At 48.3% G+C, this 72,089-nt stretch overlaps 1 long non-coding RNA gene across 1 annotated transcript; it reads right to left on the bottom strand.

The window, feature by feature from the left end:
* Positions 1 to 37,453: 37,453 nt before the first annotated feature.
* LOC142001199 (uncharacterized) lies at positions 37,454 to 71,703 on the bottom strand. The gene is made up of 3 exons (XR_012642411.1): positions 71,196 to 71,703; positions 67,718 to 67,868; positions 37,454 to 38,994 (listed from the first exon to the last, which is right to left on the bottom strand). It is a non-coding gene; the product is annotated as an uncharacterized LOC142001199 (long non-coding RNA).
* Between the last annotated feature and the right edge of the window lie 386 nt (positions 71,704 to 72,089).

The following is a 72,089-nucleotide window of genomic DNA, read 5'->3' as shown; positions in this document are numbered from 1 at the left end:
CAACAATGCCCAGATGCTTTGTATATTGGACAGGCTTCAAACTCCCTTAGACAAAGGGTTAATGGGCACAAAACAGACATCAAAACACTCCAGATCCACAAATCAGTTAGTCAACATTTTAATGGAATGGGGAATTCTGTTAATGACAAGAGTATTCGTGTTACTGGAAAAAAAAATTTCGCACCACTATTCAAAGAGAATCAGCTGAGCTGTCTTTTATATTCAAATTTGGCACATTAACACGTGGTTTGAACTGGGATGGGAATTTTCTGAGTCACTGTAGGGGCTCGTTTACATACTTGGCCTAATCTAATTCTTGACCTTTTCCCCCAACCCCACCCCTCCACTCTCACCTTGATCATTTTTTTCTGATTTGTCCTCCTTGCTTACTGTTTTTGGTTCTCTGTGCCTGAAATATTGAGTCTGTTCTGGTCTGAAGAAGTGGGTCTGTCCCACGAAAGCTCACCAAATAAATTACTTTGCTAGTCTTTAAAGTGCTACTTGACTGTTTTTTGTTTTGCTAGCACTAATGCTGTGTCGCTCAGGAATGTGACAAGCATGCACACACACGTGACAAGTTTTGCTGGCATAAGAGCTTGTGTGCACAGTGCTGTGTCAGCCAGATATGCTCTCCTGTCAATATAGTTGCTGCCGCGCATTAAGGTTTTTTTTTTGGCCCATTGGCAGAAAGCAGCTACATGAGAGCTCTTAAAGTAACACAGTTGTATCGGTAAAGCTGTGTCGGTGTGAGTTTGCAAGTGTAGGCATGGCCTCTGACTCAGGCTCTCTCTCTTTGGCCCAATGAATAGTTCTGTAGTGATACAAAGTGGAAAAGCCTTCAGTGGAGTGACTGAGTGCTTTTCCTTTGCAGAACAGCCTATAGGCTGATGCTTGGAGCATGCCTCTTGCTTAAAGGAGTTGAATTTGAATTGCCGTTGTACAAGGGGATCTCCTGCATGCCAGGGAAATGGCTTAGCCACTGAGCTAAAGCTTATAAAGAAGGTTTGGTGGATACATGTTTGGTTAGCCCTGAGCAATCTTTTTCCACCAAAGCTATTGAGGCAATTCTGCAAATGGTCAGGTCAACCGAAGCAGCATGTTTCATTTAATAAATTGTCTGAAACATTTCACCCATTTCTATTCCACACCCAGTGATAAAGACCTTTGAGAGCTGTGGGGCTCAAAAAGCATTTCTGATGTATTTTGGAAAGCATCTGTACCCTAGGAAAAGGTAAGGAATCCCATAATATAATCCTGGCTTTTATAGAGTGCTTTTGAAGAAAATAGCACTTGGCTTTACATGAAGAAATGGCTGCCTTATGTGTGTCAAGAGAAATGGACTAGTTTAGAAAGCAGAACCCACTTTTTACGGATGCTGAATCCAGAAACATAACAATTAATGCCATACGGGCGGCCTTCGGCAATTTCGTTGGTGAGAAAGGTGCTGTAGAGGTCTGTGTCTTGGTTTGCCCTCTGGGGCAGGGATGGTCACAGCACCTTGTTAAAGTCTCAGCACTGCCCAGTTCAGGCAGGGCAGAGATCACTATAAGGCAGAGATCATTATAAGGCAGCGTTAGCCAGGCTGAACAAGTAACTCATCCGTTCCCAGGCCCCTCTCACACTGGGCAGGGCAGCAGTTACTGAGGCTCTGGGCCTTGCAACAGGGCTGAGAGCAGATGCAGTATAAGGCCCTGGCCTGAGGCAGGGAGGGGCAGCAGTTAATACGGCTCAGTGGCTGGAAGCACAGTTGAGCCAACACAAACAATATATGAGCCCTGGCCCTGAGGCAGGGCAAGGCCACAGTTAATAAGGCTCAGCTCCCTTTTGGCAGGGCTGAGCAGTCCAACAATACCAGTAGCTTGTCCTGGTGTAGGGCAGAGTAGCAGGCACACAACCGAGAGAGTGTGGGTTTGGAGAGGTGAAGGGGGATGGGGGGTGCAGGCCCACCCATTCCACTGCACCCCAGCCTGGGCCCTAACAGCAGGTCACACCCGTGGCTGGTCAGTGGGGATCCAGGCCACAACACACTGACAGGCTCTGGCAGAGTATTCCCCTGGCTACTTCCTACCTCTACTTCCATCTGTGCTGGGTCCCATTTGGATCCTCTGGGAAATCGGGCAGGTCCAGGTCTTCTAGGTAAGTAACAGCAGGCAGGTCTGGAAACCAGGGCATGGCCATGTTGTTGGGGTAATGGATGGGTGGCAGGACCATAGGCTCAGGTAAGTCCCAGGTCTCTGGACAGCTGAAAGCTGGCAAGCTTGGCCAGGTCCAGGACCTCTGGGTAGGGGGCTCTCAGTGAAACAGACGGCCCAGGCAGATCTGGGAACTCCAGGTAGCAAGCCAGTGGTAGGCCTGGCTGTGGCTCTGTGGCTTGGTCAGAGCAGCTGGCTGGCCAGTCTGGTGCAACCGCTTCAGCTTCTGCTCTCAGGAGCCCTGCCAGCCACCTCTGCTTGGCTCAGAGGCTGCCCTTTCAATAAGCCCTGGGCCCCGCCTCTGGCATTTCCTGCCTTAGGTGTCACTCTCTGCAGGGCAGGGCGCAGGTGCTCTGGGCCTGCCCACCAAGGCCTCTGGGCGACTTCCTTTGCTTATATGTGAGTGGAAGGCCACTCACCTCACTATAGGCATATAAATTAATGGGGAAAAGTTCAGCTGCAGTAAGATCAGGAGTAACTGACACGGAACAGTAAGTGCTGCTTTTCGGCACTCTCCAAACTGGCCAAGAAATGGTTGGGGAAGAGAACACGTGTCAAACCTTGTCAGCAATGCAAGGTATGTTAGCAAGCTATGGTGTCTGGGCATCCTCACTGGAGATTGTCTGCACAGGAAGGGAGTATATGTCATACCGCTCCAGAAACAGCAGAGCGGCAAGTATCAGCTAGTCAGCAGTAATTCCCTGCATGGGCCGGGACTTGGCAGTGGAAAACAGCACCCAATCCTGGCAACAGAGTGGTCTGGGGTGATCTCTATGGACTCTGCGTGCACCAGTAACATTCCTGAGCTCAGGCCAAAGTCTGTGAACACTTGGGCAATCTTATGGTGACACAAAGTTGGTCTAGCATCATGGGCTCAAGCAGCTAAGAATTCAGGAAAACCTCCAGGTCCAGCATGAGGGTTATCCCCTTGGATGGGGCTGCAGAGGGTCATTGAGGGCTGGTGGCGGGGGGCGGTATTAGTGTTGCTCTCTTAGAAAAGGCAGAGCAGAAGGATGCCTGTGCCTTGGTCTGCCTCACTGCTGCCTGTTGCAAGCAACTCCTCTGCTGGAAGGAGCTCTTTTTCACAGAGGTATCTGTGCACAGGATCTCCAGTTTTCACAGGTCTGGTCTAGCCCCACACTGACTCTGAAACATAGTGAAGAACAGTAACACGTGCCTACAATATGACAGCTCTATCTGGCTAGGAGTTGCACAGTTGAAGCACCACTTGCTTCTGGATAAGTTGGCTGCAAGAGCTCTCTGAGAGGTTCAAGCTCAAAGGGGGAGGGGCTTATTACAGCTATTGGGTGCATCTTTGCACTACCTCTGACTTAGCCAGAGATGTGTAAGAGAACCTGCTGCTTTGCAGCACTGGTCCCTTCTGTTCCAGTAGAGGGAGCAGGCACACAAAATCTACATGAACAGGAACAATGGGTTTTGAAAGACAATTACATTTTTTCAATCCCTTTAATCTCTTTCTTTGGGTTTCTGACTGTACGGGAACCAGTCTCCCTACACCTACTCAGAGCAGAAAGTCCAGAGCAGCAAGATAGCTTAGGGAAAAAAGATGGAGTTTCCTCTACTCCACCCTCATCCTCCTTGACCTTTCTACTGTTGACATCTTTGTGCATATAGTATTGCAATGGGCCATCATCCCACTGAATGGGTTAAGCTTAGAGGGGTAAGCAACAGAGGTGATGTTGTGGATGGTGTCTGCTATAGACCGCCAGATCAGGTAGATGAGGTAACTGAGAATTTCCTCAGACAACTAAGAGACGGTTCCAAATGACAGGATCTGGTTCTCATGAGAGACTTTAATCACTCTGACATTTGTTGGGAGACCAATACAGCAGCGCACAGACAATCCAGGACGTTTTTGGAAAATGTTGGGGATAACTTCTGGGTACATGTGCCGAAGGAACCGACCAGGGACCATGCGCAGCTTGATCTGCTGCTCCCAAACAGGGAAGAACTAGTAGGAGTAATAGGAGTGGGTGGCAACCTGGGCTGCAGAGACCATGAGATGATGGATTTCAGGATCCTGTAAAAAGGAAGGAAGGTGAGCAGTAAAATACAGACCCTTGATTTCAGAAGAGCAGACTTTGAATCTCTTAGGCTACGTCTACACGTGAAGCCTACATCGAAATAGCTTATTTTGATGTAGCAACATCGAAATAGGCTATTTCGATGAGTAACGTCTACATGTCCTCCAGGGCTGGCAACGTCGATGTTCAACTTCGACGTTGCGCGGCACCACATCGAAATAGGCGCTGCGAGGGAACGTCTACATGCTAAAGTAGCACACATCGAAATAAGGGTGCCAGGCACAGCTGCAGACAGGGTCACAGGGCAGACTCAACAGCAAGCCGCTCCCTTAAAGGGCCCCTCCCAGACACAGTTGCACTAAACAACACAAAATACACAGAGCCGACAACTGGTTGCAGACCCTGTGCCTGCAGCATGGATCCCCAGCTGCCGCAGCAGCAGCCAGAAGCCCTGGGCTAAGGGCTGCTGCCCATGGTGACCATAGAGCCCTGCAGGGGCTCGAGAGACAGCATCTCTCAACCCCTCAGCTGATGGTCGCCATGGCGGACCCCGCTATTTCGAAGTTGCGGGACGCGCAACGACTACACAGTCCCTACTTCGACGTTGAACGTCGAAGTAGGGCGCTATTCCTATCCCCTCATGGGGTTAGCGACTTCGACGTCTCGCCGCCTAACGTCGAAGTTAACTTCGAAATAGCGCCCGGCGCGTGTAGCCGTCACAGGTGCTATTTCGAAGTTCGTGCCGCTACTTCGAAGTAGCGTGTACGTGTAGACACGGCTTTAGAGAGCTGATAGGCAGGATCCCCTGGGAAGCTAATACGAAGGGGAAAAGTGTTCAGGAGAGCAAGCAGTTTTTTAAAGAAGCCTCACTGAAAGCACAGGAACAAACCATCCCGATGAACAGTAAGAAAAGCAAATACGGTAGGCAACCAGTTTGGCTTACAAGGGAAATCCTTGGCGAGCTTAAACTCAAAAAGGATGCGTATAAGAAGTGGAAACTTGGATAGATGACTAAGGAGGAGTAGAAATATATTGCTGGAGGCTGCAGGGGAGAAATTAGGAAGGTGAAAGCACATTTGGAACTGCAGATAGTAAGGGATGTGTAGGGTAACAAGAAAGATTTTTACAGACATGTTAACAATGAGAGAGTGATCAGGAGGGTGTGGGGCCATTATTGGATGAGGGAGGTAACCTGCTGACAGATGATGTGGGAAAAGCTGAAGTACTCAATGATTTTTTTGCCACTGTGTTCACAGACAAGGTCAGCTCCCAGACTACGGCACTAGGCAATGCAGTATGGGAAGGAGGTGGGCAGCCTTCGGTGGGAAAGAACAGATTAAGGGCTATTTAGAAAAGCTAGACATACACAAACCCGTGGGTCTTTAATGCATCCAAAGGTACTGAGGGAATTGGCAGATGTCATTGCAGAGCCTTTGACTATTTTCTTTGAAAACTTGTGGAGATTGGCAGAGGTCCCAGATGACTGGAAAAAAGGCAAATGTAGTGCCCATCTTTACAAAAGGAAAGACAGACAATCCAGGGAACTATAGACCAGTCAGCTTTACCTCAGTCCTCAGAAAAATCATGGGGGGGGGGATCCTCAAGGAATCCATTTTGGAGCACTTGGAAGAGGGAAAAGTAATCAAGAATGGTCAACATGGATACACTGAGGGCAAGTCATGCCTGACCAGCCCAATTAGCTTCTATAACAAAGTAACTGGCTCTGTGGACATTGGAAGTCAATGAAAGTGATATACTTTGACTTTAGCAAAGCTTTCTATACATTGTCCCACCATATTCTCGCCAGCAATTTAAAGAAGTATGAATTGGAAAATGGAGGGTAAGATGGATAGAAAGCTGGCTAGATCATTTGATTCAATGGGTAGTGGTCAACAGCTCAGTATCTGGTTGGTATTAATTGCCATGCTTTAGGGGTTGGTTCTGGAGCCAGTTGGTTCAATGTGTTTATTGATGACGTGGATAAGGGAAGGATTGCACCCCCCATAAGTATTGACGACCTGGATGAGGATTGCACCCTCAGCAAGTTTGTGGATGACACTCAGCCCGGAAGTTCTATTCTCCCAAACACCCATTCTCTGGAAAATGTGAACTGGTTTTCCTTCAATGGGCTTGAGACCTCTGTTCCAGCATGTTGATGATTCTCGTACTGTGCGTAGTTGGTGAGGTGATGGCATTGTACAGTACACGTTCAGGCTCAGTCCACTTCAGTACATCTCAAACACAGCATCCTCATGGGTTAAACAAGCTCTGTTCCCATATGACCCACATTAAAATATTTATAGGATGGCAGCTTCTATTGCAGATGTCCCAGCTGAGGTAGATAAGAGACTCAAAGTTTTAATGATTTGCAAATGGAAGTTTTCAGCCTCTCTGTATGTCTTTTATGGTAATTAATAGGTCTGTAGTTTGATTGCTGCACAAATTAAATAAGGGATAATAAATTAGATCCTTATATTCAATAAGCACTTTTCAGATACTCTATGCAACACTAAAGTAAATTAGAAACCAACCAGTAAAGCACGCTAGCGTTATCACCAGTTATAAGTGATGCTAACAAATAAAAGCAAGGGTGGATTTATGCTGCACAGAGCTACCATTGCCCCTCCAGAGAATATATGAGTAGCAGTGAAAGACTTGTCAGGTTTAAAGAGAAGGCTGCCCTACTCCCAGCCAAGAACTGAAAGTGAAAAAGGGGAGAATCCTCATTTTCCTGTCTTCAGGCAACCTTTCTCGTGACCAGTTTTTGCATAGAAAGGGTCCTGATAAAGAAATGGGAGAAAGCCCTGCTAACCATGTGCAAGAGGGAACATTCTGAGGGGCTGCAGACAGACAATGCATTATAGAAAATCAAAGTCATTTCAAAGCTGACATTAGATTTAAGTATAAAGTAAGTCCTGTTTACATCTGATGAAGTGAGTCTGTGCTCACGAAAGCTCATGCTCAAAACTTTTCTGTTAGTCTATAAGGTGCCACAGGACCCTTCGTTGCTGTTACATATACACCCTGAGAGCATAAAGCCAGACACCCAATGAAGGAGGGATGGAGAGTAAATATCCAGCTGGGTCTCTGCTCAGTCTCCACATGTGGCCATAGTAGTACCCAAACTCTGCAAATGTGAAAGCTTGCTACTATTTCTAAGGGACATATACTTAGATAGCTTCACACCACCTGCAAAGGCCTTTGAAATCAGTGGCATAAGATTACTGAAAGGATTCACAACAATGTCATGAATTGGCTGAGCCTCAGTAAGGGGAGGGACTTTGAGGCAGTTCAGGGCTTTATAAAGCAGTGTCCAAGCGAGCAGGTGAGCTTGCGAACAGGGAGTTAGAGAGGGAGTTCTCCACATAAAGGAGAAGCAAATACAGGACTCTTAAGTAAGAGGCTGTCTGTGTGTGTTTTGTGTTTGGGGCTTTCTGGCTGTGGCTGTGGTGTTTTTCTCCTCCGTGGTGTGTGTGTGTTTTTTTTCCTCCCCCCGGCCCCCCAGAGAGCAGCGTACAGGGGGCAGCAGCTAACAGGGAAGGGAGTTTGCCTCTGGGAGTTCACCAAGGGAGGAGCCCCGTGTTTGTTGTCGTTTTCAGGTATGGTGTTCCACCTGTGCCCTGCAAGGCAGCACTACCAGGAAAAGGAGTCTCTGAAGAAAAGAGCCTGAAGAGCGATGGGGGAAGGTGGACCTGGGGGCACTGAGAGCAGCTGGGGGGAGAGGGGCCAGTGCAGTGAGGAGGGCAGACATGGGAGCAGATGGGGGTAGTGGGTTGGGGAGGGTCCTATGATGATAGTAGCTGGGGGGGGTGAAAGGTAAGGAGGAGGGTCCCAGGAATACGAGGTCATTGCTGCACAGGGAGCTGTGGTGACAGGGAGGTATGAAGTAGTGGGATCTTTAACCACATTCTCCACACCCCACTGCCTTGTGGGTTATCCTGGGAAGGAGAAAGGCTAAGGGAGTGAACCCTGACAGAAAATCCGGAGTGGAGTGCGAAGGCGGTTCGGTGTCAACTTCTGGCACTGTCCCAGCAACTCCTGCAGCTGAGCTGGTACCAGACGTGGAGGTTATCCTCTCCTTTGCACTATATCAGTAAAGCCGAGAGGGGGACACTGGTGTCTGGGCAGCCCAGAGTCTCCATAATAAATGCCCAGGCTCGCGCCCGGAGAGGTACTCCGGCATCGCTGAACAGCGTTGTGTCAACACGGGAGGCAACAGATAACGGTTATAAGCTCTTGCTCGACTGGCGTAGAGAATGAGCGCCAGGGGTTGCCTTCGACGGTGGGAGAGATCCTCGCATCTCACTGGACAGTCACCGCCCGCCTCAAGCTTGCTTGCTGGAATGTGCAGACCAGGCTGACCGGCTTGACTGAAGATCTTCAGGCCATCAGTGACACCCGAAAGACCTCTGTCATCAACGAGGAACTGAAGAGGCTCCGAGTTGATATCGCTGCACTGCAAGAGACGCGACTCGCAGATTCAGGATCTCTAAAGGAAAAGGACTACACCTTTTTCTGGCAGGGTAAAGCCCAAGAAGAACCCAGAGAGCATGGTGTTGGCTTTGCTGTCAGAAACACCCTTCTACAAATGGTGAAATTAGTCATGGGCGGATCAGAAAGACTTCTTCGGATCACGATTCAAACTTGCGCCGGTCCTGTCCACCTGATCAGCGCTTATGTTCCAACCCTGTACGCCACACCAGAAGTAAAAGACAAGTTCTACGACGTGCTTAGTGCTGCTGTAGCGCAAACACCTGCTCATGAACAACTGTACATCTTGGGTGACTTCAATGCAAGAGTTGGAGCTGATTGGGCCTCATGGCCTTCCTGCTTAGGACACTTCGGTGTGGGAAAAATGAATGACAATGGACAGCGTCTCCTTGAACTGTGCACGTACCACAATCTGTGCATCACAAACACATTCTTCCAAACGAAGCCACAGCACAGAGTGTCGTGGAGACACCCACGCTCGAAGCACTGGCATCAACTAGACGTGGTCATCACTAGGCGTAATAACCTCAAAAACGTCCTTCTGACACGCAGCTATCATAGTGCTGACTGTGATACAGATCACTCGCTAGTTTGCTCCAAGCTCAAGCTGAGACCCAAGAAGCTGTACCACTCTATACCTGCTGGAGGCCCCGCATTGACGCCAGAAAGACAGCAAACTCGGAGAAAGCTGAAAAGTTCAGAGAAACCCTCCAGGAAAATCTGCGCAGCGGCCCTGGGGGCGCCGATGTGACATCCAAATGGCAACATCTGAGGGATACAGTTTACAACACGGCCTTGTCGGTGTTTGGAAGAAGAGCTAGAAACACGAACGACTGGTTCGAAGCTAACTCTGATGAGATGATTCCAGTCATTGAAAAGAAACACGCTGCACTCCTGGAGTACAAACGCCCACCGAGCCAGAGTACCCAGCAAGCGCTTAGAGAGGCCAGAAGAACAGTACAGCAGACAGCTAGGTGCTGTGCCAACAACCACTGGCTCCAGCTATGCAGCAGCATCCAGACCTGTGCTGACTTTGGTCATCTCAGAGGAACGTACGAGGGTATGAAGAAGGCATTAGGACCCACCCAGAACAAGATGGCACCTCTGAAATCCAAATCTGGTGAAGTCATCGCTGACAAAGCCAAACACATGGAGCGCTGGGTTGAGCACTACTCCGAGCTGAACTCACGTGAGAACGTTGTGGTTGACTCAGCCCTTGATGCCGTCGAGCTCCTACCAGTAATGGACAAACTGGATCAGGAACTGACTGTGGATGAACTGAAGAGAGCCATCGAGAGCATTGCAGCAGGAAAGGCCCCTGGCCAGGATGGTATACCACCAGAGGTAAACAAATGTGCCGCGGACACACTCCTGGAATCCCTACATGAGCTACTGTGCCTGTGCTGGAAAGAGGGTGAGGTTCCACAGGATATGCGTGACGCTAACATTGTAACGTTGTATAAGAACAAAGGAGACAGAAGCGACTGCAACAACTACCGTGGAATCTCCCTCCTAAGCATCACTGGTAAACTGTTTGCTCCTGTCATCCTTGGCAGACTCCAGAAGATTGCTGAGAGGGTGTACCCCGAATCGCAGTGCGGATTCCGCGCAGAGAGGTCTACCGTTGACATGGTCTTCTCTCTAAGGCAGCTGCAGGAGAAGTGTAGGGAGCAGAGAAAGCCACTCTACATAGCCTTCATCGACTTGACCAAGGCTTTTGACTTGGTCAGCAGGGATGGTCTGTTCAAACTGCTCCACAAGATAGGCTGTCCTCCACGGTTACTCAATTTAGGTTACTAGGAAAGAGACTGAAATCCAGAACATCTATGGTGGTATTCTCTGAAATGCTTCCAGTTCCACGCGCAGGGCCAGATAGACAGGCAGAACTTCAGAGTCTCAATGCGTGGATGAGACGATGGTGTAGGGAAGAGGGGTTTAGATTTATTAGGAACTGGGGACACTTTCGGGGTAGGGGAAGCCTATACAGGAATGATGGGCTCCACCTAAATCAAGGTGGATCCAGACTGCTGGCATTAAACATTAAAAAGGTCGTAGAGCAATTTTTAAACTAAGAAGTGGGGGAAAGCCGATTGGTGCGGGGGAGCATGTGGATCGGACAGAGACTTCTCTTACACGAGGCTCCATAGATCAGGATTCCCTAGAAGTTAGTCAGATAGGGAACGTGGGAAATAATATATGGGCAAGATCAGATGTGAAACAATCGCATATAAAAAAATCCAACGCGTCTGTGAAAGGCGGACATATAAATAGTGATAGTTTTTTAAAGTGCTTTTACACAAATGCTAGGAGTCTGTCTAATAAGATGGGTGAACTGGAGTACCTCATATCAAAGGAGGAAGTTGACATAATAGGCATCACAGAAACATGGTGGAATGAGGACAATCAGTGGGACACTGCCATACCGGGATATAAATTATATCGGAAAGACAGAACAGGTCGTGCGGGTGGCGGAGTGGTACTATATGTGAAGGATAATATAGAATCAAATGAAGCAAAAATCCTAAAGGAATCAAAATGTTCCATAGAATCATTATGGATAACAATTCATTCCTCTAATATGAATATGGCATTAGGAATATATTACCGACCACCTAACCAGGACAGTGATAGTGATGCTGAAATGTTAAGGGAGATTAGAGAGGCTATCAAAATAAAAAACACAGTAATAATAGGAGATTTCAATTATCCCCATATTGATTGGGTGCATGTTACCTCAGGACGGGATTCAGAGATTAAATTTCTTGAGGCCTTAAATGACTGCTTCTTGGAGCAGCTAGTACAGGAACCCACAAGGGGAGAGTCAATTCTCGATCTAGTCCTGACTGGAAAGCAGGATCTGGTCCAAGAGGTAACTGTTACTGGACCGCTGGAAATAGTGACCACAATATAATAACTTTTAATATTCCTGTGTTGGGAAGAACAGAGGCAGCGAAGCTGAAAGGTGTCCAATTTTTTCTTCTGGTTCAAGTAGGTGGTCCATGCCTCAGAACCATGTAGCAGGATACTCAATACACATGCTTGGTAGATTAATATCTTCGTTTTCACTGTCAGCTTAGGATTGTTCCATGCTCATTTTGTAAGTCTGCCAAAAATCACAGCTGCCTTCCCAGTTCTGATGTTCAGTTCTTTGTCCAGGGATAGGTTTAGCTGGAGGAGGAGGAACTTGCCAGCTTGGTAGAATGGCTGGATACCACCTCGAAAGCCTGTGGAATGGAGATAAATGCAGAAAAGACAAAACTGATGACCAATAACACCAATGGCATCAGTAGGGATATAATGGTGAATGGACAAGCTCTTCAGTGTGTGTCCAGCTTCAAGTACTTAGGTGCAATCGTGTCAGATGAGGGGTCCAGACCAGAAGTCCTCTCCAGAATAGTGCAAACAACAGCAATGCTTACAAAACTTAGACCCATCTGGAGGGACAAGAACATCAGTCTGAGATCGAAAGTAAGATTGATGTGCTCACTGGTCATCTCAGTGTTCTTGTACATTTGCGAAATGTGGACCCTTACAGCAGAACTGCAGAAAAAGATCCAAAGCATGGAGATGAGACGCTATAGGAGGCTTTTGGGCACCTCTTATATTGAGCATGTCACAAACGAAGAAGTACGACATAGGATCAGGCATGTCATAGGCCCACATGACGACCTGCTCACTGTGGTGCAGAAGCGCAAGCTCAGATGGTATGGCCACGTCATCCGATCATCAGGCCTTTCAAAGACCATCTTGCAAGGCACAGTACCTGGTGGTAGAAGGAAAGGCAGGCAAAAGAAGAGATGGGAAGATAACATCAAAGAGTGGACAAACCTGAATGTGAGTGAGTCACAGAGAGCTGCACAGGACAGGACGAGGTGGAGTGAGTTGATTAGGAAGTCATCTGCTGTGCCCCAACGACCCTCAAAAGGGGTTATGGGATAGAGATGAGAGATGAGATGAGGTTTGTTGTGACACTAGATCCAAGATAACAGAATTGTTGAACCACTGCTAATGGGCTGCCTTGCATGGTGAATAGTAACAGAGAGGTAGCCATGTTTGTCTGTACTCCAACAAAACAAACCAGCAGAAATGTAGCACTTTAAAGCCTAACAAAATGATTTATTTGGTGATGAGCTTTCATGGAACAGATCTGGAGAAGTGGGTCTGTCCCTTGAAAGCTCATCACTGAATAAATCATTTTGTTAGGCTTTAAAGTGTTACATTTCTGCTGCTTTGATCTAGTGGGCTGCTATCCAGAATGACATTGAGTTGCTGAGGTATACTTTGAGTGAAGACAACAGTTTTCTTCATGCTTATGTCAAGAGAAAATAACTTGCAGGCTCTGGATAGAGAATCATCAGTGGAGCGTGTCTTCATTATGAGCGAGGAAAGCTGCATTATCTGCGAAGTGGAGTTCCCTGATGAGGACTTTCTTGACCTGGCTTTGAGTCTTGCCAGGTTGTAGAGAGCGTCATCTAGTCTTGTGTGGTGAAATACATCACTGCGTGAGTTTTGAAATGCGCAATTTAGTAGAACTGAGAAGAATATGGTGAAGAGAGTAAGGGCAAGAACACACCCTTGTTTGACTCTGCTGTTCATTGCAAACAATTTCGATGTAGATCCATCATATTGTACTGTTGCTTTCATGTTTTCGTGAAAGGATGTTATGAGCTTGAGTAGGGTTGGTGGGTAGCCAATTGTGGTTAATACTCTGTATAATGCTGATCTACTAACTGTGTCAAATGCCTTTAAGTCCACACGTGCTATGAATAATGGCTTTCCTTGTTCTCTGCATTTTTCCTGTAGTTGTCACAGTGATAAAATCATGTTCATTGTTGACTTGCCAGCCATAAAGCCACATTATGTTTCTGGATAGAATCAATCTGTGAGTTTTTGCAGGCATTTGAGAATGACATGGGCAAATGTTTTGCCTGCGATGCTCAGTAATGCGATGCCTCTGTAGTTGTTGTAGTCACCCTTGTCGCCTTTGTTTTTATAGAGAGTGATGATGTTTGCATCACTCACATCATGTGGGACATCACCTGTGCTCCAACATTTTAGGAGTAAATCACACAGGAATGGAAGAGCGCAGCCTTGTTTGCCTTCAGGACTTCAGCTAGAATTCTGTCATTTCCTGGTGCTTTTCCAAGCTTGACTAATAAGAATATAACGGTAGGTATGTATTACTGACCACCTGACCAGGACAGTGACAGTGACTGTGAAATGCTCAGAGAGATTAGAGAAGCTATCAAAATAAAAAAAACAAAAAGGGGGGATTTCAACTATCCTCTTATAGACCAGGTACATGTCACCTCAGGATGGGAAGCTGAGATAAAGGTTCTTGACACCTTAAATGACTGCTTCTTGGAGCAGCTAGTCCTGGAACCCACAAGAGGAGAGGAAATTCTTGATTTAATACTAAGTGCAGCACAGGATCTGGTCCAAGAGGTGAATGTGTCTGGACCCCTGGGTAATAGTGACCATAATATAATTAAACGTAACATTCCTATGGCTGGGAAAATACTACTGTGGACCAAGACTGTTGTATTTAATTTCAGAAAGGGGGATTACACAAAAATGAGGAAGTTAGTTAAACAGAAATTAAAAGGTACAGTACCTCAGTGAAATCCCTACCAGCTGCATGGAAACTTTTTAAAGACACCATAATAGAGGCTCAACTTAAATGTATATCCCAATTTAGGAAATGTAGTAAGAGAACCAAAAAGTGCCTCTGTGGTTAAACAAAAAAGTACAAGAGGCAGTAAGTGACAAAGGCATCCTTTAAAAAAATGGAAGTTAAATCCAAGTGAGGAAAATAGAAAGGAACATAAACCCTGTCAAGTGAAGTGTAAAAATGTAATTAGGAAGGCCAAAAAAGAATTTGAAGACCAGCTAGCCAGAGAGTCAAAAACTAATAGCAAAAAAAATTTTAAGTACATCAGAAGCAGGAAGCTTGCTAAACAACCAGTAGGACCACTGGATGCTTGAGATGCTTACGGAGCACTCAAGGATAAGGTCAGTGCATGACCCAAGCATCTGCCCCAAGACACATGCTGGATGCCAGAGACTGGATTTCCTGAGGCTGGCAGCATGTCTGGTTGGCACAGTGCTGCTCAGAGTGGCATTGGTGCATGTGGCAGGCCAGGGGACAGGAGCATGCAGTGAGGGCAGTGGTGGCCTGTTTTCCTCCCAACAGCTCCCAGAACACACAGAAGGATCCTCTCCAACTGGGACTGGCCAGGGCTCACTAATCTGACCTTAACCACAGCCAGCTCTGAGGCTTGGCAAATCTTCCTCCCATGAACCCTCCTCCACCAAGGCTGCTCTATGAGAGACCACAGGGCCTGGCTGACCCCCAAGGCCATAACTAAGCCAGGCCAGAGAGCCCCAGTGCACAAAGCCAGCGACAGTGCAAAAATGGGGTAGTGCAGCTTCAGGCTCAGTGGCATAAGCTTGGTCCGCCTCCCCCAGGATCTGACCCAGTGGCACCAGCACCCTCTCCGGGATCAGGATCAGTGGTAGTAGCTTCCCACCCAGGATCAGGCCCAGCAGTGTTGACACCCCCCAGGATCAGGCCCAGTAGCATCCCTCTCTCCTGTGCAGGATTGAGTCCAGCTGTATGGGCCATAGGTGTAGTATGGGGAGGGGGAACTGCCCCCAAAGCTCAGCCAGATCCAGTGGTACCCAGCTGCTCCACTGGCCTACTAGGACGGAAAAGGAAATGGAATGGGGAGGAAGTGGGAGTTCCTGGCCAAGGGGGGCTGCCTGGGCTGTACTTGCAGGCATGTGCAGCAGCACAGGGAGGGGCATGCCACCCACAGATGCATATGCTGGCCCCAGCAGTTGGCTGCTCTGAGCAGCATGTGGGGGATATGGCTAGCAGGCAGTGTGTCCCTGGGTCTTGTTGGGCTACTGGCCAGGGGCCACCTAAAGGAAATGCCTCAAGGCCAGAGCCTTCATCAGGTACCCCCAGCCCCTCTCATACCGCAACTCCCTGCCCCAAGCCACAGCCCAAATCCTCTGCACCCCTTCCTGATCACAACTCTCTCCCAGACCCTGCACCCTTTCCTACTCCCCTCCCCCAGATCAGAACCCTCTCCTGAATCCACCCACCCAACATACACCCCTACTGCACCGCAATCCCATACCCAGAGTGCCTTCCTGTACCCACCCTCCGTCCCAGACACCACAGCCCTCCACTATTATCAGAGAAAAGGGCAGCCCTTGGTCACTTACCAAATTCCATCAAAACTTATTGCCCACACCTACAGTGGGTAGATATGCAACAATGATCCCAAATTCCAGGGGAGTGATGGAGGAAAGGCATCACCCTATTTTGGCACCAGACCTCCTTGCCAGTGTATGTCAACAAAAAGGGCTGCTTTTCCCTGATTGAGCAAGCACTGGCCAGTTACTTGGAACGCTTCCATCATATCATTGTGGGTTGGGCAGAGAAGGTGCATAGCACATGTGTCTTTGCGAACACAAGACTGTTCCAAAGGGTTCAGGCAGGAACACTCTTTCCCACCCAGCTGATTACTATTTGTAATATTGAAATGCCAGTTGCTATTCTTGGGAACCCAGCCCACACCTTGCACCCATGCCTCAGGTATCCATACACTGGTCTTCATGTCAGCAACAAGGAAAGACTCAGCTACTGGCTCGGCAATTGCAGATGACTGTTTAGTGTATTTTTTGGTAGAATGAAGTGATGCTGGTGATGTTTAGTCATTAAACTGGATCGCAGTGAGACGAATACTCCAGTGCCTGATTCTTTAAGAATTACTTAGACAAGTTTGATGTCTTCAACTTGGCAGAGCCTGATAAACTGCACCCTAAAATACCTAAACAACTGTCTGAAGAGATCTCCAAGCCATTAGCAATTATCTTTGAGAACTTGTGGAGCACAGCAGACATCCCACAGGACTGGAAGAGGGCAATATTTTGTCATTTTGAGGCACGTGGAGGAGGGGAGAGTGATCAGGAATAGTCAGCATGGATTCATGAAGGGCAAGTCATGCCTGACCAATCTGACTAGTTTCTGTGATGAGACAGCTGCCTCTGTGGATAGGGGAAAATCAATGGATGTGATTTATCTTGCCTTTAGCAAAGCTTTTGCTACGGTCTCCCACAATATTCTTGTCAGCAAGTTAAAGGAATGTGGATTGGATAAACTGACGGTAAGATGGATAGAAAGCTGGCAAGAAGGTCAGGCCCAGTGGGTAATGATCAATGGCTCGATGTTGGCATGACAGTCGGTTTCTAGTCGAGTGCCCCAAGGTTCGGTTCTGGGTACTGTTCTGTTCAACATATTTATCAATGACCTGGATGAGGGGTTGGATTGCACCCTCAGCAAGTCTGCGAATGACACTAAGCTGGGGGAGAGATAGATAAGCTGGAGGGTCAGGATAGGGTCCAGATTGACTTAGACAAATTGGAAGACTGGGCTGCAAGAAATCCGATGAGGTTCAATAAGGACATGTGCAGAGTCCTGCACTTGGGCCAGAAGAATCCCAAGCATTGTTACAGGCTGGGGTCCAACTGGCTGAGTAGAAGTTCTGCAGAAAAGGTCCTGGGAGTTGTAGTGGATAAGAAGCTGGACATGAGTCAACAGTGTGCCATTGTAGCCAAGAAGGATAATGGCATATTAGGTTGCATCAAGAGGAGCATTTCCATAGATCCAGAGAAGTGATTAGTCCTCTTTATTCGGCTTTGATGAGGCCACATCTGGAGTACTGTGTCCAGTTCTGGGCCCCCAATTATAGGAAGGATGTGGATACACTGGAGACGGTCCAGTGGAGGGGGATCAAAATAATTAGGGGGCTGGAGCATACGACCTTTGAAGAAAGGTTGAGGGAATTGGGACTGTTTAGTCTGCAGAAGAAAGACTGAGGTGGGGCACTGATAACAGCCTTCAGCTTACTAAAGGGAGATTGCACAGAGGCTGGAGAGAGACTGTTCACAGTGGTCACAGATGGCAGAACATGCAACAGTGGTCTCAAGTTGAGCTTGGGAAGGCCCAGGTTGAACATTAGGAAAATCTTTTTCACTAGGAGGGTGGTGAAGCATTGGAATGGTCTACCCAGGGAAGTAGTGGAGTCTCCATCCCTGGAGGTGTTTAAGTCTCGCCTCGCCAAAGCCCTGGCTGGGCTGATCTGATGGGCTTGGTCCTGCCTAGGGCAGGGGGTTGGACTTGATGGCTTTTTTAGGTCTCTTCCAGCTCTATTGTTCTATGATGCTATGAATATAGTATCTATCTACAAAGCTGGGAACAGGGACAATTCAGGGAATTAGAGATAGCCAGCTGAAATTTGGGACCTGAAAGGTAATGGAGCAAATAATCAAACAATCAATTTGTAACCTTTTGGGGTCAGGCCACTGACCCACAGAAATATCAATGGGGGGAGCTACACAAAAGTGAGAAGCAAACACAAAAATAACCCAACCTCCTCCCAAACCACCAACCTTCACTGACGTGGCCCCGACTGACATAAGTGACTTCCTTCACGTTCCAGACCCACAGAGAGAAGAGGGAAGATCAAAGTTCAGGGCTTCTGGGGACCCAGAGCTAGTAAATTTTATGGGCCCATGATAGCCTCTGTGGTGGGATCAAATGAGGGGTCAGTGTGCAGGAAGGGGAGGAGGATGCATGTGAATGGTCTGTGGGGGAGGTTGGGTGCAGAATTGGGCTGGGGCTGGGTGTGTAAGGAATAGGGGTGGCTGGGTGGGAGCGTGGGTGCAGAAGCAGGCTGGAGGCTGGGTGTCTGGGCAAGAGTTGATCTGCAGGAGTGGGGTGGGGATCTGGGTGGGAGAGGGGTGCAAGAAAGGCCTGGGGGCTGAGAACTCTGGGTGCGTGGGGGTAGAGCAGCAGACTAGGGGCAGAGTGTCTTGACAGGAGGTGGGGTGCAAGAGTGGCTTTGGGGTGGGGGTCTTCACAGGGAGGGGTGTGAGGGTGATGGGGAAGAGCTCCCCTGTGCAGGTACCCAGGGGCCATGCACAGCTTGACCTGCTGCACACAAACAGGGAAGAACTAGTAGGAGAAACAGAAGTGGGTGGCAACCTGGGCTGCAGCAACCATGAGAGGTTAGATTTCAGGATTCTGACAAAAGGAAGGAAGGTGAGCAGTAAAATGCAGACCCTTGATTTCAGAAGAGCAGACTTCGACTCTCTTAGAGAACGGATGTGCAGGATCCTCTGGGAAGCTAATATGACAGGGAAAGGAGGTCAGGAGAACTGGCAGTATTTTAAAGAAGTCTTATTGAAGGCACAGGAAAGAAAGGTTACTCACCGTAGTAACGGTGGTTCTTCGAGATGTGTCCCCGTGGATGCTCCACATTAGGTGTCGGGCTCGCCCGGCGCCGCAGATCGGATCTTCCAAGCAGTTTCTGCTGGACCGCGCATGCGCCGGTGCGCGCCACTCCCCCGCGCGCTCCCGGCCATATGCGCGATCCGGTCCCCACCAGTTCCTTAACCAACCGCCTCGGATGCTCCTGCAAAACACTAAACAGAGATCCGGAGCGGGGAGGATGGGCGGGTAGTGGAGCACCCATAGGGACACATCTCGAAGAACCACCGTTACTATGGTGAGTAACCTTTCTGTCTTCTTCGAGTGTCCCCGTGGGTGCTCCACATTAGGTGACTACCCAGCAGTAACCCAAGATAGGAGGTGGGTAATCGGATTATGTGCAGCTTGTCCCCGAGAGGACTGCTGCCGAGAGACGGGTATCCTCTTGGAATACCCTGTGAAGGGCGTAATGTTTGGCGAAGGTGTCACAGGATGACCAGGTCGCCACTCTGCAAATGTCTTTTAGCGCAACGCCCTTGAAAAAAGACTGTTGATGCTGCCACCGCCCTAGTGGAATGAGCCCTGGGCGTGGCCAGTAAAGGAGTCTTTTTGAGTTTGTAGCACATTTTTATGCAAGATACGATGTGCTTACAGATTCTCTGTGAAGAGAGACATTCTCCTTTTGATTTGGGAGCGATAGAGACTAGGAGCCTATCCGTTCTCCGGAAGGACTTGGTCCTGTCCATATAGAAAGCTAGCGCCTCCTCACGTCCAGGAGGTGTAGGCGCGCCTCCTTGTTAGAGTTATGAGGCTTTGGATAAACAATAGGTTCGTTAGTATGAAACTCTGAAAGAAACTTTAGGAACAAGGGCTGGATGCAGCCGTATGGTTACCACCTCCTTGGAAAAACAGTGCAGGGTGGCGTTGCCATAACTGCCTCAAGCTCGCTCACCCTGCGAGCTGACGTGATTGCAAGAAGAAAGGTCGTCTTCATCATAAGGAGGCAGAGGGAAACCGTGGCCAAAGGCTCGAACGGTGGTCCCCTTTTCGCATTAAGCACCAGGTCCAAGTTCCACAGAGGTGGAAGTGGTTTCTGAGGGGGGGTATAGGCTTACCAGCCCTTTGAAGAACCTGGTAACCATGGGATGGGCGAACACCGTGTGCCCTTTCTCTTCGTGTCTGAACGCCAAAATGGCGGCCAGGTGGACCTGAAACGAGGATAGCAAGAGTCCTCCTCTCTTGAGGTCCAGTGAATACTCTAGTATCACAGCCATAGGCACCGAAAGGGGGCTAGCTGTTTGGTAGAACACCATGCCGTAAAGCGAGTCCATTTCTGCTTGTAGGTCTTCCTGGTGGAAGTCCTCCTGCTACTTTCTAGGACTTGCTGCACTTCCTCCGTACATGTGCTCTCTAGGGAGCTGAGCCATGGATTAACCACGTTTGTAGTCGCAGGCCTTGGGGGTGCGGATGCACTATGGACCCCTGGGCTTGCGTGAGCAGATCCAGCGCCACCGGAGGGGACATCGGTGGCCGGTCCGACATGCGCAGGAGTAGGGGGAACCATTGCTGTCGATCCCACGTTGGGACTATTGGGATCATTCAGGTTCCTTCCCTCCTGGCTTTCTGCAACACTTTGTGGATGAGCACTGTGGGAGGGAAAGCGTAAAGCAGGGGGCCCCTCCATGAGATCGCGAAGGCGTCCCTCAGGGACCCTCATCCCAGTCCTGCCCTGGAGCAGAATCGTGGGCACTTCTTGTTGTGCTGAGTAGCAAACAGGTCTATCTGGGGAAAACCCCATGCGTGGAAAAATCGGTTGCAGCAGATCGGGACGGATCTGCCACTCGTGCGTGAGTGCGAAACGCCTGCTCAGCTGGTCTGCCTTCACATTGCGAGCGCCTGGTAAGTACGAGGCTTTCAAAGTTATATTGTTGGCGATGCAGCAGTTCCACAACCGGACTGCTTCTACACATAAGGCACGGGACCGAGCTCCTCCTTGCCGATTTATATAAAACATGGTGGAGGTATCGTCTGTACTGATCCCGACTACCTTGCCTTTCATTTGGTCTCGAAAGTGTCTCCAGGCGTTGAACACTGCTCTGAGCTCCAGTATATTTGTGTGCCGTGACTGCTCCATGGAGGACCACAGCCCTTGCGTCACCTCTTCGCCCATGTGTGCTCCCCACCCTATGAGGGAGGCATCTGTAGTAAGAAAAACCAATACGTGTGGTTGGTGGAAGGGTACCCTTGTTAGCAGGTTCCCGGGGTTTACCCACCATTGCAGGGATTTGCGCACCTCTGTTGTGGGCGACGCCATCCTGTGAACAGTGTGTGCTGCCGGTTTGTATACGCTCGCCAGCCAATGCTGCATGCTGCGCATGTGTAACCTGGCGTTCTGTTCTACGAAACGTCGCTGCTGCCATGTGGCCCAGCGGCTGTAAGCACGTCAGAACCGGCACCATAGGGCTGAAGGTGAAGCCTTGCGCAAGGGAGCCGATGGCCCGAAAGCGAGTCTCTGGTATATACGCCCTCGCTGTAATAGAATTTATGCGTGCCCCTACGAACTCTATGTCCTGTGTGGGGTCTATCTTTGATTTTGTCAGATTGATAAGCAGGCCGAGCGAAGAGAACGTGCCTGCTGTGACACATATTATGCGTAGTACCTCCTCCTTCGAGGCCCCTTTGAGTAGGCAGTCATCCAGATACTGGAATATAAATACCCCCTGTCTGTGCAGGTAGGCTGACACCACTGCCAAGGTCTTGGTGAAGACTCTGGGGGCTGAGGAGAGCCCAAACGGTAGGACCTTGTAAGTCGAGGGCTGTGAACCAATCTCCATCATCTAGTGCCGTAAGGATGGAGGCGTTTGTGATCATCCGAAAGCGTTGCTTGCGCAGGTACCGGTGAGGCCTCGAAAATCTAAGATGGACCTCCCCGTGAGGAAGTACCTCGAGTAGAACCCTCTCCCTTGCAGTTGCTCCAGCACTCTTTCCACTGCCCCTACAAGCATGAGATGGTCTACCTCCTGCTTGAGCCTCGCTACATGGGAGGCCTCCTGGAGGTGGGGCCCCGGGTGGAGGTCATGGCGGTGGGAGCAACTGGGAGGGGATGGCGTACCCCGTGGCTATGATCTCCAGCACCCATTTGTCTGTGGTGATCCTTTGCCACTGGTTATAAAATGGTCGGATGATGGCCTTGAGCACTGGTTTCATGCCCTCTGGAAGCGAGTCCATGAGGGAGGTTAACCTAATGTGGTTGTCGAAATTATGGTTCGCTAGATGCGCTGCGTAATTTGCCATTGGCAACAGTAGCGTGGAGGAGGAGTAGACCTTTCTGCCCAACCGCTCTAGCTTTTTGGCATGTTTGTCTGTTCCCCCACGTTGCGACGACTCCACCACCAAAGAATTTGGTTGTGGGTGGCTAAACAGGAACTCCATGCCCTTCGTCGGCACGAAGTTTTTTGTTTTTTTTTTCGCTCTCTTGTGGACAGGCGGAATAGTCGCAGGAGTCTGCCATATCATAGTGGTAGACTCCAAGATTGCATCATCAGCAGTATTGCTATTTTGGAGGAGGCCGGAGGTCTCAGATTTTTGAGGAGCTTATGGTGTTGCTCTTGCACCTTTGCTGTCTGGATGCCTTGCGTGAAGGCCACCCTCGTAAAACAGCTCTTGGAACTGTTTGAGATCGTCCGGAGGATGGACGTCCCCCGGGGCCGTAGCCTCATCCGGGGAGGAGAGCGAGGAACCGCTGGGGTACGTCTCTCTGGACCCTTCCGGTTCCTGCTGATGATGGTACACCCTCTCACTAGAGGTTTGCGAGGAAAAATCTCGGGGTTCCATAACCAGTCCCCCCTGAGATGCTTAAGTCTCTGTCCCCGGTCGCAATTGCCCTCGCGGGTACGAGATCGTTTGTAGGGATTTTTCCCTAGTAGATTGCCGATGGTGTCTATGCCCTGCATGGTCCCAGCCAGGGTGAGGCTGGTTGCAGAAATGGAGAAGGGGGCTCCGGGTAGGCTGGGGGCGGACCTCTGCCTTCTAGTTGGAGTCTGCAACATAGCGGAGGGCTGTGAGAAAGCAACTCCACAGCCCTGTGCGGAGAGGGGCTGCAATGCCCCCTCTTGTGTGCAGTCTTCCCCCTCCCTTGAGGAGGTAACTCCGCCCCTGACATACAGGGGATCCCGGCCCCGTCCGCACCGAGCTCGGCACACTCGAAGGCGGTGCCGCACGTGCGGTGTCCTTCAGTGCCGGCAGGCTGCGTGCCTGCGCGCTCTGCACCGCCGGTTTTCCGGGGGTCGGTGGTACCGGCGCTTGTTTAGCCGCCGCCCTGCCTGTGGTGCGGGGCGGCTGGCTGATTATCGGAGGCTGAGCCGCTTGCACGTGGCTCTCCGTGCCGCCGCCGATCAGCTGTTGCTGCGGCTGGGGGCTGCTCGCTCCTCCCGTCCCGCTCGCTGTTGCTGCCGGCAGGGATCGGGCTGGGGGGCATACAGGGGATTCCGGCGTCCGCACCGAGCTCGGCACGCTCAAGGGCGGTGCCGCACGTGCGGTGTCCTCCAGTGCCGGCAGGCTGCGCGCCTGCGCGCTCTGCACCGCCGGTTCCCCGGGGGTCGGTGCCGCTGCCCGCGGTGCCGCCGGTACCGGCGCTTGTTTAGCCGCCGCCCTGCCTGCGGTGCGGGGCGGCTGGCTGATTATCGGAGACTGATCCGCTTCCACGTGGCTCTCCGTGCCGCCGCCGATCAGCTGTTGCTGCGGCTGGGGGCTGCTGGCTCCTCCCGTCCCGCTCGCTGTTGCTGCTGGCAGGGATCGGGCTAGGGAGCATAAAGGGGATTCCGGCCCCGTCCGCACCGAGCTCGGCACGCTCGAGGGCGGTGCCGCATGTGCGGTGTCCTTCGGTGCCGGCAGGCTGCGTGCCTGCGCTCTCTGCACCGCCGGTTCCCCGGGGGTCGGTGCCGCTGCCTGCGGTGCCGCCGGTACCGGCGCTTGTTTAGCCGCCGCCCTGCCTGCGGTGCGGGGTGGCTGGCTGAGTATCGGAGGCTGAGCCGTTTCCACGTGGCTCTCCGTGCCGCCGCCGATCAGCTGTTGCTGCGGCTGGGGGCTGCTTGCTCCTCCCGTCCCGCTCGCTGTTGCTGCCGACAGGGATCGGGCTGGAGATACTTTCCTCCGTTTCTGCGCTGATGGAGTGAGGGAGGCAGCTTTCCTTTTAAGGGCCCCGGAGGGTCCCTCCTGCTGCGGCCGCTCCGGCGCTTCTGGCTGGAGGGCCTTATCAAGAAGCAGCATTTTTATCCTCATCTCCCTGTCCCTTCGTGCTCTGGTTGCTAATTTAGCGCAGAAGGCGCATTTCTGTGCCACATGGGACTCCCCCAGGCACCTTATGCATAGACTGTGCCCATCGGACACTGGCATCGCCTCTCGGCAGGACTCATGTTTTTTTAAGCCTGAAGAGGACATTGTTGGTGAGTCTTTGAGTTTTTAAGTGGGTACTTAGCACCTTCTTTGTGCCGTTTTCCCCATCCGATGGCCTGCCTTAGCAGGAGGGCTGATGGCCCTAGCTCCTGGCCTCCGGCGCTTGTTACTGGGACTGGCTGAGCTGTCCCTCTCGTAGCTTGTTCGTTGTTGTTTTTTTTTTTTTTTTTTTTTTTTTTACAAAATAACAACCGGCTAGCTTATAGTAGCCTAAGTGCCTGAAAAAAACTTTAAAGAAAAACAGATAAAGTCGTTGAATACGCTACTTGGCCTTAGCCTAGTTGGATTCCGTCTGCAGCCGACGGCGGTTAAGAGGAACTGGCAGGGACCGGATCGCGCACATGGCTGGGAGCGCGTGGGGGAGCGGCGTGCACCGGCGCATGCGCGGTCCGGCAGAAACTGCTTGGAAGATCCGATCTGCGGCGCCGGCGAGCCCGACACCTAATGTGGAGCACCCACGGGGACACTCGAAGAAGAACAAACCATCCTGCTGTGCAGTTAAAGAAAGCAAATATGATAGGCATCCAGATTGGCTTACCAGGGAAATCCTTCGTGAGTTTGCACTCAAAAGGGATGCATATAAGAAGTGGAAACTTGGACAGATAAATTTAGGAGGAGTATAAATATATGGCTGGAGAATGCTGGACAGCGTACCGCAAGATATGAGGGATGTTAACATTGTTACTGTCTACAAGAACAAGGGTGACAAAAGCGATTGTAACAACTAGCACGGCATCTCCCTTCTCGGTATTGTGGGGAAGCTATTCGCATGCGTTGTTCTGAAGAGGCTCAATGTCCTTGCGGAGAGAGTCTACCCTGAGTCTCAGTGTGGGTTCAGAGCTGAACAGTCCACCATAGACATGGTCTTCTCTGTTAGGCAACTGCAAGAAAAGTGCAGGGAGCAGAACAAACCTCTTTATATTGCCTTCATCGACCTGACCAAGGCATTTGACCTCGTCAGCAGAAAAGGTTGGTCTGCGATTCTAGCTAAGATCGGCTGTCCCCCAACTCTGCTCAGTATTAGGGCCTTCCATGAAGGGGACCATCGTATACGACGGATCCACATCTGAACCCTTTGAGATTCTCAGCAGAGTGCAGCAGGGGTGTGTGCTGACTCCAACACTGTTCAGCATCTTCTTTGCAGTTTTGCTCAAATATGCCTTCAGAACTGCTACAGAGGCCATCTGTCATAAGAACATAAGAACGGCCATACTGGGTCAGACCAAAGGTCCATCAAGCCCAGCATCCCATCTGCTGACGGTGGCCAATGCCAGGTGCCCCAGAGAAGGAGAACAGAAGACAATGATCAAGTGATTTATCTCCTGCCATCCATCTCCTGCCCTTGTTATGAAGGCTAGGGCACCATACTTTATCCCTGGCTAATAGCCATTTATGGACCTAACCTGCAAAAATTTATCAAGCTCTTTTTTAAACCCTAATAGAGTCCTGGCCTTCACAGCCTCCTCAGGCAAGGAGTTCCACAGGTTGACTGTGCGCTGTGTGAAGAAAAATTTCCTTTTATTAGTTTTGAACCTACTACCCATCAATTTCATTTGGTGTCCCCTAGTTCTTGTATTATGGGAAAAGGTAAATAATTTTTCTATATTCACTTTCTCCACACCATTCATGATTTTATATACCTCTATCATATCGCCCCTCAATCGCCTTTTTTCCAAACTGAAAAGTCCCAGTCTCTCTAGCCTCTCCCCATATGGGACCCTTTCCAAGCCCCTAATCATCTTAGTCGCCCTTTTCTGAACCTTTTCTAATGCCAATATATCTTTTTTGAGGTGAGGAGACCACATCTGCACGCAGTACTCGAGATGTGGGCGTACCATAGTTTTATATAGGGGAAGTATGATATCTTTTGTCTTATTATCGATCCCTTTTTTAATAATTCCTAACATCCTATTTGCCTTACTAACTGCCGCTGCACACTGCGTGGATGTCTTCAGAGAACTATCCACTATAACTCCAAGATCCGTTTCCTGATCTGTCGTAGCTAAATTTGACCCCATCATGTAGTACGTGTAATTTGGGTTATTTTTTCCAACATGCATTACCTTACACTTACCCACATTAAATTTCATTTGCCATTTTGCTGCCCAATCACTCAGTTTGCTGAGATCTTTTTGTAGTTCTTCACAATCCCTTTTGCTTTTGACTGTCCTGAACAACTTGGTGTCATCTGCAAACTTTGCCACCTCACTGCTTACCTCATTTTCTAGATCATTGATGAACAAGTTGAACAGGATCGGTCCCAGGACTGACCCCTGGGGAACACCACTAGTTACCCCCCTCCATTGTGAAAATTTACCATTTATTCCAACCCTTTGTTTTCTGTCTTTTAACCAATTCCCGATCCATGAAAGGACCTTTCCTCCTATCCCATGACCACCTAATTTACATAAAAGCCTTTGGTGTGGGACCGTGTCAAAGGCTTTCTGGAAATCTAGGTATATTATGTCCACTGGGTGCCCCTTGTCCGCATGTTTATTAACCCCTTCAAAGAATTCTAATAGATTAGACAGACACGACTTCGCACAAGAATGGATGGCAACCTCTTCAAGCTGTCGAGGCTTAGAGCAAAGACCAGGGTGCTTACAAAGTGTCTAAGGGAGTTCCTTTTTGCTAATGATGCAGCTATTGCCGCTCACACTCAGCAGGAACTGCAATCACTCATAACTCACTTTGCAGATGCATGCACGGAATTTGGCCTCACAATCAGCTTAAAGAAGACCTAGGTGATGGGCCAAAAACGTGGGTAACGAGCCATCTATCAGTGTGCTAGACTACGAACTGGAAGTCGTCCATGAGTTCGTGTACCTAGGCTCGACGATCTCGGACAACTTGTCGCTTGATAACGAGATCAACAAGCGCATTGGAAAAGCCGCCACAACGTTCTCCAGGCTGAGAAGAGCGTATGGGCTAACAATAAGCTCACTGTACACACCAAGGTGCAGGTGTACACAGCCTGTGTTTTGAGCACACTGCTGCACACCAGTGAAACATGGACTTTGTGCTCAAAACAAGAGCAGCGGCTCAACACATTCCACATGCACTGCCTTAGGCGCATACTTGGTATCTCATGGTAGGACAAGGTTCCCAATAGTGCAGTGCTTGAGAAGGCAGGCACTGCCTCCATGGTCACCCTTCTCAAACAGAGGCATATGCGCTGGCTGGGCCATGTCTCATGCATGACGGATGGACGAATACCGAAGGACCTCCTCTTTGGCGAACTGGCATCTGGACAGAGGCTGAAAGGGCGACCTAAATTGCGCTACAAGGACATGTGCAAGCATGACCTCAGCGCTCTCTCTATCAGTGTGAACACCTGGCATTCACTTGCCTCAGACAGGCATGCCGAAGGAAGCTCTTGCTATGTGTGAAACTACCTTGGTGAAGGAAGCAGACGACAGGAGAGCCTTCAGGAAGATCTGTGCCCGTGATACCAGAGTGACATCTGCCTACTGCTGCTCACAGTGCGGAAAGAACTGCCACTCCCAGATTGGATTGCACAGCCACAGAAGATGCTGCTCGAATCAGTCCAGTTGGGGCGCAAACCCATGATCCCTCGGGATCAAAGGATGCCTAGTACTGAATCAGAAAAATGAAAACAAAATTGGAACTGCAGCTAGTAAGGAATATGAAGGGCAGCAAGAAGGGTTTCTACAGGCATGTTAACAATAAGAGGATTATCAGGGAGGGAATGGGGCCGCTGCTGGATGAGGGAAGTAACCTGGTGACAGATGATGAGGAAAAGGCTGAAGCACTCAATGCTTTTTCTTCCTCAGTCTTCATGGACAAGTTCAGCTCCAGACTACTGTACCAGGCGATGCAGTATGGGAAGGAGGTGGGCAGCCCTCATGGGGGAAAGAACAAGTTAAGAGCTATTTAGAAAAGCTAGACATGCACAAATCCACAGATCCAGATTTAGTGCATCCAAGGGTACTGAGGGAATTGGCAGATGTCATTACAGAGCCTTTGGCTATTATCTTTGAAAACTCATGGAGACTGGGAGAGCTCCTGAATGATTGGAAAAAGACAAATGTATCTACAAAAAAAGGATAGCAGGATAATCCAGGGAAGTATAGACCGGTCAGACTTACCTCAGTCTCTAGTAAAATCATGGAGGGGATCCTCAAGGAATCCATTTTAAAGCACTTGGAAAAGGGGAAAGTGATGAAAAGCAGTCAACATGGATTCACCAAGGGCAAGTTATGCCTGACCAATTTGATTAGCTTCTATGATGAGGTAATTGGCTCTGTGGACATGAGAAAGTCAATGGATGTGATATACCTTGATTTTAGCAAAGCCTTTGATACAGTCTCCCACAACATTCTTGCCGACAAGTTAAGGAAGCATAGATTAGATGCATGGACTGAATGATGGATAGAAATCTGGCTATACAGTCAGGCCCAACAGATAGTGATCAATGCCTCTACATCTGGTTGGTGGCTGGTTTCAAGTGGAGTGCCCCAAGGATCGGTTCTAGGGCTGGTATTGTTCAACATCTTTATTAATGACCTGGATGAGAATATGGATTGCAAAGGAGAGGATGACCTGGATGAGAGGATGGACCCTCAGCAAATTCACAGATGACACTAAGCTAGGGGGTCAAATAGACACACTGGAGGTTAGGGATAAGGTCCAGAGTGACCTGGATAAATTGGAGGATTGGTCCAAAAGAAATCTGATGAGGTTCAACAAAGACAAACACAGAGTTCTGCACTTGGGATGAAAGAATCCCAAGCACTGTTACAGGCTGGCTGCTGACTGGCTAAGTAGCAGAAAAGGGCCTGGGGATTACACTGGATGAGAGGCTGAATATGAGTCAACAGTGTGCCCTTGTAGCCAAGAAGGCTAAAGGTATATTGGGGTGCATTGTGAGAAGCATTGCCAGCAGATCTAGAGAAGTTATTAGTCCCCTCTACTTGGCACTGCTGAGGCCACATCTGCAGTATTGCATCCAGTTCTGGGCCCCCCCGTATAGAAAGGATGTGGATGCATTGGAGACGGTTCAGTGAAAGGCAACAAGAATGAATAGGGGTCTGGAGCACATGCCCTATGAGGAGAGGCTGAGGGACTTGGGCTTATTTAGTTTGCAGAAGAGAAGAGTGAGGGGTGATTTGATAGCAGCTTTCGACTTCCTGATAGGGGGCTCTAAAGAGGATGGCGAGAGGCTATTCTCAGTAGCAATGGATGGCAGAACAAGGAGCAATTGTCCATAAAACAGTTCTCAACCTTTTCCAGTTGGGGACCCATTTTGACGATTCAGGAAGACTTGGTGACCAAGGCAATTCAAAACCACAGTGGTTGGGGGAGCAGTGCTGGAACGAGCTGATTGTGCACCTGAGGCAAAAATATAAAATTGTGCCTCCTCGTGTTTATATATTTATAGTAGTTAGTTCATAGAAAAGGGGAAAATACATTAATAATAATAAATTAATAACACTACATTTATTACAGCTTAAACCCCCACTCAGAGGCGGGAGAGTCTGGGGGACTGGGGGGGGCCATAATTGGGGGTTAAGAGGTTGGGAAGCCACACTCAGGGGCTGGGGGAATCACAGTCAGGGGCTGGAGGGTCCACACTCAGGCTGGGGAGAGTCACACTCAAAGACTGGAGGGTCCACACTCAGAGACTTGGGAAAGATACTCATGGCTGGGGGCAGGGAGCTGGGAGGATCACACAGAGGCTGGAGGAACTGCATGAGTCACACTCGGGGGCTGGGGAAGATACAAACAAGAAAAAGAGAAACCTGACAAATCAGCTACGTAAAACAGAAGGAGGAGCGCAAAAGCAGGGAAGGGTGGAGTGAAGGCAAAAATTACTTACTGCAAAAGTCCATTACTTATTGCGAGTGGCTTGCCAGGTTGTTTTCAAATATTAAAGGTGGGGAAACTGTCTTTGTAATGCCTAATTGCTTCTGTGTTGATAGAGATAGCTGCTGGATGTGGCAGTGTTAAGGAGCAGCAAATGGCTTCTCTAAGACGCTGGTGACCCTTACCACATGTAATCGCAACCCGTTTGGGTCCCAGCCCATAGGCTGGGAATTCCTGGTCTAAAGTTACAGAGGTGGAGGTGGAGGTCAGATACTGGGAAAAACTTTCACCAGGAGAGTGAAGCACTAGAATGTGTTACCTAGACAGGTGGCGGAATCTTCATTTCCAATGGCTTGACATAGTCCTGGCTGGCATGACTTCGCTGGGGTTGGTCCTGCTTTGGTCAGGGGGTTGGACTCAATGACCTCCCGAGGACACTTCCAGCCCTAGGGTTCTCTGATTCCATGACATGTGGCTCTGAAGCCCCTACCACTCCCCGCTGCTCCCCTGGCCCAGGATTCTGGCCAATGGGAGCAGCAGGAACAAAGCACTTGCCCGTACTGCTCTTTCCCCAGCTGGGACGAGGGCAAGCTGCAGTGTGCAATCAGTTCGTCCCACCACCAGACAGAGTCCAGGGACTGGGTCCAGCCCATGAGGCTTGGGGCTCCCCCCATCCCTGCAGAGGGGAGGCAGCACTTACACTACAGACATGCAGCAGGGCCATGGATCTGGAGTACCAGCATGGGCTTCCCTCTGGCAGGGATGGGGTCAAGTCCCAGGCCTTGCAAGCTGGATCCAGGCAAGTCATGAGCTGCATTGGCCCCCCAGGCCATATGTTCCTCACCTCCACCTAGAAGATAAAGGTGATAAGTGACAGTCAATGTAGATGCGTCGAGGCAATTATGTCAATCCAAGCTAAAATCCTCCTTTGATAAGTGACAAGCATTGTGGTTGAGGGAAAGCAGTAGATGTTGTATATCTTGACTTCAGCAAGGCTGTGGATCTGGACCATGTGACCTGAGATTTCAGCCCATAGGCAGCATTGCAAGGGGTTGGCTTGTTGTGTATTGAAAGGCAGTACACGCTACAAACAAGTGTGGCAGCTTCTGCTGTAATGACCCCTTCTCCCCATCATCAATCACAGGGCCTGCTTCACAGTTCATACAAACCTTTTGACCCAGGGAAGCAACATGGTGCTGAGGTGGTGTATCTAATGCTTGTTTTCTTTATGAACTGCTGAACATCATCTGAACTGAGGGGTGTTGTCACACAGCTTGCTCTTGCAGGCCAGGTCTTACAGACTTCAAAGGTTTTCTATTTATTGTCTGTGCAGCTGTGCTAGCTTTATACAAAAAACATCTGGGCATTTGGAATGGTCATACATTAAAAAAAAAGGGCCACAAATCAATACAGTAAACACCCAATTTAATTGACTAATGGGGGAAGTGGTGTTGGTTAATGCCAGAGTCTGTTATATGTGAATGCTTGTACTGTGTCATGGTGCACTGACCTCACCAGCCCATCACTCACTTCTGTGCTCTGCCCCACTTCCCTTCCCCCTCCTGCCCCGTTCTTCCCCTCACACCTCCCTCTCCCTAGCAGAGGAGCTAAACACCAGCCTGGTTCCTTCCACCTCCTGAGCTCTCAGCACTGCAGCTCCTCCAGCCCCCAGCTCCGAGCCACCCGCATGAAGGTGAAGTGAGGCTGCCCCCAGCAGCCTCAACCCCACGGCTGCTGCTCAGCGCCACTGCTGGCAGCAGTAGCCAGACACCAACGTGCTGCACGCACACCAGGCTGGGGGAGGAGAACTCCTGTGCCCCACTGCAGCCCCACCCCCCTCGGCTCCCGCTTCTGTGGTGGGCCTTCCAACCCCAGCCATGTGAAAGCTCCTCCAGCCCCAGTGGCGGCTGCAGCAAGTCTCTGGCATTTATTTTGTGGGGTGAGGGAGGAGCTGGCAGACACCTGTTATTTCTAAAGTCTGTTTATCAGGTTCATTAAATTGAGGGTTTACTGTGTGCATATACTCCTAGAGGTGTAAATGGTGCCAGCATGGGCCCAACCTACAGCTGTTAGACTCCTGAACAGTCCCTAGCACTCTGACCCATTAGCTGCTCCATGCTTGGCCACCCTACAAAACTTCTGGCAAGTGCTTTCATTATTACTACTCTTAGGTGACCTACATGGAACAGTGAAGATTCTTGTGCTCCGTTTATCACGTAGAACAACATATTCTTCACACACCACCTCTGATGTATACCAAGATCACTTTTGCATGCATGAAAAGGACTTGCTTGACCAAACTACACATTGCAGGGAACACTCAAACTCACTCAACAATAGGACAGTTGGCTTTATTATAGGTCACCCTTCCACTAGCAAGAGCAGTTGGGAGAGCACATCAGTATTTGCATCTGCTTTTGTTCTTTCAACTCCAATGTTATAGGCTTAGGCTGTTAAGGATTTGTAAAGCTACTTGTTTTGTTTCCAGGACAGCATTTTTACATTAACATGACCATACTCCCTTTTGACTAGTCTGAAGTAAAAATAGTTTAAAGGGTACAATTCAGTTTCTAGGTTTGGTATAGTTCAGCTATCATAGTTGACAAATCATAGAAATGATCTAAGTTGTGAGTGTCTCTGCCAGTGCAGCTTTGCATACTACTTTAATCTTCTCCTGTGAGTTATGTAACCGTTGTGGAACTATGAGTCCTTGAAAAATTCTAATTCAGAGCATGTATTCTAAGATTTTAATATTCTTTTCAGTGTTTCCAGACATTGTTCATCACGTCCCTTGGTCATAATCCATCCAAGTAACAATATTCTCAGACTGCCTTGCAAAACCTGGTCCATTGGCCTTACATAGGAGCTAAATCAAGGCCAACAATTGTGCACTGTGAAATATACCTTACACTCTACCTCAGCTTCCATCTGTAGGCAGAGTCTGAGAAATCAGCCCTAATGGGGAAATGTCACCACAGGGGGCACTACAAGCTACCCAACAGGCACTGCTCATAAAGAGTCTTCTGACACTTGTGCACACAGACATTGGAATTTACAGGTACAGGCACATGAATGCCACAGGGGTGTTTTCATACCACTCTGTTTCCTCTAGGGAACAGAGAGATAGCTGTGTTTGTCTATTCAAACAGAACCAACCAGCAGTCATAGTCCTACATGACTGCTGGTTTGTTCTACTTCCTCTAGCATAGATGCTTTGGGTAAGAAAGTGTCAGACTCAGAAGAAAGGTGATCTTTTTCTATTTTCATTTCCAGCTGCACCTGGCAGTGTGAACAAGCCTAAAATGTTTTAACAAACTCACACTGAGGTTTAATGCCTTTAAAATACCTGTTAAGGGACCTGCTTTGTTTAATATTAAGTATGAAGGCAGCTTTCAAGTTCAGTCAGAGGATACAAAACTCCTGTAAACTTCACTGAATATGGCAGCCCCTGTAGAGTGTGGCTGCTCACTCCTAGTTTACATTTTTAGTAAGTACTTCTAGCCTCTCTTCCAAAAACAGGAGGCTGGCTTATTTTAAATGCTCTTCCAACCTGAAAGGATTGTTTTCTTGCAGACTCAGCAACATAGGGAAAAGCAGTCAAGTAGCCCTTTAAAGACTAACAAACTAATTTCTTAGGTGAGCTTTCGTGGGACAGACCCACGAAAGCTCACCTAATAAACTATTTTGTTAGTCTTTAAAGGGCTACTTTACTGCTTTTTTGTTTTGATAGTATATAGATATGTTACTAATTAACATAGGGAAAGTTACCCTTCAACAAGAAAACCACTCTGATGGTATTTCATTTTATTTCAGTTTCATTTAGGCCTGTTGCCAATTATCATGAGCTTAATCCATATTGGGAAAATCTCCCACTATAACCCAAGATATGACCAATATTAGTGATACCATACTGTGTGGATACTTGCTCTGATATGAGTGTATTGGGGGTTAGTTTATATTTTTGGAAGGGAGTTGAAGTTGAATTGAAAACAAAAAGAAGAGTATTCACATGGAGAGATAATATTCACATAACTCATAGGTCTTCATGAACCTTGTACCTTAAGCTAAAATTAAAGTTACCCAAACCAGTTTAAATTTGTTTAAATTAACTTATACTGGTGCAACATTCCTCTGTGGAAAAGGGCTGCCATTTCATAGGCAGTTCTGATTGAGAACTAACCAACTCATCTCTCGGACACTGGGAGCAAATATTTTAACATCACTTAATTATTCCAGTGCTAATGAAAGTTTCACTGACATCTCTCTAAGATGTTCTTCTGAGCTGTTCCCCACTGGTATCATAAAAACAACTGGTAAATGGCATCAGTGTTTACTTAAGTGAAGCTGCCATACAGTTTTCAGTCTGCTGCATCAATAATTAAGACTCCAAAATATTGCTGTAGGAGTTTAGATACAGCTATCTATAAAGCCTCACTTCTAAATGGCTCCTGCCTTGCCAACAAAAGGAAAACCCACTCTGGATATGCAGCACGCATCCAGGTTCCACTGACTTCAGCAACTCACACAATCAAGCCTAAATATTAAAAATGTATTTATTCAGATACCCAAACAGTTCTGTTCCCAAGAGGATCTTCAGCAGGCACTTGCTGGGCTTATCTAAACAAAAATCAGAGAGTAGAAGGGCGGGGGTATGTGTGTGGGAGGTCAAGAATTAGATGACGCCACATATGCCAAAGAGCCCCTATAATGACCCAGACAATTTGCATCCTGGTTCAAACCACGTGTCAAATTTGACTATAAAAGAGTTCGGCAGCCTCTTTCCAAAGTAGTATGAAAATTCCTCTTCAGTCAGATGCAAACTCTTCAGTCATTAACAGAACGGCCAGCTCTATTAAAATGTCAGCTGACCAGTTTGTGAATCAGGAGTGTTTTTATGTCTGTTTTGTGCCCATTAACTCTTTGTCTAAGGGAGTTAGAAGTCTGTCCAATATACAAAGCATCTGGGCATTGTTGGCACACGATGGCATATATGATGTTAGTTGAGGAAAATGAGAATGTGCCTGTGATTCTGTGACTAACCTGTGGTTTGAGTTGAGTTTGTATTTTATTCATAAAACTATAAACAAATGAACGTTTATAAACCTATAAACGAATATTCATAAACCTGAATTACCCACCAGGAGAAATAAAAAACAAATTGACAGGGCCAGATGAATACCCAGAGACCAGCTACTCCAAGATCGGCCCAAAAAAGCCAAGAACAGAACACCACTAGTCATTACCTACAGCCCCCAACTCAAACCACTGCAATGAATTATTAAAGACCTACAACCTATCCTTAATCAGGATGCCACACTCCAGAAGGCCCTAGGTGACAGGCCTGTTCTCTCCTACAAAAAACTTAAGAGTTTGAGTCTTACCGAAGAGGAATTTTCACACTACTTTGGAAAGAGAGGCTGCTGAACTCTTTTATATTAACACGTGATTTGAACCGGGATGGGAATTTTCTGGGTCATTATAAGGGCTCTTTTACATACTTGCTTAATCTAATTCTTGACCCCACACCCCATTTGCTCACCTTGATAATTTTTTTCCCGATTTGTCAACCTTGATTACTATTTTTGGTTCTCTATGCCTTACATATTGAGTTTGTTCTGGTATGGCTATAGTCTGACGAAGTGGGTCTGTCCCACGAAAGCTCATCACCTAATAAATTATTTTGTTACTCTTTAAAGTGCTACTTTACTGCTTTTTTGTTTTGATAACACACACTAGCACAGCTTTCTCTCTGTTGCTGGACTCACTATGTGATACTCATCTAGACTGTTCGTGTTCAAAGCCGCAGTGCTTAACCCATCATTCATCACTAAAATAATTTCAACAGAACACCAAACAGCTCTTGTTCTACAAAGCAAACAATGGTGAAAACAGCTTCAAGAGATTAAACAGCTGGGGCTTCAAGGAAACTTGACAGATTCCACAGTACTGTCCTTGGGTGGATGGAGGGGGCACTGTGAAAGGAGAGAACCACTTATGTACCTGGGAAACCCAGCAGTGTTCATTTGCTCCATGTTAAATGACCTGTGGACGTGCACGCGCACACACACGCCCACATTCTCTCTCTCTCTGCAGTGACAGCTGTACACATGATCTACAGTAGATCTAAGTACTCACCACTAACTATCAGTTTTAAGAGGTCCTTAACCTACGTCAAGAACTTCCGAGCTCAGCTGTCCAATGCTAATGAGAAGAGCTCTGCAAGGTCAGGATACTCTATTTCCTTTAATTCCCTCAAACAATTTACCACATAGCTAACAGTGAACTTGTCCCCGATTTGGAAACTTCATTTCCATTAAGTTGGTAGAACTGACTGATTTTTGTATGTCTGTGGATACAGCTATATTGGCATGCTGGTAATCTACACTGAGAAGACAGTAAAGAAAAAGGAACCCATTTCTGTCACTGGTAATCAAAATAAAAGCCCAGCTGATTATCAGCACTGACCAGAACAGCTCTCCTATATGAAAGAGTGTGAACTGCATCTGTGCCTATGTTTTGTATGGCAATTCCCTTCGGCCACACCTCCTAAAGTCAGTTCGGCACAGACTTTCGCACAAGTGTGGCAGTTTAGAAGACGCTGTGCACATCTGTCTTCAGGCAGGTATTTTGATTAATTTTTAAATTGAATACGGCAGCTGACAAAAGCAGATGATACTAAATCTCTTTTTCAGTCACTGATGTAAATTCAACTCAATGCTCTCTCTTCTTTTACACTGTAATTCCAGTTTGGACATGGCCCTTAGAGTGAATCTCTCAACCACGAGCATTTCCGTTTAATTGTTTTGGTCTGTGGGGGATTTCCTCCCTTTCTCACGATATCCAAAGTTACTGAACCATGCTCTACAGGAATCACTTGATAAAACTGACATTTTTTTGAGATTTTCAAAGTTGACTTGAATCAATATAACATCTTCAAAACATATAAACCAGCTACAGGTTCTTCTCCCCCCACTTCCAACTGGAATGGAAAAGATTTTAGTTGTAGACAGATGCTAAGCTCATATGCAGAGTTCTAAACCAAAAAACAAATGTCTGACAGAAGATTTCTCTTCTCCTCTTGGTTTAGCAGGAGAAAGGTGCTGCAGTGAAAGAAGGTGACATGAAAACAACCAGACCTCTGGAAAACAGCCACAAAACAGCAATTTCAGACAAATATTTATTAGAGGAAACTGGCCATGACAAGAAGGACCAATAAAGAAATACAATACACATGTGCACTTCAATACACAGCAAACTACAACACAGGATACTGTAAATACATTTACAACACCCACCTGATTATTTTGATACACATGTAGATCATTTCTGGGATCACATGCTGTCTGGTCAGCACATGCAGAAGTTTCTTGAAGAGGACAGCTGTCTAAACAATGCTTCTTTGCATCATTTTACTCGCGGTCATTTTCTTTTTAGTAGTACCAAGATATTCCGAAATAAAAGGCTCTTTTCTTTCAAAAAACAATTTTGAATGTATAGTTCTAGCAACTAATGCTTAACCTGAGAATTCTTGCAGCAACTTTATTTAACCTGCATTATGCATGTAACCAGCGTTTTCCTGAATCTCTTCATTTGCTGTCTGATAACCTTGATATACTTGCCACAGTTAAACTTTTCATTAGCTTTTGCAGCAAAGGCTGCCTTAAAAAAATCAATGAACTTTATTCCCTGTCCTTCACCACCTCTGACTGCAAGAAAGCTACATTCTCGCACAATAAAGCAAACAGTGATACTAATTTAAACATGCACAAAATCTGCCTGGAACAGAAACTGGCACTTGAGTAGTGCTTTGCATGTCAGATATACATTTTTCTCATTTCATATGTGGTGAAAATGAGTCCCAGAAGTGACTTGCCAAAGTGAGTGGCAGACAAGTCTAAATCCAACCAATGTTCATTGCTCCAGACCATGCTACCATTAGACAGTTAAAATGTGCTCCTAGTTCTCCTTGCACTATTCTTTGTGTTTTATCAGACGTTCACCTGCTTCTCGTACACTTCTTGGTCTGCCTCATTTTGATTCCCAAAACAATGTTAGGGAAAGTTATAGAAAGCTTTTTGCTGCTCCTTCTCTTACCAGTCTGCATTCAATACCATTTCATTACTAAATAAATGTATTTTTATTGAGATTGTGAAACCATAATGTAAAAGAGAGAAAAGATATTAGCCAAGCAAAAGTTGTACTTAGCATCCAAGTCGTCCCATAACACGTTGGTACATTATAGAGGTTTTAAGTATGATTTGCTGCCACTAACTTTCACAATGTTAGCTCCCGCTTTTAGTGTAAGCCCCAGTTATTTGTAGTGTTGCTGAGACAAGCTATCAAAACAATGAATTTGAAATAATTAAATTCTAAAATTAAATAGGCAGCTATAGCACTTATAAAATGTACACACAAGGAAAAAGCTGTTTCAGATTATATTCGTAACAGAAATGGCAGCTGTTGCAAAGAAGAGTGAAAAAGGACAATCTATGCTGCATCAAAACAAAAATAGAATGCTGCTGGATGAGCAAATATACTCTGATGCACAGCTGTCAATACAAGATGTGGACGGATTAAGCCTCACAGCCAAGTCTGGCCAGGAAAACGATGTTATGAAGATGACATTCCAGGGAGATTTCTGTAGCCAATGCCTACATTCCACGGCAGATTTTATTATCTCCCAAAGGAAATATATGGCAAAGAGCTGTTAAGTAAAAAGCAACATAAAGGTACAGTAAGAACCTCAAGAGTTACAAATACTAGAGTTAAGAACTGACTAGGCAACCACACACCTCATTTGGAACTGGAAGAACACAATCAAGCATCAGAAGACACAAAAAGACAATTAAAAAATACAGCGGTAAACAAAAATAAGAGCATTTTTCTTCTGCAAAGTTTCAAAGCTGTATTAAGTCAATGTCCAGCTGTAAACTTTTGAAAGACTAGCTATGATGTTTTGTTCGGGATAACAAACAACCTCTATTTCAGAAAAGTTTTGAGCATGAGCTTTCGTGAGCACAGACTCACTTCATCAGATGCTAGTCTTGGAAATCTGCAGGCCCTGCAGATTTCCAAGACCAGCATCTGATGAAGTGAGTCTGTGCTCACGAAAGTTCATGCTCAAAACTTTTCTGTTAGTCTATAACAATAGATGCTGTAAATGAAGTCCTCAACTGAAACTTTAAAGGGCGCGATCCATAGTCTATGCAGACTGAAGGATGCCTACTAGTCTATAAGGTGCCACAGGACCCTTCGTTGCTGTTACAGATCCAGACTAACACGGCTACCCCTCCGACACACTATTTCTGAACCATTCATAACTGTATGGTTCTACTGTGCTGCAAACTGGCAGACACTATATATGAGCAGTATTTGGGTTGCACAGATAAGCCAGAACTGGAGTTGAATAGAGAAAAATATTTGTTTTCTATCTGCTTAATTAGACACTCACACTGAATGCTCAACTGAGGTAGATATACTAACAGGTACATGTGCTTAAAAACATACAACCAACCCACCTTCCAAGCAGGAATCTGAAAGGGAGAGATTTGGGAATGGTGTGCAGACTATTTAATGCTTGTGTTCTTCCTCTAGTATGTACTGGGAATTTCACATGGGACCATGAAAAGATCAGTGCAGAGTGTTACTCTGGTTACTGTTACTTTTTCATTGTATCCTTGTCCCCCACCCCCACCCATCCCCACAGCCTGGCCCATACCCATTTACTGTCTTCTACTTTGACAGTAAGCTCATATGGGCATATTTTCTTTTCTTTGTACTGCACCAAGCCCAGTGGGGACCTGGGCAGGGCTGCTAAGCACCATGGTAATACCAGTAATAAAAGACAGAGTTATTAGACTTATTAAGTTCTGTCTCTACTAACACTTCTGAAGACAGACTGAATGGTATTTCACAACACTTCCCGCAAGCTTTTTCTGTGCAAGGAATTTTATCAAGCTGCTCTGGGTGGGAGCCCTGCTGTAGACAGGGGTCTGGTGGCATCAGACTACTGCAGTTGGACTAGTGAATTTAAAACACTGCAAACAGTGACCTTTTTTAGACGACCCTCCGTTGTCCATAAGGCCCTTGCAGTCCCAACTGAGCCCAACAGAACCTGAGGAAGCTGAGTGGCACCTGAGCTGCAGAGAGTCACTCAGTCCCATGGAAGGGATTTTAAGCGATGAGCACAAATCCATCACAATAAAATTAAAGACAGCAGCAACAGCATCTGTAACAGTGCTCCACTGAGTTTGCTGAAAGAATATCTTCTATCCAATTCTGGATATTCACAAGGCCTGGGTGGGACAAATGATCACCAATTCTGCAGAAAAAGTGAATTTCAAGATTCTTCAACAGCTATTTAGCAGCTGTGAACACTGCATGGGGCCATTTCACTGCAAGATGAAGGTCACCAGAGAGAACTTCAGATTATTAGCTAGGTGCTGAAGAAGATGCTTCTGTGTGCTAAAAAGTTTATGTTCTACATTTAGCAAATAGGAGCATTAATTTTTTCTAACAAAGCAAGGACTGTGAGCCACAAACTGTTGAGCACCTAGATAACAGAAATCCCCACAAAGCAACCTAGAAGAAGAAACATTTTAAAGGAATATAATAATTAAATAGTAAACAAATAATGCATATAACTTCTTCTGCCTTTCACTGGGAACTATCAGCTCAAATGGAAGGGTTTATTGCTTAAACTCCCTTATCCACCAAAAAGGTAAAACCATTTAAATATAAATGTTAATAAACCAAGTTCTAATAGCAATCAGCCATTCTGAAGTGCACACCCCTCCACAGTTGGAGCACTTGTTGCATGGCAGAAGGCATTCAGGCATTTATCCTGTCAGTTTATTGCTACAATACAGCATTGGAACATTATGATTTCCTATATTAATATAAACAAAGCTGAACTCCTACTCAAAACTACAGAAATTAAAACAAAATGAATCAAATTCATTATCACAAACCAAAACTTCAACCTATTTTAAATAAAGAACTGTTGTACTAAATTCAAGCCTGGTATAAGTAGAGATTTACTACAGCTGCCTCCTTGTACTTAAACTGTTCTTCTTAAATGCACAACACTGATAAAATGTAAATACTTATGCTTTACTAAATGCCTCTCCACTTCACACCCCTCTGCACACGACACTGGCTTTAAAAAAATGTCAGGTGTTATATTTTAGGAACTAATCTGATATACCATGAAGCAGATGAAAGCGATGCATGTTTTGGAACCATGCTTAAATTGTTTGTTACATTACCAATCAGATTTCAGCTCTTGCATCTCAGTGCTCCTCCCAGAATGGTTTTTCATTTGAACAACAAATTCTGATTGTAATGTAGTATAGAAGCTTTTCAATATAAATACAAAGCTTATCCAAGATGCAACTCAACGGCCCTAGCCTGATTTCAAATGGTGACTGTAATGACATGGACATTACCAGAACAATTATTTGGATGAGATGGTTCAAAAATGTCTGAAACAGTAATAGGAAGGTAATACAAACAAAATTGCACCATAATTTGAGTCCAAATGGCACTTCAGAGGTATGAGAATTAAAAATTAACATTACTTACCACACAGATGCATAGCATCTGATGCATATCCTAAGGGGAAGGAGGCTAAAATACATTATTAAACACAGGAGAGAACATACGCAAAACACAAATAAAACAGACACGACTAAACTGTCAATCAAAAATCTGGACTCAGTTTGAAGATTAATTTCTGACTGGTATTTCTCAGTGAAACTATTTCCAAAGCATCTGCTCATTTAATGGGTTATTCAGATGGTCATTCTGACAAGCGATGGGAAAAAAAAACAGTTACCTCGGTGCAGTAACTATGTTCTTTGAGATGTCTGTAGGAGCCGGGCTCGTCCCAGTGCTGCAGATCGGAGACTCTTCTAGCTGTATTCAGCCAGTCTGCGAATGCCCTGACACTCCGTTTGCGCTCTTTGGATCACATACGCAGACCAGCTCAAGCCCTTTCCTTGAAACCTCTCTGGAACCCGAAAAACAGACAAGGCAGACTCCAAAGTGAGGAGGAGGATGGATAGTGGAGCACCCGTGGCGGGGCAGGGGAGGGAGATGGACATCTCGAAAAACAATAGTTACTGCGCTGAGGTGAGTAACTTCGCTTTCCTCTTTGAGAGATGTCCCCAGGGGTGCTCCACTGTAGGTGACTGACAAGCAGTTCCCCACTGACTAGGAAAGGGGTGAAGGAGTCACCGTGCAATTGACATGGAGAGGACTGCTGAGGCCAGCAAAGTGTCTGCGGCCCATTGGGTCTGGATCATGTAATGCCTCATGAAAGGGACATGGGATGACCAGGTAGCCACTCTGCAGATGTCTCTGAGGGGAACTCCCTGCAGGCAGGCCACAGAAGCTGCCATTGCTCGTGTGGAATGAGCTTGTACCTGAGTTGAAAAAGGCACCCGCTGGAGGCGTAACACTGGATGATACACCCCCCGTGTTGAGATGAGAGGGATTCACCCTTGGAGTGTTCTGCCAGGGAGACTAGCAGTCTGTCTGTCTTTTACACAACGATTTGGCTTGGTCTATGTAAAAGGCAAGTGCTGTGTGCACGTCCAAAGAATGCAGCACCATTCCGTGTGGCAATGCGTGTGGCTTAGAATAAAAAGCAGGTAGCACCATTGGTTCATTGATGTGAAAGTCTGAACAAACTTTTGGAAAGAAAGCTGGGTAATGTCTGAGGGTCGCTCCGTCCTTAGTGAAGGCAATGCATGGAAGTCCCGCCACAAGTGCTGGCATCTCGCTAACTCTACATGTGGATGTGATGGCAAGGAGGAACACTACCTTCACAGTAAGTAACTTGAAGGAAGTAGTAGCCAGTGGTTTCAAGGGTGACTTCATTAATGCCCAGACGATTACATCCAGACTCCAAGGAGAAGTTGGTTTACCTAGGAGGATACATATTTGTGAGTCCCTTGAGAAATCTTTTGGTAATTGGACGGGTGAATACCAAAACCCCTTCAACATGACCTCTAAATGCCGTAACGGCTGCCAGATGCGCTCTCAGGGAGGTTAATGCCAACATTTACTATGTAGTCTAGGATAGTCTGGAGAAGAGATGACAATGGGTCAATGTGATGCCCTGAGCACCAGACCACAAATCTGTGTCACTTGGAAAGGTAAGTAGTTTTCGTAGTTTGTCTTGTACTGCACATTAAGATGTCCCTGACTTGTGCAGAGTAGGTGAGTTCGGAGCCATGGAACCAATAGAAGCCAGGTTGCGAGGCATAATGTCTGTGCCTCCGGATGTTGCAGGGTTCCTTGATTCTGAGTAGGAAGGTCCAGAAGGAGGGGGAGGGAACTGGGTGGGGAGTACGGCAACATTCGCTGTAGAAGAGCAAACTAACATTGTCAAGCCCATGTGGGGGCCACTAGTATCATAATGGTGCTCTCTGTCCTGACCATGTGCAGCTCCTTGGGAATTAGCACTCGGGGGGCGGGGGGAGGAGGAGACGACACAGGACAGAGGGACGTTCCGCAGTAATAAGAATGTGTCACCCAACAATCTGCACCCCACTCTTGCTCTGGAACAATACTGATGACACTTGTTGTGACAGGTGGAGAACAGATCAACAAGGGGAGTGCCCCAATGATGGAACAAGGAATGAACCACTCTGTCACTGAGTTCCCATTTGTGATCCCGTGTGAAGTGTCTGCTCAATGACTCTGCAGATCCATAATTGAGCCCAGGTAAGTAAGGTGCCACAACTGTGGTGTCATTGAGAATGCACCACTTCCAAAGCTGGAATGACTCTGCACAGAGGGGGCATGAGTGAGCTCCTCCCTGGTGACTAACATAGTACATTGACTGTGGAACACTGGATGTGCTGTTGGAAATGTTGACAAGTCCCAGTGATGGTTCTGAGTTCCAACAGGTTGATGTCTAGGTGGCGCTCCTGAGGGGAGCGGTGCCCCTGAATAGACAGATTGCCCATGTGGACTCCCCAGCCAAGTAGGGAAGCGTCCGTATTGATGAGCCAGGAATGTTGCCTGGGATGAAAGGGAACCCTAGACAACAGATTCTTCCTGCTTTGCCACCAGTGGAGAGAGGAAAGGACCATGGGTGGAGGTGCCAATAAGCTGCAGAGATTGTAGTGCGCGCTGTTGTAGATTACTGCCACACAATGCTGCAATGATCATAGGTGGAGTCTGGCACGTTGCACAACGAATGTTCTGGCTGCCCTACAACCCATGAGTTTGAGACATGTGACCACTTGGACTGTAGGGCTTCCCCTGAAGTGGTAGGCAGGCAAGCCCCGATGAATTCCAGCTCCTGGTTGGGCTGAAGGGTAGACTTCTGCTCACTGACAAGACAACCCAGGGAGTGGAACACAGTCCTTGTGGTATGTATCATCTGTGCCGTCTCCAAAGGAGAGGGCCCCTTAAGGAGACAGTCATCCAGATAGGGGAACATCATGGCCCCTTGCTGATGAAGATGAGTGGTGACCACTGCCAGAGTCTTGGAGAACACTCCAGGACCTGTAGAAAATCCAAATGGGAGGACCCTGTACTGAAAATGATCCTTTTTTACAGTGAAATGAAGAAAACATTTGTAAGCCAGATGGATAGTTATGTGAAAGTACGCATAATTAAAGTCAAGAGTGGCAACCCACTTGTTGAGATTTAAGATTGGGATTATCAAGGCCAAGGTCACCATCTTGAAATTCTGCTTCCGCACATAGCGACTGAGCAGGCATAGGGCCAGTATTGGTCTCCAATCACCATTCTTTTCCTGAGTAAGGATGTAATGGGAATAGCAGCCTTTGCCTCAGAACTCATTGGGAACTTTCTCCACCGCCCCTATGGATAGGAGATAGCTCAGCTCCTCACACAGTAATGTCTCAAGACAGGGGTCCCTGAAAAGGAACTGGGTGGGTGGTGTGGGAGGTGGGATGGCAGTGAACGAAATCACATATCTGGTTTTGACTAAAGGTCCAGAACCCCCGTCGGTGGTGATGGAGGCCCACTGATGGAAGAAGGGCTGTACTTGGTGGTGGAACAGAGCGGGAAGATGGCAAGTGGCGTTGGCAATGTTGCTGCTCTCAACCAACAAGTCAAACTTGCTGCCTGTTGGACAGTGATGACTGGTTACGCACGCCTTGGTTTCTGCGGTGTTTCCAGCTGTTGAGAGCAGGACCGATTAAGCCTAGCAGATTGTTGAAACTGCAGCCTACAGAATCCATCATCATCATGTCTGTGGTATGGGTTGTAGCAGTGCCTCCTATAGGGAGCGGTATACATGCTCAGAGTATATCGCGTAGTTCGCAAGTCCTTGCTCAAGTGAACGACTGTCGGTATAGTCAGCAAACTACTTTTTAAATCAAAGAGTAGATCTTTGATTTTCACTTGTAGCTCTTTGGGTATGGCGGAAGCCTGTAGGTATGAGGCCCACCGCATAACCACTGTGGTTGCAGTGGCCCTTGCTGCTGTGTCTGCTACATCCAAGGCCAGATGAGCCACTGCCCTGGGTGTGGTGTAGCCCTCAACTACATGCTTCATAATCGGTCTCTTAGATTGAGGTAGGTAGTCTACAAGGGGTATCAACCTGGTGTAGCTGTCAAAATCATGATTGGAGAGCAGAGCCACAGTTCACTATACAGAGAAGCAGGGTCGCTGAGGAGAACAGCTTCCTGCCAAAGATACCTAAGCATTTAGCGTCCTTATCTGATGTTGCCCCCCTGAACTGTGGTATGCGTGACCTATGCAAGGCAGCATCTGCCACTAGCAAACTGGGCTGTAAATATGTGAACAAGAACTCCACCCCCTTAGGATAGAAAAAGTATTTCTTGTTGAGCCTCTTGTTGATAGGGGGAACTGAGGAAGGGGTCTGCCATATGTCATCAGCTGCCTCCATAATGTCTTCTCCCAGGGGGATGGCTACCCTAGAAGAATGAGCTGATTGTAAATTTTTTAGGAACCTACGTCTCTTCTTGCACTTCAGCCAGTGGAATGTCCTGGCTGATAGACACTTTTCAAAAGAACACTGAAATTCTTTAAATCATCTGGAGGGGAAATGTCAGGGGATGAGGAGGACTGGTCCATATGAGATACAGGAGGCCCTTATTCCTTTGCATCCAATGCCAGCATGATGGAGACTGCAGCGGCAGAGACAGGATCAGAGCTAGCGACAATCAGGGAGAGGCGTAACCCACAGTAGAAGAGGCCCATGATCGAGACCTGCCTGTTGACTCCCTCCTAGGGGAGTACCTGTAAGAGGAGTAGTAATACTGACAGTCTTCATCGTGAGAGATGCTAGAGTGGCAGGAATGTGGCAAGTCACAGAATCACAGGGCTGGAAGGGACCTCAGGAGGTGATCTAGTCCAGCCCCCTGCTTCAAGCAGGATCAACCCCCACTAAGTCATCCCAGCCAGGACTTTGCCCAGCCGGGACTTAAAAACCTCGAGGGATGGAGAATCCACGACCTCTCTAGGCAACGCATTCCAGTGCTTCACCACCCACCTGGTGAAGTAGTTTTTCCTAATATCCAACCTACACCTTTCCCTCTTCAACTTCTGACCATTACTCCTTGTTCTGCCATCCGACACCACTGAGAACAGTTTCTCACCCTCCTTTTCAGAGCTCCCTTTCAGGAAGTTGAAGGCTGCTATTAAGTCACCTCTAAGTCTTCTCTTCTGTAAACTAAACAAGCCCAAATCCCTCAGCCTATCCTCATAGGTCTTGTGCTCCAGACCCTTAATCATTTTTGTTGCCCTTCGCTGAACCTGCTCCAGCAAATCCACATCCTTTTTATACTGGGGGCCCCAAAACTGGACACAATATTCTAGATGTGGCCTCACCAGTGCCGAATAAAGAGGAATAACTACTTCTCTAGATCTGCTTGAAATGCTCTTCCTAATGCACCCTAGTATGCCGTTAGCCTTCTTGGCTACAAGGGCACACTGTTTACTCATATCCAGCCTTTCATCCACCAGAACCCCTAGCTCCCTTTCCATCGTACTGCTGCTGAGCCAGTCGATCCCCAGCCTGTAACAATGTTTGGGATTCTTCCGCCCCAGGTGCAGGACTCTACACTTCTCCTTACTGAACCGCATCAGATTTCTTTTGGCCCAGTCCTCCAATTTATCCAGGTCCCTCTGGATTCTCTCTCCTCTCCAACAAATCTACCTCTCCCCCCAGTTTTGGATCATCCGCAAACTTGCTGAGGGTGCAATCCAGTCCCTCATCCAGGTCATTTATAAAGATGTTGAATAATACCGGCCCCAGAACCGAGCCTTGAGGCACTCTGCTTGAAACAGACCACCATCCAGATATTGAGCCATTGATCTCCTGTGCCAGTACCAGGATGAGTGTCTGATGGGAAGAGAACGCTCACATCCTGGATGACAGCAACAGGGAAGGCAACCTGTATCTGTGGCGTGCCCTGTCCTCATGTGTTGGGGTCAAGAAGGCAGATGGCAGCCTGCGTACCTCATAATACTGAGGGCTACAACTTTCCCATCTGCAAGAGTGTGGAGGGGGCGACCTCAGTGCTGATACTGCTGGAGAGAAAGTTGTTGATGGCGACCGAGGGCTAACACTTCGGTGCTGTGACTTGGTCAGTGCCTTTCTCGGTGCTGTCTCACGTGGAACTCCCGGTGCTCACAGCCTGGCACAAGGAGGCCGGAACTGGTGCTGTGGCCCTTGGTGGGCCCAATGACTGTACCGTAGCTGGTGCCAAGGATACCGGTGGTGCAGACACACTAGGAACTGAGTGCTTGGGAAGAGTTATCTGCACTCTCTGTTCTGAGGCCTTCGGGCCTGAAGGTTACAGTTCCACCGGCATGTGCATTGCTGTCTTGCTGCTCCCAGCCACCTTAGAGCTCAAAGAGGTGAAGGTGGGCTTCAATGTAATGTCAGGTGTGCTCTGTGATGGGGGAAAGCAACAACCTTGTCAGCGAAGACTTGGTTTTCTTAGCAGGAATGGCTGTTGAAGAGGAAGCCCTGCACTTATGTTCAAGCTGCTCTGACCCCTTCACATTCACATCAGGGTAAAGCTGAAGGGCCTTTTCGAACAAGATCATCTTGAGGTGCATCTCCAGATCACGCCATGCCCTGGCCATTAGTTTAGAGCAATGCTGGCACTTTTGAGGGATATGACCTTCTCCCAGGCAGCGTATGCACACAGAATGACCATCTGAGGCAGGCATAGCTTTGCAGCACCATTCACATCTCTTACACCCTTGTGAACTAGGCATGGTCCTGGCCAATCATGGTGGTTATATAAGTAAAAACCATTGTACTGCAACTTTTAAGTATAAACTGAGTCTCATGACTTCAAAACACAGAGCGGCAGTTATCTCCATCTGCAGCCTGGGGTGGTTGAGGGGAACAGGCTTGAGATGGTCTGTGCACATGATCAAAAGAGTGCAAACAGACACCGTAGCAGCACATGTGCAGACTGTCTTGATACAGCTAGACAAGTCACTGATCTGCAGTACTGGGACAAGCCCAGCACCTACAGTGGAGCACCCACGGGACATCACTCGAAGAGGTTAATTTTATATAAGCATATTATATATAACACGCAAAGGCTTTCCCCTCTTCTTTTCATTTCACAAGCATCTGCATTCTTCACAAAGGACCAAAACAGCATTTGTGATCATTGACTGAGCAGTGATTTGTGCACAATTTAGCATCACAGGGAAGTAGAGGGACCACAAGTAGTGGTATCACACTCCTGTGCAAAAGTAGAGAGGTACAAGGTTGCACTGACTACACCAGCAGAAGTGCATCCACTTGGCCAGGTAGGCCCGATGTGTAGATGGCTTGCAGCTGCTTAGGAGAACCCACTGCACTGGCCCTGCGCAGGCCTGCTCAGCAGGATTCAACCACGAAGCTGCCATGCCATGGGATGCATGCAGAGACTGAAGGTCCAGATTTTGAAGGTGGCTATGTTTCTGCATGATGAGCTTCAGCAACAGGGGAACCCAAATGGGTGGCAGCACAGAGAGCTCCATCAGCATGGGGTACCAATGCTGGCAAGCCCACGCTGGGGCTACAAGAACTACATCCACCCTGTCCCTGTGAACCTTGAGAAGCACCTTGTGCACAAGGGAAAATGGAAGGAAGGCACAGATCAGTCTGGGGTTCATGGAATGAAGAAAGCATCTACTATGGAGCCCAGGCTCAGGCCCTGGAAAGAGCAGAATGCAGGACACTTGGGTTGCTCTGAGACACGAAGAGGTCCAGCTGGGCTAAGCCCCAATTTCTGAAAGTTGAGTGGAGGATGTCCACGTGAATAGACCACTAGTGGGCAAAGAAACAGCAACGCTTTGCCACCTGATTCTGGACCCCCAGGAGGTAGGATGCCTCCAGGTGAATGCAGTGGGCTATGCAAAGCTCCCACAGGTGCAGAGCTTCTGAGCAGAGCAGGGAGGAGCACTTCCCCTCTGCCAATTGACATAATACCTGGCTGTCGTATGGTCTAACATTACCATCAAACAATGGCCACAGAAACGAGGTAGACACGCCAGACAAGCAAGGCATACAGCCCAAAGCTTGCACACATTGATGTGGACAGAAAACTCCTCCACTGTCCACATTATCCGAGTGGAACTGAGTAGTGGGTACAAGTGACACTCTGGGACTCAAGGTCGAGCTCTTCCATTTCAAACTTTATTTTATTAAAATAAATCATCTCTGAAGAGTTTAATAACCTGATTTAGACACTTCTAAAGTGAAAGTATCCAATCTTCTAGTCAGGCCTGCTACTTTGATATATTGTATCGAAACTCTATGGATGGGGAACGAATGCATTCTGCTTTAGCATAGCTTCAGACTATCCAGAGCTGCATACTCCCACTGTCCTCCCGCAGGCCATTCGAGGAAAGCTCAGGTCAGATACAGTATATTGTTCCACAGAGTATTCTATTCATTTCCCCAGTGTTCATCTGGACATACTGAGCTAGGAGAAGGCTGTCACTTGGTCATGGTCATACACACAATGGAACAGTGACTCAGTTTGGAATATACCCTAGAATCCTCCAATTTGTTACTACTCTCCTGCATCTCAATCCCCTACCCTGAGCTTCCTTCTGCACCCAACCTCCATTCCAGACCCTGCAGCCCCTCCATAGAACAGTGTGGCCTTTGACCCCTTCCCAAAATCTAGGATTACACCCTCATTCCCTCCCCCAAATCAAAGTTAATGCCCACCCCTGCTCTAAGGATTCCTTGACAGGAGGTGTGTAGATGAATGAATTCCTTACGGAAAGTGTGCTGTGAATAAGAAATGCATTTTTACTTGGACCTTTTCAAAATTATTTTAAGTAATAAGCTCAGCAGCTTGACTTTGGCAAAATAGGAGGCTTCAGACATCGGCTCTCCCATGCTCCATTGGCTCTAACAAAAACGCTATTAATGAAGCTGCTAAACAAAAAGCAATGGAATCAGATTAAACATTACACCTGACTTGACTCATGCTTCAGTGTTTTGCTGAATATGGATAAGATTAATCACGTGCCTGAATTTAAGCATGTGAGTGTTTTGCTGAATCATTAACTGTAAAATGCAGGGATGAGCCAATGTTTTACACTGGCCGGGCCCCACATTTCATCCCTGCAAGTAGCAGCCCCCTGCACCTCCAACAAGTCTAATGTAATCCAAACCAATGGCAATTTCAGTTATGTTCATATAAAAAACCCTTTCAGCACACGTAAGAAAAGTACGTAGAATGTAAAAACTTTATTAATTGGTATATAAATGTGATTACACACACTTAAAAGCAGTAACATTTCAATATTTAAGGATATGGATATGCCTCAGACGTGACAGCCAGTCATGCTGTGCCCCCTTTCGATATTTCATGCCCCCACAAGAGGGCATGTCCCCCACTTCGCTCACCACTGGTATAATGATCATTCAACATGGCATGTATGTATTGCACATAACCAAAAGTACAGAACCAAAATAAAGTTTTGAATTTAGGATGGCACTTGAGTCTCCTGCTGGCAGCCATCATCTACTGGAAGAGGACACCTTAGCAAATGGAATCTAATGTCAGAACTCCCCATGCTGCTGTAACACCAACACTACAACACCTGCTTTATAGTGCTTTCATTAGTAGATCGCGACACAGTTTACAAGTCAGAGAAAAGAGAAGTTACTCACCGTAGTAACGATGGTTCTTCGAGATGTGTCCCCGTGGGTGCTCCACGATAGGTGTCGGACTCGCCCCAGCGCCGCAGGTCAGATCTTTTCAGCAGTTTCTGCCGGACCGTGCATGCGCCGGCACGCGCCGCTCCCTTGCGCGCTCCCGGCCGCGTGCGCGATCCGGTCCCCGCCAGTTCCTTGACCAACCGCCTCGGATGCTCCTGAAAAATACTAAACAGAGATCCGAAGCAGGGAGGATGGGCGGGTGGTGGAGCACCCACGGGGACACATCTCGAAGAACCATCGTTACTACGGTGAGTAACTTCTCTTTCTCCCTCGAGTGTCCCCGTGGGTGCTCCACGATAGGTGACTACCCAGCAGTAACCCAAGAAAGGAGGTGGTAATCGGGTTATGTGCAGCTTGTCCCTGAGAGGACCACTGTCGAGAGAAGGGTATCCTCTTGGAATACCCTGTGAAGGGCATAATGCTTGGCGAAGGTGTCATAGGAAGACCAGGTCGCCGCTCTGCAAATGTCTTTTAGAGGAATGCCCTTGAAAAAGGCTGTTGATGCCGCCACCGCCCTAGTGGAGTGAGCCCTAGGCGGGGACAGTAAAGGAGTCTAAGTTCGTAGCACATTCTTATGCAGGATACGATGTGCTTCGAGATTCTCTGTGAAGAGAGACCTTCTCCTTTTGATTTGGGAGCGAGTGAGACAAGGAGTCTATCCGTTTTCCGGAAGGACTTAGTCCTGTCTATATAGAAAGCCAGCGCCCTCCTCACGTCCAGGAGGTGTAGGCGCGCCTCTTTGTTGGAGTTATGAGGCTTTGGATAAATGAGGGTAAAACTATAGGTTCGTTAATATGAAACTCTGAAGAAACTTTGGGAACAAAAGCTGGATGCAGCCGTAAGGTTACCGCCTCCTTGGAAATTACTGTGCAGGGTGGCGTTGCCATAACTGCTGCAAGCTCGCTCACCCTGCGAGCTGACGTGATTGCAAGAAGGAAGGTCATCTTTATCGTAAGGAGACAGAGGAAAACCGTGGCTAAAGGTTCAAACAGTAGTCCCTATAGCGCATTAAGCACCAAGTCCAAGCTCCACGAAGGTGGAAGCGGTTTCTGAGGGGGGAATAGGTTTACCAGCCCTTTGAGGAACCTGGTAGCCATGGGATGGGCAAACTCCGTGTGCCCTTCCTCTTCATGTCTGAAACCCGATATAGCGGCAAGGTGGAACTTCAACGAGGATAGGGAGAGTCCGCCTCTCTTGAGGTCCAGTGAATACTCTAGTATTACAGGTATATGTGCAGCAAGGGGGGCTAATTGCTTGGTAGAACACCATGCAGTTAATCGAGTCCATTTTTGCTTATAAGGCTTGCTGGTGGAAGTCCTCCTGCTACTTTCTAGGACTTGTTGCACTCCCTCCGTACGCGTGCTCTCTAGGGAGCTGAGCCATGGATTAACCATGCTTGCAGTCACAGGCCTCAGGAGTGTGGATGCACTATGGACCCCTGGGCTTGCATGAGCAGATCCGGCGCCACCGGGAGGGGCATCGGTGGATGGTCCGACATGCGCAGGAGTAAGGGGAACCATTGCTGTCGATCCCACGTTGGGACTATGAGGATCATTCGGGCTCTCTCTCTCCTGGCTTTCTGCAAGACTTTGTGGATAAGCACTGTGTGAGTAAAGGCGTAGAGCAGGGGGCCCCCCCTCCATGAGATTGTGAATGCATCCCACCCCCCGTTCCCAGTCCTGCCCTGGAGCAGTATTGTGGGCACTTCTTGTTGTGTTGAGTGGCAAACAGGTCTATTTAGGGAAATCCCCATACGTGGAAAATCGGTCGTAGCAGATCAGAACGTATCTACAACTCGTGTGTGAGTGCGACGCGCCTGCTCAGCTAGTCTGCCTTCACGTTGTGAGCGCCTGGTAAATACGAGGCTTTCAAGGTTATATTGTTGGCAATGCACCAGTTCCACAAATCGGACTGCTTCCGCACATAAGGCACGGGACCGAGCTCCTCCTTGCCAATTTATATAAAACATGGTGGAGGTATTGTCTGTACTGATTCTGACTACTTGCCTTGTATACGGTCTCGAAAGTGTTTGCAGGCGTTGAACACTGCTCTGAGCTCCAGTATATTTATGTGCAGTGACTGTTCCGTGGAGGACGAACAGTCTTTGCGTCACCTTTTCGCCCATGTGTGCTCCCCACCCTATGTGGGAGGCGTCGGTAGTGAGAAAAACAGATATTTGTGGTTGGTGAAAGGGCACCCCTGTTAGCATGTTCTTGGGGTTCACCCACCATTGCAGGGATCTGCGCACCTCTGTCATGGGCGACACCACCCTATGGACAGTGTGTGCTGCCGGTTTGTAGATGCTTGCCAGCCAGTGCTGCATGCTGCGCCTATGCAATCGGGCATTCTGTACCACAAACGTTGCTGCTGCCATGTGGCCCAGCAGCTGTAAGCACGTCAGAACCGGCACCGTAGGGCTGAAGGTGATGACTTCCACGAGGGAACCAATGGCGCGAAAGCGGGCATCTGGTAGATAAACCCTTGTTGTGATGGAATTTATACGTGCCCCTATGAACTCTATGTCCTGTGCGGGGTCTATCTTTGATTTTGCCAGATTGATGACCAGGCCCAGCGAAGAGAACGTGTCTGCTGCGACGAGTATCATGCGAAGCACGTCCTCCTTCGAGGCCCCTTTCAGTAGGCAGTCTTTTTCCCCCCGCTCCCCCCAGATATGGGAATATAAACACCCCGTCTGTGCAGGTAGGCTGACACCACTGCCAAGGTCTTGGTGAAGACTCCGGGGGCCGAGGAGAGGCCAAACGGCAGAACCTTGTACTGAAAATGTTCTTTGCCTACCATAACCCGGAGAAAACACCTGTGAGCCGGGTGAATAGTTATGTGGAAATACGCGTCTTGTAAGTCGAGGGCTGTGAACCAATCTCCATCGTCCAGTGCCGTTAAGTATAGAGGCAACTGTGATCACCCGAAAGCACTGCTTGCGCAAGTACCAGTTGAGGCCTCGAAGATCTAGGATGGGCCTCCAGCCTCCTGTCTTTTTCTCTGTGAGGAAGTATCTTGAGTAGAACCCTTTCCCTCGGAGTTGCTCCGGCACTCTTTCCACTGCCCCTATAAGCATAAGATGGCCTACCTCCTGCTTGAGTCTCGCTTCGTGGGAGGCGTCCTTTAGGTGGGGTCTGGGTGGAGGTCGTGGCAGTGGGAGCAATTGGAAGGGAATCGTGTAACCCGTGGCTATGATCTCCAGCACCCATTTGTCTGTGGTGATCTTTTGCCACGGGTCGTAGAATGGTCCGAGGCGATGGTGGAACAGCAGCTTCGGATGACATTGCGCGATGGTAGTGATAGTGCAGCCCTTGATCTGTGTGTCAAACTTGTGGCCTTTGGCCCTGCCCCGAGGACATACGGCTCTGTTGAGAACGTCGCCTGGGAGTTCTGTACTGTTGGTGCTGTTGATGTTGCCCTTGCTTGTAGCCCCTGTGGTACTGGGGACGCTGTGGTTGATACTGCAAACAGCTTCTGCGTGTCTAAGGGGAGATCAAAGATCTTCGCCTGCAGATCCCTCGGGATACCCGATGTCTGGAGCCAGGACTCCCTGCTCATGACCACTGCCGTAGCTGTTGAGCGTGCTGCCGTATCCGCTACGACTAGGGCGATCTGAACTCCTGTCCTCGAGGCTGCGTAGCCTTCCTTCATGATGGCCTTGAGCACCGGCTTCATGTCCTCTGGAAGCGAGTCCATGAGGAAGGTTAACCTAGTGTAGTTGTCGAAATTGTGGTTCACTAGATGCGCTGCGTAATTTGCCATTCGCAACAGTAGTGTGGAGGAGGAGTAGACCTTTCTGCCGAACAGCTCTAGCTTCTTGGCATCTTTGTCTGTTCCCCCTTGTCTTGAATTGAGATGTCTTTGATCTTTGTTGCGATGACTCTACCACCAAGGAATTTGGTTGTGGGTGGCTGAACAGGAACTCCATGCCCTTCGCCGGCACAAAGTATTTCTTGTCCGCTCTCTTTTGGACAGGCGGAATAGTCGCAGGGGTCTGCCATATCGTAGTGACGGACTCCAAGATTGCTTCATCAAGCGGTATTGCTATTTTGGAGGAGGCCGGAGGTCTCAGATTTTTGAGGAGCTTATGGTGTTTCTGTTGCACCTCTGCTGTCTGGATGCCTTGCGTGAAGGTCACTCTTTTAAACAGCTCTTGAAACTGTTTGAGATCGTCCAGAGGATGGACGGCCCCTGAGGCCTTGGCCTCGTCAAGGGAAGATAGCGAGGAACCGCTAGGGTAAGCCTCTCTGGGTCCCGTTGACGGTGATACATCCTCTCGCTAGATACTTCCGAGGGAAAATCTCGGGGTTCCAGAATCAACTCCCCCTGAGATATCTCCGTTTCCGTCCCCGTCCGCAATTGCCCTCGGGGATATTGAAACGTCTGGGGAGATCTGTCCGTGGGAGTATGCCTGTGGTGTCTATGCCCCGCGTGATAGGGGCAACCATGGCAATACGGGCACTGTTCCGGAGATGGAGACCTGGACCACTCTGGAGGCGCATACCCCCTGCATCTGGGGGAGCAAAATCATCTGGGTGATTGGAGATAATGGAGAGACTGATTTGTGGCAGTACTCCAGGGGTTCAAAGCCCAGGAAGGGCGATGGTGGTCCCAGCCATGGTGATGCTGGCTGTAGGAACGGGGATGGGGGCTCAGGGTATACTGGAGGTGACCCCTGCCGCCTTGTTGGAGTCTGCAGCATAAGTGGAGGACTTAGAGCAAGTAGCCCTGCAGCCCTGTCTGGAGAAGGGCTGCGGTGCTGGGTTTTCTGTGCTGCCTTTCCCCTCCCCTGTGGGGCTGGCTCCGCCCCTTTCCACATCAGGGATCTCGGCCCCGCTGTCTGCACCACGCTCGGTCAGCTCCGCTGCGGTGCCGCGCAGGTGGTCTCCCCCGGTGCCTGCAGGCCACGTGCCTGCGAGCTCTGCACCGCCAGTTCCCCGGGGGTTGGTGCCGCTAGCTGTGGTGCCGCCGGTTCTGGCGCTTGCCTGGCCGCCACCCTACCTGCGGTGAGGGGCGGCTGTTTGATTATCGGAGGCTCAGCCTCTGCCACGTGCGTCTCCACGCCGCCGCCCCTCAGCTGTGACTGCGGCTGGGGGCTATGCGCTCCACCCATCCCGCTCCCTGTGGCTGCTGGCAGGGATCGGGTTGGTGAAAGCTTCCTCCGTTTTTGTGCTGATGGGGTTAGGGAAGCAGCTTTACTTTTATGGGCCCCTGCGGGTCTCTACTGCTGAGGGCGCTCCGGCACGTCTGGCTGGAGGGCCTTGTCAAAGAGCAGCATTTTCAGCCGCATCTCTCTGTCCTTCCTTGCTCTGGCTGTGAGCTTTGCGCAGAAGGAGCATTTCTGTGCCCGTCGGAGGCTGGCACCCCTTTGCGGCATGACTCACACTTTTTGAATCCTGAAGAGGACATTGTGGTGAGTCTTTGAGTTGTTAATAAGGTACTTAGCACCTTCTCTGTGCCTGTTCCCCTCTCGGACTCAGTCTGCCGTGGCAGGAGGCCTAATGGCCTTACGTCCCCGGGCCTCCGCTGCTCCGCTCACTACTAAGGCTGTAAAACTTTACTTTTTACTCTCTCTTTTTGTTTTTTTGAAAACAATAACAAGCTAACTTAAGCTAAAGACTGAAAAAGAAGCTCTAAACACTTTAAAAACATTAAATACGCTAACTCTGGCTGTAGCCTGAGCAGATTCAGTCTGCAGCCGATGGCGGTTAAAGAGGAACTGGCGGGGACCGGATCACGCACGCGGCCGGGAGCGCGCAAGGGAGTGGCGCACGCCGGCGCATGCGCCGTCCGGCAGAAACTGCTGAAAAGATCTGACCTGCGGCGCCGGGGCGAGCCTGACACCTATCGTGGAGCACCCACGGGGACACTCGAGGAAGAAGCATCATTACCCCTATTTACTTATGGGAAACTGAGGCAGACAGATGGAAAGTGACTTGCTTGTTTCACATTCAGAAAAAAATCACTTCTCTAAATAAGCTGATTTTTAGGGTTGTCAATCACTAACTCACACTACCACAACTTTTAAAATCACAATCACAGTTTTAATTGTGCTGTTAAAATACCACTTAAGTGTACTGAATATTTGCAAATATATTGATTTCAGTTACAACACAGAATAGCAGTCACCTGATATTACAGTGCAAGTATTTGTAATAGAAAGTAACAATGATGAATGAAAAGACAGTAACCTGTTTTGGTACCTGGTCTTCTAGATGTGTTGCTCATGTCCATTTAATGAAGATTAAAGCAAGCAGCATAGGGGTTCACTGACCTAACAAATGCAACAATCTTTCTGAAGCAGGGTCTCCTTGAGCTTGTTGCATCAGGGCACAGAGCGTGCAAAGGTCCGCACTGAGGATCGTGCTGTGGACTTACAAATATCCATGATAAGAACAATGGCGAGGAAGGTGGCTGAGGAAGCCTGTGCTCTGGTCAAGTGGGTCCTGAGAAGCAGAGACAGCTAAGCCAAGTGTCCAAATATATGAGGTTACCCAACCAGAGATCCTGTGCTAGGATACTCAAAGGTTTCTGACAATGTACAGAACAGCTTGATTCTGTCAATGTAGAAGCAGAGGGTCCTTTAGAGCTGGAAGAGACCTAAAAAAGCCAATCGAGTCCAGCCCCCTGCTTTCCAGAAGTACCAAACCCATCAGATCAGCCCAGCCAGGGCTTTGTCGAGGTAAGGCAAACACCTCCAGGGATGGAGACTCCACTAATTCCCTGGGTAGACCGTTCCAATGCTACACCACCCTCCCAAAGAAAAAGTTTTTCCTAATGTTCAACCTGGACCTTCCCAACTGCAACTTGAGACCATTGTTCTATATTCTGCCATCCATGACCACTGTGAACAGCCTCTCTCCAGCCTCTTTGCAACCTCCCTTCAGTAAGTTGAAGGCTGTTATCAAGTCCCCCTCAGTCTTCTCTTCTCCAAACTAAACAGTTCAAATTTCCTCAACCTTTCCTCCAGCCCCCAGATTATTTTGGTGACCCTCTCCAATGTGTCTACATCCTTCCTATAAATGGGGGCCCAGAACTGGACACAGTACTCCAGATGCAGCCTCACCAAAGCCAAATAAAGAGGAATAATCACTTCTCTGGATCTACTGGCAATGCTCCTCTTGATGCAACCTAATATGCCGTTAGCCTTCTTGGCTACAATGGCACACTGTTGACTCACGTCCAGCTTCTCATCCACTACAACTCCCAGGTCCTTTTCTGCAGAACTACTACAGAGCCAGTTGGACTCCAGCGTGTAACAATGCTTGGGATTCTTCTGGCCCAAGTGCAGGACTCTGCACTTGTCCTTATTGAACCTCATCAGATTTCTTGCAGCCCAGTCTTCCAATTTGTCTAAGACACTCTGAACCCTGTCCCTACCCTCCAGCATCTCTCTCTCTCCCCCTAGCTTAATGTCATCCGCAAACTTGCTGAGGGTGCAATCCAACCCCTCATCCAGGTCACTGATAAATATGTTGAACAGAACAGGACCCAGAATGGAACCTTGGGGCACTCCACTAGAAACTGACTGCCATCCTGACATTGAGCCGTTGATCACTACCCACTGGGCCTCACCTTCTAGCCAGCTTTCTATCCATCTTACCGTCCATTTATCCAATCCACATTCCTTTAACTTGCTGACAAGAATATTGTGGGAGACCGTATCAAAAGCTTGGCTAAAGTCAAGATAAATCACATCCATTGATCTTCCCCTATCCGCAGAGCTAGTTATCTCATCGTAGAAACTAATATCTCCTCATCGGCAGTATAAGGTTTCAGAGGGAAGACTGGGAGAAAATTATCTTGTGCCATGTGAAAGGCTGGAAGGCAAGGGCAACAGCTGAACCCTGTATTTAAAGAAGACAGTCTATGGGGGCTCTGAAGATAAGGCACATGTGCAACTTGGAGACAGTCTTGAGGCAATCACTGAGAGAAAGGCTGGGGCAGCCCAATATGCCTGGAGAAGGCCAGGTTAAGGTTCCATTGAGAAACAGCACCGGAGGGGGGATATATGCACTATACGTATATGCATCTGATGAAGTGGGTCTTTCCCACGAAAGTTAATGCTCCAAAATATCTGTTAGTCCATAAGGTGCCACAGGACTTCTTGTTGTTCTCGAAGATATAGACCAACACGGCTACCTCTCTGATACTCTAAGTATTTTTCAGTTCTCCTCAGCCAAGTTAACTTGCCAATGGACATTCTTTTTTGGTTACACAACTGCACTAAATAAGATGTAAAAATCTTTAGTGCATATGACTCTACTCAGTCCCTCTTCTTGTTCAGCCAATCGCTATGGCAAACAAGTTTGCTTACATTTATGAGATATAATGCCGCCTGCTTCTGTATTTATGTGCCAAACGGTACATACAAATATTTATCCTACTATGCTTTGGCCTCCATTCCAGGGAAAATGCTTCCATGCTGACAGCACTTGTTATAAAAATGAATTAAGTTTTGACTGAGCTCACTTGTGGAGAACTGTATGCTTTCTCCTGTCTTACACACATTCTATGATTTGCTTCCTCTGAGAGCAGGCTCAGATGATGCCCTAACATGTATTTTTCACTTTAAGAACACCTTCACAGCAAATCTGACATTTTTTGAAAGAGACAGGTATACACTAGACCCTCAGTTTGCGCAAGAATTACATTCCTGGAAAAGCAGGTGTAACTTGAAATTTGCCAAGTCAAGGGGGCAGTGCCACCAGCTCAACACCAGCAGCTGCCGCAGCCAGAACAAAAGATCCCTGTATTAAGGGGGAAAGAGCTAGCAGAGCAATTTGCTGAGCCAGCTCTGCCCTGAGATGCTGCCACAGGGTAGGTAAGGGATGGGGATCTACTCTACTCTGTGCTGGTTAGGCCTCAGTTGGAGTAGTGTGTCCAGTTCTGGGCACCGCATTTCAAGGAAGATGTGGAGAAACTGGAGAGATTCCAAAAAAGAGCAACAAGAATGATCAAAACGTCTAGAGAACATGACCTATGAAGGAAGGCTGAAAGAATTGGGCTTGTTTAGTTTGGAAAAGAAGATTGAGATGGGACATGATAGCAGTTTTCTGGTATCTAAAAGGGTGTCATAAGGAAGAGGGAGAAAACTTGCTCTTCTTGGCCCCCGAGGATGGAACAAGAAGCAATGGACTTAAACTGCAGCAACGGAGGTTTAGATTGGACATTAAGAAAAAGTTCCTTACTGTCAGGGTGGTCAAACACTGGAATAAAATTGCCAAGGGAGGTGAGGAAGGAGAAGTTACTCACCGTAGTAACGATGGTTCTTCCAGATGCGTCCCCATGGGTGCTCCACAATAGGTGTCAGGCTCGTCCCGGCGCCGCAGATCGGATCTTTCCAGCAGTTTCTACTGGACCGCTCATGCGCTGGCACGCGCCGCTCCCTTGTGCGCTCCCGGCCACGTGCGCGATCCGGTCCCCGCCAGTTCTTTGACCAACTGCCTCGGATGCTCCTGAAAAACACTGAACAGAGATCCGAAGCAGGGAGGATGGGCGGGTGGTTGAGCACCCACGGGGACACATCTCGAAGTACCATTGTTACTACGGTGAGTAACTTCTCTTTCTTCCTCGAGTGTCCCCGTGGGTGCTCCACAATAGCTGACTACCCAGCAGTAACCCAAGAAAGGAGGTGGGTAATCGGTTTATGTGCAGCTTGCCGCCAAAAGGACCGCTGTCGAGAGACGGGTATCCTCTTGGAATACTCAGTGTAGGGCATAATGCTTGGAAAAGGTGTCATAGGATGACCAGGTCGCCGCTCTGCAGATGTCTTTTAGCGTGATACCCTTGAAAAAGGCTGTTGATGCTGCCACCACCCTGGTGGAGTGAGCCCTAGGCGGGGCCAGGAAAGGAGTTTTTCGAAGTTTGTAGCACATCTTTATGCAGGACACAATGTGCTTCGAGATTCTCTGTGAAGAGAGACCCTCCCCTTTTGACCTGGGAGCAACAGAGACTAAGTCTGTCCGTTTTCCGGAAGGACTTAGTCCTGTCTATGTAGAAGGCCAATGCCCTCCTCACGTCCAGGAGGTGCAGGCGTGCCTCCTTGCTGGAGCTATGAGACTTCGGGTAAAAGTGTAGGTTCATTAAGATGGAACTCTGAAGAAACTTTCAGAACAAAGGCTAGGTGAAGCCGTAAGGTTACTGCCTCCTTTGAGAATACCATGCAGGGTGGCGTTGCCATAACTGCTGCGAGCTCACTCACCCTGCGAGCTGACGTGACTGCAAGAAGGAACGTTGTCTTTATCGCAAGGAGACGGAGGGAAACTGTGGCTAAGGGTTCAAACGGTGGTCCCGTTAGCATGCTGAGCACCAGGTCCAAGCTCCACGATGGTGGAAGCGGTTTCCGAGGGAGGTACAGGTTTACCAGCCCCTTCAGGAACCTGGTAACAATAGGATGGGCAAACACCGTGGGCCCTTCCTCTTCATGCCGAAATAGCGGCAAGATGGACTTTCAACGGAGGAGAGGGAGAGCCCGACTCTCGAGGTCCAGTAAGTATTTTAGTATGACAGGTATAGGCACTTCAAGGGGAACTAACTGCTTGGTGGAACACCATGCAGTGAATCGAGTCCATTTCTGTTTGTAGGTCTTCCTGGTGGAGATCCTTCGGCTACTTTCCAGGACTTGTTGTACTCCCTCCGCACATGTACTTTCTAGGGAGCTGAGCCATGGATTAACCATGCTTGTAGGCGCAGGCCTCGGGGGTGTGGATGCACTATGGACGCCTGGGCCTGCGTGAGCAGGTACAGCGCCAGCGAAAGGGGAAGCGGTGGACGATCCGACATGCAGAGAAGCAAGGGGAACCATTGCTGTCGATCCCATGTTGGGACCACTAGGATCATGCGGGCTCTCTCCCTCCTGGCTTTCTGCAGGACCTTGTGGATGAGCACTGTGGGGGGAAACGCGTAAAGCAGGGGGCCCTTCCAAGACATCACGAACGCGTCCCCCAAGAACCCCCGCCCCAGTCCTACCCTGGAGCAGTATTGGGGGCACTTCTTGTTGTGCTGAGTGGCAAACAGGTCTATCTGGAGAAATCCCCATGCATGAAAGATCAGTCGCAGCAGATCGGAGTGGATCTGGCACTCGTGTGAGAGTGCAAAGCGCCTGCTCAGCTGGTCGGCCTTCACGTTGTGAGCACCTGGTAAGTACGAGACTTTCAACGTTATATTGTTGGCGATGCACCAGTTCCACAGCCGGACTGCTTCCGCACATAAGGCACGGGATCGAGCTCCGCCTTGTCGATTTATATAAAACATGGTGGAGGTACTGTCTGTACTGATCCCGACTACCTTGCCTTGTATGTGGTCTCGAAAGCGTTTGCAGGCGTTGAACACTGCTCTGAGCTCCAGTATAATTATATGCAATGACTGTTCCGTAGGGGACCACAGTCCTTGCGTCACCTTTTCGCCAATGTGTGCTCCCCACCCTATGTGGGAGGCGTCGGTGGTGAGAAAAAAAAAAAAGAGAGATTTGTGGTTGGTGAAAGGGTACCCTGTTAGCATGTTCTTGGGGTTTACCTACCAGTGCAGGGATTTGCGCAGCTCTGTCGTGGGCGACACCACCCTGCAGACAGTGTGGGATGCCAGCTTGTAGACGCTCGCCAGCCAATGTTGCAGGTTGCGCATATGCAATCTGGAGTTCTGTACCACGAACGTTGCCGCTACCATGCGGCCGAGCAGCTGCAAGCACGTTAAAACCGGCACTGTGGGGTTGTATGTAAATGACTTGTACTAGGGAACCGATGGCGCAAAAGCGAGCGTCGGGCAGATAAACCCTTGCTGTGATATAGTTTATGCGTGCCCCTATGAACTCTATGTCCTATGTGGGGTCAATCTTTGATTTTGCGAGGTTGATGACCAGGCCCAGCGAAGAAAACGTGTTTGCTGTTACACGTATCATGCATAGTACCTCTGCCTTCGAGGCCCCTTTCAGTTGGCAGTCGTCCACATATGGGAATATAAATACCCCCTCTCTGTGCAGGTAGGCTGACACCACTGCCAGGGTCTTGGTAAAGACTCTGGGGGCTGAGGAGAGGCCGAATGGCAGAACCTTGTATTGGAAATGTTCTTTGCCGACCATAAACCGGAGAAAACGTCTGTGAGCCGGGTGGATTGTTATATGAAAAATACGCATCTTGTAAGTCGAGGGCTGCAAACCAATCTCCATCGTCCAGTGCCGTGAGTATAGAGGTGACTGTGATCATCCAAAAGCGTTGTTTGCGCAAGTACCGGTTGAGGCCTCAAAGATCTAAGATGGGCCTCCAGCCTCCTGTTTTCTTTTCTGTGAGGAAATATCATGAATAAAACCCTTTCCCCTGGAGTCGCTCCAGCACTCCTTCCACCGCCCCTATGAGCATAAGATGGTCCACCTCCTGCTTGAGTTTTGCTTCGTGGGAGGCGTCCCTGAGATGAGGCCTGGGCGGAGGTCTTGACCGTGGGAGCGACTGAAAGGGGATTACGTAACCCATGGCTATCATCTCCAGTACCCATTTGTCTGTGGTGATCTTCTGCCATTGTGAGTGGAATGGTCGGAGGCGATGATGGAACATTAATTGTGGATGACATTGCGCGATGGTAGTCATAGTGCAGCCCTCGACCTGTCCATCAAGCTTATTGCCTTTGGCCCTGCCCCAAGGACGCACGGCTCTGTTGGGAACGTCGCCTAGGAGTTCTATACTGTTGTTGTTGTTGATGCCGCCCTTGGTCGTAGCCCCGTTGGTACTTAGCACGCTGAGGTTGGTTCGGGTATTGCCTTTGTAGAGGGTAATACTTTTTCTCTCTGTATGGAGGGGTATAAATACCCAAGGTTCTGAGTGTAGCTCTTGAGTCTTTACTGGAATGAAGGACCGAATCAGTTGACTCTGCAAACAACTTCTGCGTGTCAAAGGGGAGATTGACAATTTTTGCCTGCAGATCCCTCGGGATACCCGATGTCTGAAGCCAGGATTCCCTGCGCATGACTACTGCCGTAGCTGTTGAGCGTGCCGCCGTGTCCCCTACGTCCAGGGCGATCTGGACTCCTATCCTCAAAGCTGCATAGCCCTCTTGCACGATGGCCTTCAGCACCGGCTTCTTATCTTCTGGAAGTGAATCCATGAGAGAAGTAAGCCTGGAATAATTGTCGAAATTGTGGTTCGCTAGATGTGCTGCATAATTTGCCATTCTCAACAGCAGGGTAGAGGAGGAGTATACCTTTCTGCCGAATAGCTCTAGCTTCTTGGCATCTCTATCCGTCCCCCCTGCTTTGTACTGGGAAGTCTTCAATCTCTACTGAGACGATTCTACCACCAGTGAATTTGGTTGTGGGTGACTAAACAGGAACTCCATGCCCTTCATTGGGACGAAGTATTTCTTATCCGCCCTCTTGTTTATGGGTGGAGCAGAAGCCGGGGTCTGCCATATAGTAGTAGCAGACTCCATGATTGCTTCGTCAAGCAGGATAGCAATTTTGGACGAGGCTGGAGGCCTCAGGTTTTTGAGGAGCTTGTGGTGCTTCTCCTGCACCTCTGCTGTTTGGATGCCTTGCATGAAAGCCACCCTTTTAAACAACTCCTGAAACTGTTTGAGGTCGTTCAGGGGGGGCAAAATCCCCGGGGGCCGTAGCCTCGTCGGGGGAGGACAAGGAGGAACCACTGGGGTAAGCCTCCCTGGAACTCTCAGGGTCCTGCTGTCGGTGGTACACCCTCTCACTGGAGGCTTGCGAGGGAAAATCTCGGGGTTCCAAAATCAACTCCCCTTGAGACAACTGTGTTTCCGTCCACGTCTGAGAGTGCCCGCGGGGGTACTGGAAGGTCAAGGGGGACCTGTCCCTGGGTGTATGCCTGTGGTGTCTATGCCCAGCGTGATAAGGACGACCGTGGCAGCACGGGCACGGTTCCTGGGATGGAGACCTGGACCACTCTCGAGGTGGACACCCCCGATGTCTGGGAGAGCGAGATCGTCTGGATGACTAAGACAACGGTGAAACTGGTATGTGATAGTACTCCACAGGGTCAAATCCCAGAAAGGGCGAGGGTGGCCCAAGCCATGGTGATGCTGGTTGGAGGAACGGAGGAGGCGGCTCTGGGTAGGCTGGGGGAGACCCATGTCTCCTGGTTGGTGTTCGCAGCATAAAGGGAGGACTTGTTGAGAGCAGCCCTGCAGCCCTGTCCAGAGAAGGGCTGTGGTGCCGGGTTTTCGCTGCTGCCTTTGCCCTCCCCTGTGGGGCTGGCTCCGCCCCTTCCCATGCCGGGGATCTCAGCCCCACTGTCAGCACCACGCTTGGCACGCTTATCTGCGGTGCCGCGCAGGTGTTCTCCTCCGGTGCCTGCAGGCTGCATGCCTGTTGGCCCTGCACCGTTGGCGCCGCGGGGTTCGGTGCCACCAGTTCCAGCGCTTGCCCGGCCACCGCTCTGAACACTGCGCGGGCCGGCTGCTCAGTAATCGGAGGCTCAGCCTCTGCCACATGCGCTGCCACACTGCCTCTTGTTTGTGACTGCGGCTGGGGGCTGTGTGCTATGCCCGTCTCGCTCGCTGTGGCTGCCAGCAGGGATGGGCTGGAGAGAGCTTCCTCCGTTTCTGCGCCAAGGGGGTGAGGGACACCGCCCTCCTTTTGTGGAGCCCTGTGGGTCCCTCCGGTTGAGGCCTCTGAGGCACGTGTGGCTGGAGGGCCTTAACAGCCAGCAGCATTTTCAGCCGCATTTCTCTATCCTTTCTGGTTCTGGCCGTGAGCTTTGCACAAAAGGAGCATTTCTGGGTGACATGTGATTCCCCGACACCTAATACATTGACTGTGCCCATCAGAGGCTGGCATAGGTTCATGGCACGACTCACACTTCTTGAATCCTGAAGAGGACATTGCGGTGAGTCTTTGAGCTGTTAATAGGGTACTTAGCACCTTCTCTGTGCCTGCTCCCCTCTCACGGACCCCAGCCTGCCGTGGCAGGAGGCCTACTGGCCTTCACGTCCCCAGGTTGCCTCCGCTCCTCCTTCTCGTTTACTAAGACTTTCTACTTTTTATATAGATAGATAGATAGATAGATAGATAGATAGATAGATAGATAGATAGATATATTTTGCAATAAAGAAACAAACAAACAAACAATCTAACTAAGAACTCTGAAAAGAAACTCTAAAAACTCTGAAAACTCTAAATACGCTGCCTCTGGCCACAGCCTGAGCGGATTCCGTCTGCAGCCGATGGCGGTTAAGAAGGAACTAGCGGGGACCGGATCGCACACATGGCCGGCAGCGTGCAAGGGAGCGGCGCGCGCTGGTGCATGCGCGGTCCGGCAGAAACTGCTGGAAAGATCCGATCTGCGGCGCCGGGGCGAGCCCGACACCCATTGTGGAGCACCCACGGGGACACTCAAGGAAGAATCTCCATTTCTGGAGATATTTAAGAACAGGTTATATAAATGTCTACCAGGGATGGTCTAGACAGTATTTGGTCCTGCCATGAGGGCAGAGGGCTGGACTTGATGACCTCTTGAGGTCCCTTCAAGGCCTAGTATGCTATGATTATTAACAGGGAGCCCTGTGTTAAAAGGCTGCTGGCTAAAGAGTCAGCTCAGCTGCAGCGGCTGCCACCACTGGGGTAGGGAGCACAATCCTCCTATTAAGTGGGGATCGCAACCAGCCTCGGGCGCACTCAGTGCCATCATGGGGGGGCCCTTTTTTAACAGGGATTCCCCCATTAAAAGGCTGCTAGAGCAAATCTTCCCCAGCTCAGCCAGGGGCAGCCGCCGCTGCCACACAGGTGAGGGCAGAGGAGATCCCCCTGTCCAAAGGGGAACAGATCTTCCTGAGTGCCGTCGCTGGTGGGGGCTGGTTCTCTCTCACACCCACCCACCCTCCACTAACAGCACTCAGAGGCAGAGCTGCCTGTACAAGCTCTGATCCCTTTTGACTGAGGGGGGGGGGGGGGGGGATTCTCCTCCCTGCTTGCCTATGCACTGGGCTGGAGCTTCCAGGGCCCCCTCCAGTCACGCTAATGAGATATGTGCATGTCGAATGCACTCACCTCAAGGATTTACTGTAGCATTCACGCCAAGGTTTAAGAATATGAGGTGTATTCAGAAATCTGAAGGACAAGCTGTGGGGCATGCTTTCAGATGACTTAAAAAGCAATCCTCTGAGGTGGAAACTACAGAATTCAAATCACCAAAAAAGAAAATCAGCCTTCTGCTGGTGGCATCTAACTCAGCTGATGAAAATGAACATGTGCCAGTCTACAATGCTTTGGACTTACCAAGCATAACCCGTCATCAGCATGGATACGTGTTCTCTAGAATGATGGCTGAAGTATGAAGGGACATGAATCTTTAGCACGTCTGGCACAAACGTCTTGGAGGGCCAGCTACAACACTAATGTGAACTCATGTTCTCACTTGCAGGTGACCCTGTAAGACAAGTGGATAGTATTATCTCTGACAAACGTAAATAAACTCACTTGAGTGATTGGCTGAACAAGAAGTAGGACTCAGTGGACTTGTAGGTGCTAATGTTTTACATTTTATTTTTGAATGCAGTTATTTTTGTACATAAGTCAACATTTATAAGGTCAACTTTAATGATAAACTGATACAATGATAAAGTGAATTGAAAAATACTTTTCCTTTTTTACAAAGCAAATATTTGTAATAAAAAAATAAAGTGAGCACTGTACACTGTGTTTTTGTAACTGAAAACTTATTTGAAAATGTAGAAAATACCCAAAATATGTAAATGGCATTGTATTGTTTAACAACATGATTAATCATGATTTAATTGTTTGGACAGCACTACTGATTTTATATTGAATCATGACAGCAGAGCCCCCAACATCAACTTTCAAGCAGTTGGTCCACCCACCACAGGAAAGACCAGAAACTCCTAACTTAGGGGTCAGCAACATGCAACTCCTTGAGCGGTCACTTGCAGCTCTGAACACTGCCTCTACTGACTCCATGCGCAGCTCCAGAGGCTGCCACTGCCACTGCTTAAACAAAACTCTAAATTCAGTTGTGCATCACTGAACAAACTGAACAGACTCAATATTTAAGACACAGAGAACCAAAAACAGTAAGCAAGGGGGACAAATCAGAAAAAGATAATCAAGGTCAGCAAATCAGAGAGCGGAGGAGTAGGGGGGAAGGTCAAGAATTAGACTGAGTCAAGTATGCAGACGAGCCCCTATAGTGACTCAGAAAGTTCCCATCACAATTTAAACCATGTGTTAATGTGCCAAATTTGAATATAAAAGCCAGCTCGGCTGCTTCTCAAAGCATCTGGGCATTGTTGGCACATGATGGCATATATGATGTTAGTAGAGGAGCATGAGAAAGTGCCTGTAATTCTGTGAGTAACCTGGTTAGGTCCAGTGATGGTATTTCCAGAGAAGATATGTGGACAAACCTGGCAGACGGCTATGTTGCAGGGAAAGGCTCCAGGACTGGTGTTCCTGGGGTGGAGACTGTGCTGTTAATGAGGATCCTCATAAGGTTGGGAGGTTGTCTGTAGGAAAGAACAGGCATGTCATCCAGGGCCTTCTCGAGTGTAGCATCCTGATTAACAATAGGTTGTAGGTCTTTAATAATTCGTTGCAGTGGTCTGAGTTGGGGGCTGTAGGTGACCACCAGTGGTGTTCTGTTCTTGGCTTTTTTTTTTTCCTTGGCTTCTCTGGAAATACCATCACTGGACCTAACCAGGTTACTCACAGAATTATGGGCACTTTCTCATGCTCCTCTACTAACATCATATATGCTATCATGTGACAACAATGCCCAGATGCTTTGTATATTGGACAGACTTCTAACTCCCTTAGACAAAGGGTCAATGGGCACAAAACAGACATCAAAACACTCCAGATCCACAAACCAGTTAGTCAACATTTTAATGGAATGGGGCATTCTGTCAATGACCTAAAGGTATGTGTGTTACTGAAGAGGAATTATCGCACCGTTCTGTAAAGAGAAGCAGTCGAGCTGGCTTTTATATTCAAATTCGGCACATTAACACATGGTTTAAATTGTGATGGGAACTTTCTGAGTCACTATAGGGGCTCGTCTGCATACTTGGCTTAATCTAATTCTTGATCTTCCCCCCCACCCCTCCACTCTCTGATTTGCTCACCTTGATTATCTTTTTCTGATTTTTCCTCCTTGCTTACTGTTTTTGGTTCTCTGTGCCTTAAATATTGAGTCTGTTCTGGTCTGGCTATGGTCTCAAGAAGTGGGTCTGTCCCACAAAAGCTCACCTAATAAACTATTTTGCTAGTCTTTAAAGGGCTACTTGACTGCTTTTTGTTTTGATAGTGTATAGACTAGCACGGCTTCCTCTCTGTTACTATTGAACAAACTGAATTTAGTTTGTTGTTTAAGTGCCAGCAGCCAGAGCTGCTCAGGTGCCAGCTGTAGCGGCACAGGGAGCCCGGAAGTGAAAGCTGGCCAAGCGGGGAGCTATCCCATGTGGGTAGAAAACTAAGCCATCGTGAAAGATGTGGGGGCAGGACAGGCAGGCCGAGCGTGCCACTGCTGAAGTTGTACCGAGAAGGCGGTGGTGGGGAGCAGCAGAGGGAGGCAGCGGCTACAACAGACGAACAGGGCTCAGAAGGATTAATCATGGGGGTTGGGAGGCTGTGGCTCAGAGGTTGGAGCTCAGGAGGGTTAAGCCTGGAGATGGGGAGCAGGTTTGCAGCATGGCAGGCATAAAGCCTGGAGATGGGGGTAACAATTTTCTAAAGTGGCACAAATCATTTCTTGTGCACTGTTCTTAAAACAGGAGAGATACAAGCATGGTTTGATGTTATTTATTACGGACTGTCTTGTAGTCACGTGCATTGGAGCTCTTGAAGGACTGATTTTGAAACTGAATTTGAAATCATGGCGCTTCTTGCAATTTTGGTTAAAGACCCCTGGCCTAACCGAATTAAAAACTTTTTTTTTCCAAATGTAACTTTCAGTTCTTGTATAGCAAGAAGAGCTTCTCGATATGGCAGTTTAAACTAAAGGTAGTTTTATTCAGAACAATTCCATTCACTGATGCTACCTACATGCACTATGAACTAAACACATGTATATTTTGGCCAAATATAACACAGAACCACCACGATTCCTAAGTCAAAATGCATCTTGGCCCACTGTTAGAGACACTGGGACAGTGAAGATGCAGCCAGTTCACTAATAAGTCAGTCACTAAGAAACAACAGATCATTTTTACTGTAAATTATGTGCTATGTATAGATAACTCCCAAATTCCCCACCTCTCCTCCCTTTTTTTTTTTTTTTTTTTTTAAAAATACATGGTTTTCTGTTAAAAAATAGTAGAAACCCAATTTCATTATTTACCCCATTCAAGCCCTTCACTTACAATGACCAGTAACTACAGAAGTACAGACTGAATTATTCTACACTAAGTGGACACTACTGAAAATATTTTTACTTATTCTTGCCAAACACCTCCAGCCAAGCCTACTGGAAGCAAACCAGTCCTTCACAGATCAGTCACTAAGTGAAGCAGAGTATAATTAGAGGGGGAAAACTTAGTATATCATGACTGCAGAGTACTCACAGTAGTCCAACTCACACTGATTAGCTGGCCAGAGAATGGGAACCTAGCGGTTACTGATAATTTCTCCTCCTCAAGGACAATATTCTAAATTCTGCTTTTCCAGTAGACCTGACACTTTGTACTTCCTTCCTATTGCCACATCCTGCTTATGAAAAAAACTCCAAGATGGGAACGTTTACCTGTTAACTGGATCCAGCATATACATTCCTGATACGCTGATCTTGCTCTTTGCAGGCAGCAAACTCACCCAAATGGAAGAAGTCTCTGATGTCTCCTGGGAGAAAATATGGGGTTTCTTCACCAGCTGAAAGTGAGTCTATAATAAATAGTGATTCCATAATAAATCTCAATGGATCAAACTAATTACGTGTTTTCATAATGAATTCTGCAACTGAGTTTCTAATCTACGGCTATGTCTACACTAGCCCAAAACTTTGAAATGGCCATGCAAATGGCCATTTTGAAGTTTATTAATGAAGCGCTGAAATACATATGCAGCACTTCATTAGAATTCTGGCAGCCACAGCATTCCAAAATTGACGTGGCTCACCATTGTGCAGCACATCCAGACGGGACTCCTTTTCGAAATTCCTTTATTCCTATCTGCTCACAGGAATAAGGGAATTTCGAAGTTGGTGGGGTCCTTTTGAAAAGGAGCCCCGTCTGGACGAGCCGCATCAATTTCGAAGTGCCACAGCTGATGGCATTCTCATGAGGCGCTGAAAATGTATTTCAGCGCTTCATAAGTAAACTTCAAAATGGGCATTTGCATGGTCATTTCGAAGTTTTGAGCTAGTGTAGACACAGCCTAGATATCTTTAAAAGGGAGGAAATAGTCAAGTGGTAAGAGCAGCACTGTCCCTGATTCATAACTGGACAAAATACCTGATTTAGTTTCCTTTTCCATAGAAGATAGATAAGAATGTTCAGAGACTCAGTGAACTTTATAAAATTACTCTGGGATCCTCATAGAGAAGGTACAAAAACCACAGCACCCGGTGCTATAGCTAAGGAGCTCAAACTGCATAAGAGTTTCTGTTTTAACCTCTTGAAATCATTTCTTCATAACTTTT

This window comes from Carettochelys insculpta, chromosome 24, assembly GCF_033958435.1.
Source record: "Carettochelys insculpta isolate YL-2023 chromosome 24, ASM3395843v1, whole genome shotgun sequence".
Taxonomy (NCBI): domain Eukaryota; kingdom Metazoa; phylum Chordata; order Testudines; family Carettochelyidae; genus Carettochelys; species Carettochelys insculpta.
This window is presented reverse-complemented; position numbering and strand designations above follow the sequence as displayed.